The 54,146-nt window shown below is 33.1% G+C and overlaps 5 protein-coding genes across 10 annotated transcripts; 2 read left to right on the top strand and 3 right to left on the bottom strand.

The window, feature by feature from the left end:
* Window positions 1-11,369: 11,369 nt before the first annotated feature.
* Window positions 11,370-16,806, bottom strand: LOC102617598 (nuclear/nucleolar GTPase 2). Of its 2 annotated transcripts, none has more exons than XM_025098547.2 (11): window positions 16,393-16,806; window positions 15,988-16,146; window positions 15,549-15,678; window positions 15,170-15,330; window positions 14,401-14,502; window positions 14,206-14,310; window positions 13,719-13,847; window positions 13,108-13,248; window positions 12,595-12,695; window positions 12,289-12,346; window positions 11,370-12,019 (listed from the first exon to the last, which is right to left on the bottom strand). In XM_025098547.2, the coding sequence occupies exons 1-11, from the start codon at window positions 16,591-16,593 to the stop codon at window positions 11,612-11,614; spliced, it is 1,695 nt and encodes a 564-aa protein (XP_024954315.1). In that variant the 5' UTR covers window positions 16,594-16,806; the 3' UTR covers window positions 11,370-11,611. The 2 variants fall into 2 exon arrangements, with proteins under 2 accessions (XP_024954315.1, XP_006464728.1); XM_006464665.4 differs by having other exon boundaries at window positions 15,988-16,121; window positions 16,393-16,805.
* Window positions 16,807-18,187: 1,381 nt separating this feature from the next.
* Window positions 18,188-27,197, top strand: LOC102617311 (plant intracellular Ras-group-related LRR protein 6). Of its 2 annotated transcripts, XM_006464663.4 has the most exons (22): window positions 18,188-18,354; window positions 18,428-18,671; window positions 18,978-19,041; window positions 19,204-19,340; window positions 19,434-19,520; window positions 19,706-19,781; window positions 20,243-20,317; window positions 20,420-20,489; window positions 20,589-20,666; window positions 20,913-20,973; window positions 21,079-21,157; window positions 21,626-21,716; window positions 22,313-22,373; window positions 22,459-22,526; window positions 22,611-22,678; window positions 23,616-23,753; window positions 24,263-24,367; window positions 24,877-25,001; window positions 25,119-25,215; window positions 25,851-25,925; window positions 26,306-26,361; window positions 26,941-27,197. In XM_006464663.4, exons 2-22 carry the CDS (start codon window positions 18,607-18,609, stop codon window positions 27,014-27,016), a joined length of 1,752 nt encoding a protein of 583 aa, XP_006464726.1. In that variant the 5' UTR covers window positions 18,188-18,354; window positions 18,428-18,606; the 3' UTR covers window positions 27,017-27,197. The 2 variants fall into 2 exon arrangements, with proteins under 2 accessions (XP_006464726.1, XP_024954594.1); XM_025098826.2 differs by lacking the exons at window positions 18,188-18,354; window positions 18,428-18,671 and having other exon boundaries at window positions 18,982-19,124.
* A 1,899-nt stretch (window positions 27,198-29,096) lies between these two features.
* LOC102616613 (uncharacterized) lies at window positions 29,097-32,897 on the bottom strand. Of its 2 annotated transcripts, none has more exons than XM_025098817.2 (5): window positions 32,504-32,897; window positions 31,578-31,706; window positions 31,131-31,181; window positions 30,571-30,622; window positions 29,097-29,546 (listed from the first exon to the last, which is right to left on the bottom strand). In XM_025098817.2, the coding sequence occupies exons 2-5, from the start codon at window positions 31,701-31,703 to the stop codon at window positions 29,359-29,361; spliced, it is 417 nt and encodes a 138-aa protein (XP_024954585.1). In that variant the 5' UTR covers window positions 31,704-31,706; window positions 32,504-32,897; the 3' UTR covers window positions 29,097-29,358. The 2 variants fall into 2 exon arrangements, with proteins under 2 accessions (XP_024954585.1, XP_006464724.1); XM_006464661.4 differs by having other exon boundaries at window positions 29,097-29,549; window positions 32,504-32,896.
* A 1,685-nt stretch (window positions 32,898-34,582) lies between these two features.
* Window positions 34,583-42,059, top strand: LOC102616128 (PH, RCC1 and FYVE domains-containing protein 1). Of its 3 annotated transcripts, XM_025098806.2 has the most exons (8): window positions 34,583-34,749; window positions 34,826-35,598; window positions 36,089-36,301; window positions 36,566-36,676; window positions 37,369-37,737; window positions 37,848-37,955; window positions 41,065-41,440; window positions 41,748-42,059. In XM_025098806.2, the coding sequence occupies exons 2-7, from the start codon at window positions 35,260-35,262 to the stop codon at window positions 41,392-41,394; spliced, it is 1,470 nt and encodes a 489-aa protein (XP_024954574.1). In that variant the 5' UTR covers window positions 34,583-34,749; window positions 34,826-35,259; the 3' UTR covers window positions 41,395-41,440; window positions 41,748-42,059. The 3 variants fall into 3 exon arrangements, with proteins under 3 accessions (XP_024954574.1, XP_015383137.1, XP_006464722.1); XM_015527651.3 differs by lacking the exon at window positions 41,748-42,059 and having other exon boundaries at window positions 41,065-41,652; XM_006464659.4 differs by lacking the exon at window positions 41,748-42,059 and having other exon boundaries at window positions 36,092-36,301; window positions 41,065-41,652.
* A 2,422-nt stretch (window positions 42,060-44,481) lies between these two features.
* LOC102615833 (CBS domain-containing protein CBSX5) lies at window positions 44,482-46,397 on the bottom strand. The gene is made up of 2 exons (XM_006464657.4): window positions 45,919-46,397; window positions 44,482-45,629 (listed from the first exon to the last, which is right to left on the bottom strand). The coding sequence occupies exons 1-2, from the start codon at window positions 46,263-46,265 to the stop codon at window positions 44,783-44,785; spliced, it is 1,194 nt and encodes a 397-aa protein (XP_006464720.1). The 5' UTR covers window positions 46,266-46,397; the 3' UTR covers window positions 44,482-44,782.
* Window positions 46,398-54,146: the final 7,749 nt, after the last annotated feature.

The raw sequence follows: 54,146 nt of genomic DNA on the forward strand, positions 1-54,146 counted from the left end.
CGATGGGTTAGGTGGGTTCCCTACAGAGGCGTAAAGTAAAAAAAAAAAAACATAGTAAATATTATTAATTAAAATGATATATTACTTTGATTATTTATTTATCACAGAGAATAAATATAATAAGAAAACAATTAACGGGTTGTTGAACATTGAGAATTGATTTGACTTATATTCGTTAGACGTTTTAATAAGTATCACGAGTTGTGCAAATCATTACATGTGCTATGTGTTTTTTTTTTCTTTTTTTTTTTTGGTAATGAATTGTATTATGCAATTAAGATTTCACATGTATGTAGGTCACCACTCATCACTCACGAATTTAAACATTTGATGGTTTTAAGTATAGACCAATATTTTAAAAATATTTTTTTAATATTTTTTTAATAATACTTTAATTAATAAATTTTTTAAAGTTAAATATTGTAAGAAAATATGTTTTTAGACATTACAATCATTAATAATTATCTTATAATTAAATTTTATTTTTTACACAAATTGTATATTGATAACCTTAGTTTAAAGAGTTATAAATAATAATATTATTTGTTGACTAATTCATTCATTACTAATTTTTTTAAAGAAATAAATTGAATTATGTACACTTTCAATTTTCAAAAATAATTTTTTATTCAATGTTAGAATTTTTTTTTTACTTTTATTATTATTCTTTTTAATTTCTCTTAAAAAAAGCCTTATACTCTCATAAAATCAATGGACAAAATATAAACAATGATTAAAATAATATAGAGCATTGATATTCGAACACCATGAACGCTTTAAAAAAAAAAGTAAGATTACTGATCATGCTACAGTATCATCGTAGCACAAAAGACAACAGCATTATCATGCTATAATGATATCGTTTTTGTCCTGATGATTTCTTCTTGGCGTTCAAATATTATTTTTCAAAAATTTATTGCTCTCTTTTCTACAAAGAAAATTATTGCATTCAATTAAATCATTTTTTTAAAATTAAAAAAAAAAGTTTCTCAAAATACAAAGTACATAATCCCATTGCTGAATTCATCATCTTAATTTTTTCACTACTACCGTTTCTTCTTAATTATTTATTTTTATAATAATTATGTAGAAGTAAAAGATACATTCTTGACTCCTTATTTTTTAAATTTTTTAAAATTTTCTTAATTACTGTTGAAATTCAAGTTGTAATTAAAGTAAAATAAAATTTAAGTGTTGAAGCTGCTAATGTAAAGTGGCCGCAAGAAAAAAATTCTCTAAGATCTCAAATACTCTAAAGTGTTCCTGTCATTTATAGGGGAGTGAAGAATATTTTTTAAAAGTAAAATAAAGAGTGTAGATATTTTTTTTTTTTGTAAGTTTAGAACTATTAAGAGTATTTTGAAGGGGTACATCACAAACAAAACCTCTTATTCAACACAAAGACAAAAAACAATAACTCATTGGGGCTTAATTAACATTTTAATTAGGTTTCAAATAAAAGTTTACAGGAATTAAGAACAAATTCATTTCCAACAGCCGGCAATGTAGGTCATTACAGTACGTTCCACGGTTCCACCAGTTAGGCTTTTGAATTGACAAAATATCCTTTTGAATTGACAAAATAATAGAGAAAACGATGGCCGCTACCATATTATCCAAATCTTCTTTCTAATTCCTGTACATCTATCAAGGAGAGATTAGCGTTCTACGTACACGTCACTTTCAAAGCGCTCCAATCAAATAAAGGCAAAATTAAAGAAAGCACTTAAACACTACTTTTGATCAGAAAGCACTTAAACACTACTTTTGATCAGAAAGCACTTCAAAAGTACTACTGGGTTTCACACACATATGCTTATTAATTAATTGGGAGCCTCTAAGTTACAATAATTGTAACGTACATCATTCATGTGAACCACACAAATTGTGGGAATCTTCTTTCTAATTCCTGTACATCTATCAAGGAGAGATTAGCGTTCTACGTACACGTCACTTTCAAAGCGCTTCAATCAAATAAAGGCAAAATTAAAGAAAGCATTTAAACACTACTTTTGGTCAGAAAGCACTACTGGGTTTCACACGCATCTGCTTATTAATTAATTGGGAGCCTCTAAGTTACAATAATTGTAACATACATCCCTCATGTGAACCACACAAATTGTGGGAATCTTCTTTCTAATTCCTGTACATCTATTAAGGAGATATTAGCGTTCTACGTACACGTCACTTTCAAAGCGCTCCAATCAAATAAAGGCAAAATTAAAGAAAGCACTTAAACACTACTTTTGATCAGAAAGCACTACTGGGTTTCACACGCATCTGCTTATTAATTAATTGGAAGCCTCTAAGTTACAATAATTGTAACATACATCCCTCATGTGAACCACACAAATTGTGGGAATCTTCTTTCTAATTCCTGTACATCTATCAAGGAGATATTAGCGTTTTACGTACACGTCACTTTCAAAGCACTCCAATCAAATAAATGCAAAATTAAAGAAAGCACTTAAACAATATTTTATCATAAAGCACTACTGAGTTTTACATGCATCTGCTTATTAATTAATTGGGAGCCTCTAAGTTACAATTATTGTAACATACATCCCTCATGTAAACCACACAAATTGTGGGTCCCACAATTTGTGTGGTTCACATGAGAAATGCAATTCAGTTTCAATATTCATCACTATGGAATATTAATAGGATTAATATGAAACTGTTTTTTCCAAAGAGGGTTGTGATTAAGTTATATTATTTGTAGCTTATATTAATTTAAAATCATTTTTTTTAATTCTTGTTATGGGTCTGTTATTGCCTATCTCATGAAAAATTATTTTTGGGTGAAGGTGCAGAGCAGTTGTTGTTTATATTTTGATGATTTTTATTTGGTATTATTTGTTGATTGTGTTCGATTATGAAGAGCTGTTTGTTTGACGGTCATATAATTTCGAGAAGGGACACGAGTGGCCAAAATTAGACGACCAGCCATCGTTGTCTTAAGTTAATTTTGAATTGACAAAATTTCCTTTTGAATTGACAAAATAATAGAGAAAACGATGGCCGCTACCATATTATCCAAATCTTCTTTTTAATTCATGTACATTTATCAAGGAGAGATTAGCGTTCTACGTACACATCACTTTCAAAGCGCTCCAATCAAATAAAGGCAAAATTAATGAAAGCACTTAAACACTATTTTTGATCACAAAGCACTACTGGGTTTTACATGCATCTGCTTATTAATTAATTGGGAGCCTATAAGTTACAATAATTGTAACATACATCCCTCATGTGAACTAACTATGGCCGCACGGCACGGCCCACTAACTGTCGGCCCATAAGGGCTCGTGGGCCGGCACGGCACGACCCACCAAATTGGTAGGTCGTGCCGTGCCGTGCCTACCTTTTTTTCAGTTGAGCCCAGCACGGGCTCGTGCCGTGCTCGTGCCGTGCCGTGGGCCGTGCCCAAAAAAAGCCCACCAACTTTTTTTTTAACGTACTTAAAAACGTTTACGTGTCTGACGTGCTTTATTCAAGCCCACGTGTCTAACGTGCTTTATTCAAGTCCATGTGTCTAACGTGCTTTTTTGAGCCCACCAACATAATAATAATAATATTCATAATCATAATCATATTAATTTTTATTAAGAGAGCAATTAACATTTTATTATTAGTTTATCACAATTTCACAACTATATATTTTATTTCACAATAATCAATCATAATTCATAACATAACAATACATAAATTTAATTCCATAGATCATAATAATTAATTAAAATTAAAAATACAATCATCGAATAATCATTACAATAAGTCATAACTACGAAATATTAATATAACAAATCATAGGTCACAACTTACAAATTACAACTACGAAACGCGAACTACGACCAATTGACGAATAACAAGCACGAAAAAATTATAAACATAAATAAATAATTAAATAAATATCATAAATAAAATTAAATATCATAAATAACATTATTCATTTAATAAATATCATAAATAAAATTATGATATTTATAATTTTATTTATTAAAATCATGATATTTACTTATTCATTTAATAAATTATAAACATAAAAATTAGAATATTTATTTAAACTAAGATTTAATGATTTAAATTAATTTTTAAAAGTCTATGCTAAAAAATATATTAAAACATTTAATTTCAAGATATTTTACTTTAATTTCATAACATTTTATATTTACTTTTTGTTAAAAAAATTTACTTAGATATATTTTGGCCCACGTGCTATTGATGGCCCACGGGCCGCGTACTAGCCCACCAATGAACCGTGCTTATTACCTGCTTTTTCGCGGGCCGTGTTTTGGCCCATCTCTAATCGTGCCGTGCTTTAAGGCCCGCGTGCCTAAAATTCAAGGCCCGGCACGGCCCACGTGCGTGTCGTGCCATGCCTCGTGCCTCACCGAAACGTGCTCGTGCCGTGCCGTGCCGTGCTGTGCCACGTGCCGCCCGGCCCATTGGCCATCTTTAATGTGAACCACACAAATTGTGGGAATCTTCTTTCTAATTCATGTACATCTATCAAGGAGAGATTAGCGTTCTACGTACACGTAACTTTCAAAGCGCTCCAATCAAATAAAGGCAAAATTAAAGAAAGCACTTAAACACTACTTTTGATCAGAAAGCACTACTGGGTTTCACATGCATCTGCTTATTAATTAATTGAGAGCCTCTAAGTTACAACAATTGTAACATACATCCCTCATGTGAACTACACAAATTGTGGGAATCTTCTTTCTAATTCCTATACATCTATCAAGGAGAGATTAGCGTTCTACGTACACGTCACTTTTAAAGCGCTCCAATCAAATAAAGACAAAATTAAAGAAAGTACTTAAACACTACTTTTGATCAGAAAGTACTACTGGGTTTCACACGCATCTGCTTATTAATTAATTGAGAGCCTCTAAGTTACAATAATTGTAACATACATCCCTCATGTGAACTACACAAATTGTGGGAATCTTCTTTCTAATTCCTGTACATCTATCAAGGAGAGATTAGCGTTCTACGTACACGTCACTTTCAAAGCGCTCCAATCAAATAAAGGCAAAATTAAAGAAAGCATTTAAACACTACTTTTGATCAGAAAGCACTACTAGGTTTCACACGCATCTGCTTATTAATTAATTGAGAGCCTCTAAGTTACAATAATTGTAACATACATCCCCCATGTGAACCACATAAATTGTGGGAATCTTCTTTCTAATTCATGTACATCTATCAAGGAGAGATTAGCGTTCTACGTACACGTCACTTTCAAAGCGCTCCAATCAAATAAAGGCAAAATTAAAGAAAGCACTTAAACACTACTTTTGATCAGAAAGCACTACTGGGTTTCACATGCATCTGCTTATTAATTAATTGGGAGCTTCTAAGTTACAATAATTGTAACATACATCCCTCATGTGAACTACACAAATTGTAGGAATCTTCTTTCTAATTCATGTACATCTATCAAGGAGAGATTAGTGGTCTACGTACACGTCACTTTCAAAGCGCTCCAATCAAATAAAGGCAAAATTAAAGAAAGCACTTAAACACTACTTTTGATCAGAAAGCACTACTGGGTTTCACATGCATCTGCTTATTAATTAATTGAGAGCCTCTAAGTTACAATAATTGTAACATACATCCCTCATGTGAACTACACAAATTGTGGGAATCTTCTTTCTAATTCCTATACATCTATCAAGGAGAGATTAGCGTTCTACGTACACGTCACTTTCAAAGCGCTCCAATCAAATAAAGACAAAATTAAAGAAAGCACTTAAACACTACTTTTGATCAGAAAGTACTACTAGGTTTCACACGCATCTGCTTATTAATTAATTGAGAGCCTCTAAGTTACAATAATTGTAACATACATCCCTCATGTGAACCACACAAATTGTGGGAATCTTCTTTCTAATTCCTGTACATCTATTAAGGAGAGATTAGCGTTCTACGTACACGTCACTTTCAAAGCGCTCCAATCAAATAAAGGCAAAATTAAAGAAAGCACTTAAACACTACTTTTGATCAGAAAGCACTACTAGGTTTCACACGCATCTGCTTATTAATTAATTGAGAGCCTCTAAGTTACAATAATTGTAACATATATCTCTCATGTGAACCACACAAATTGTGAGAATCTTCTTTCTAATTCATGTACATCTATCAAGGAGAGATTAGCGTTCTACGTACACGTCACTTTCAAAGCGCTCCAATCAAATAAAGGCAAAATTAAAGAAAGCACTTAAACACTACTTTTGATCAGAAAGCACTACTGGGTTTCACATGCATCTGCTTATTAATTAATTGGGAGCCTCTAAGTTACAATAATTGTAACATACATCCCTCATGTGAACTACACAAATTGTAGGAATCTTCTTTCTAATTCATGTACATCTATCAATGAGAGATTAGTGGTCTACGTACACGTCACTTGCAAAGCGCTCCAATCAAATAAAGGCAAAATTAAAGAAAGCACTTAAACACTACTTTTGATCAGAAAGCACTACTGGGTTTCACATGCATCTGCTTATTAATTAATTGAGAGCCTCTAAGTTACAATAATTGTAACATACATCTCTCATGTGAACCACACAAATTGTGGGAATCTTCTTTCTAATTCTTGCACATCTATCAAGGAGAGATTAGCGCTCTACGTACAGGTCACTTTCAAAGCGCTTCAATCAAATAAAGGCAAAATTAAAGAAAGCACTTAAACACCACTTTTGATCAGAAAGCACTACTGAGTTTCACATGCATCTGCTTATTAATTAATTGAGAGCCTCTAAGTTACCACAATTTATTTGGTTTACATGAAGGATGTATGTTACAATTATTATAACTCAATATTTGTCTAATTAATTACTCGTAACCACCGCATACCATTCCCACAATTTGTGTGGTTCACATGAGGAATGTATGTTACAATTATTGTAACTTAACATTTGCCTAATTAATTACTCGTAACCACCGCATACCATTCCACATGCCATGCGACTTTAACTTAAGACAACGATGGCTGGTCGTCTAATCTTGGCCACTCGTGTCCCTTCTCGAAACTATATGACCGTCAAACAAACAGCTCTTCACAATTGAACGCAATCAACAAATAATACCAAATAAAAATCATCAAAATATAAACCACAGCTGCTCTGCACCTTCACCCAAAAATAATTTTTCATGAGATAGGCAATAACAGACCCATAACAAGAATTAAAAAAAAATGATTTTAAATTAACATAAGCTACAAATAATATAACTTAATCACAGCCCTCTTTGGAAAAAACAGTTTCATATTAATCCTATTAATATTCCATAGTGATGAAGATTGAAACCGAATTGCACGTAGCTTAAACAATGTGATCTACTAGGATGAGATTTAAGGAAATTGACTACATTGACGAACTTACAATTCAACTTGTTGAAAACCAAAAAATAAAACAATTGTCCAAAGTACAAAATTTTGATTTGCTTATTAATATAAAATAAAACAGCATGCAAAGCTGTTTTCTTTCTCCGAGTCACTTGCCGGGGGCTGATCTTCGTCAGATTCCGATTCTGAATCAGAGTCAGATGGCTGGTCAGATGCCTCCGACTCCGATGGCCGGTCAGATGCCTTGGCATCCATGTCTGGATGTTGATCTATTGTCCCATCCTTCAACTCATTCTCGCCGAAGAGATCACTTTGAACAGGGACATTTCTTTGCTGCTGGGACGACATAACGCTAGCAATTACTTTGAGGGCTGCGGATGCCTGATTGTTATCGCCAACTGCCTCCTCGTTTAACCCTAGCATTTCTTTGCTGCTGGGACGACATAACGCTAGCAATGATTTTTTTCCTTTTCTTTTTTTAATTATGAAACGGCGAAAAGAACGATGAGCCCTCACCAGAAACGACCTGGGGACTTTTAATTTTTCTTTTTCTTTTTAGAAATTTTTTTTTTATATAATTTTTTAATACTCCGTGTTTGGGTAATTTTTAAAAATCTCTCCTGACGTTTGGGCTTGTTGCAAGTAGATGGCGAGAATTGATTTATTTGTAAAAAACCCCCTACCGTCAGTTAAGTTTAACATTGACCGTTAATTGACCATGCAAAGACAATATTACCCTTAACAATAGTTTGTAAACGAAAATAACTAAAAAAAAACCAAAATTATTGGTGCAAAAAGCACAAATCTTATTTTTTGATAATTTTATCCTTGTCAATTCTAAAAATTTACAATATCATAGGTAAAGATTATGACTATTTCATTTTTAAATTTTTAATTTTATCTTTCTTGTAGGAATTTTAAGGAAATATCAATAATTTAAAGAGGATTTTTTAATTTTTTAATTTTTTAATTTTAACTTTTTTATAGGAACTTTAAGAAAATATCAATAATTTAAAAAGTGTAAAATAGCTAATAATTTTGATTTTTTTTTAGTTATTTTCGTTTATAAACTATTGTTAAGGGTAATATTATTTTTGTACGGTCAACTAACGGTTAATGTTAAACTTAACTGACGGTAGGGGATTGTTTACAAATAAATCAATTCTCACCATCTATTTGCAACAAGTCCAAATCTCAGGGGAGGTTTTTAAAAATTACCCCTCCGTGTTTGCAGTACTGTAGTTTGCAGAGAGATCTGTGCAGTGCAGTTTTTAAACCACGTTAATGGAAGTTCGTTTTAATTTGGCGGGATACGATGTCGTTTAGGGTGAATGGGTCTTTTTATATTATTTTATTTTTCATTTGGAAACTGATTTAAAAAAAAAAAAAAAATCACCGCTTTTCTTGGTTAGCTGGAACATGCTGCATGCAGCAGCACACTCACCAGAAGAAGAATCTCACTAGATACAAAGAACAGGTCCTTAATTAAAAAATAATAATAAATAATTCATTATTTTTTAAGAACATAAATTTCAATTCCTAATCTTCACCAATAACCATTTAGTTGAATTTTTTTGTAAACGTGACAGTTTATTTATTTGTTATTAATTTCAGACTTTAAGATTTATGAAATAGTATTTTAATTTTTATGCGTATTAGACTATTAGTCTCTATTTAATGTTATTAAAATAGGTTAGACATTATTGTTAGTATAGATTAGAATTAGCGATGGGTTAGGTGGGTTCTCTACAGAGGCGTAAAGTAAAAAAAAAAACATAGTAAATATTATTAACTAAAATGATATATTACTTTGATTATTTATTTTTATAATAAGAAAACAATTAACGGGTTGTTGCACATTGAGAATTGATTTGACTTATATTCGTTAGACTTAGTATCACAAGTTGTGCAAATCATTACATGTGCTATGTGTTTTTTTTTTCTTTTTTTGGTAATGAATTGTATTATGCAATTAAGATTTCACATGTATGTAGGTCACCACTCCACTCACGAATTTAAACATTTGATGGTTTTAAGTATAGACTAATATTTTTTTAATAATATTTTAATTAATGAATTTTTTTAAGTTAAATATTGTAAGAAAATATGTTTTTAAACATTACTATCATTACTAATTATCTTATAATTAAAATTTATTTTTTTAGTTTAAAGAGTTATAAATAATAATATTGTATGTCAACTAATTCATTCATTATTAGTTTTTCTAAGGAAATAAATTGAATTCTTTACACTTTCAATTTTCAAAAATAATTTTTTATTTAATGTTAGAAATTTTTTACTTTTATTATTATTCTTTTTAATTTCTCTTAAAAAAAGTCTTATACTCTCATAAATCAATACACAAAAAATAAACAATGACTAAAATAATATAGAGCATTGATATTCGAACACCATGAACACTTAAAAAAAATGTAAGATTACTGATCATGCTACAGTATCATCATAGCACAAAAGACAACAGCATTATCATGCTATAATGATATCGTTTTTGTCCTGATGATTTTTTCTTGGCGTTCAAATATCATTTTTCAAAAATTTATTGCTCTCTTTTCGACAAAAAAAATTATTGCATTCAATTAAATCATTTTTTAAATTAAAAAAAAGTTTCTTGAAATACAAAGTACATAGTCCCATTACTGAATTCGTCATCTCAATTTTCTTGTTACTACCATTTCTTCTTAATTATCTATTTTTATAATAATTATGTAGAAGTAAAAGATACATTCTTGACTCCTTATTTTTGAAATTTTTTAAAATTTTCTTAATTATTGTTGAAATTCAAGTTGTAATTAAAGTAAAATAAAATTTAAGTGTTGAAACTGCTGATGTAAAGCCGCGGCAAGAAAAAAATTCTCTAAGATCTCAAATACTCTAAAGTGTTCTTGTCATTTATAGGGGAGTAAAGAATATTTTTTAAAAGTAAAATAAAGAGTGTAGATTGTTTAGGGGAAACATGTGATGCAACTGTGGTACCATGCTACAGTTGCATCCAGCCGTTGGATGTTAGTGGACCCTATCAATCCAAGTGCATCTAACGGTTGGATGCAACTGTGGCACGGTACTACAGTTGCACCGTAGCCTGATCGATTGTTTATTTTTTATTTTTTTTGTAAGTTTAGAACTATTAAGGGTATTTTGAAGGAGTATATCACAGACAAAACCTCTTGTTCAACACAAAGACAAAAAACAATAAGTCCTTGGGGGTTAATTAACATTTTAATTTCCACGGTTCCACCAGTTAGGCTTTTGAATTGACAAAATATCCTTTTAAATTGACAAAATAATAGTGAAAACGATGGCCGCTACCATATTTCTAATTCTTGTATATCTATCAAGGAGAGATTAGCGTTCTACGTACACATCACTTTCAAAGCCCTTTAATCAAATAAAGGTAAAATTAAAGAATACACGTCACTTTCAAAGCGCTCCAATCAAATAAAGGCAAAATTAAATAAAACAATTCCTATATATCTATCAAGGAGAGATTAGTGTTCTACGTACACGTCACTTTCAAAGCGCTTCAATCAAATAAAGACAAAATTAAAGAGTACTTGTCACTTTCAAAGCGCTCCAATCAAATAAAAACAAAATTAAAGAAAACACTACTGAATTTCACAAAAACAAAATTAAAGAAAACACTACTGAATTTCACATGCATCTGCCTATTAATTAATTACTCGTAACCACCGCATACCATTCCACATGCCATGCGACTTTAACTTAAGACAACGATGGCTGGTCGTCTAATTTTGGCCACTCGTGTCCCTTCTCGAAATTTTATGACCGTCAAAGAAATAGCTCTTCACAATCGAACACAATCAACAAATAATACCAAATAAAAATCATCAAAATATAAACAACAGCTGCCCTGCACCTTCACCCAAAAATAATTTTTCATGAGATAGGCAATAACAGACCCATAACAAGAATTAAAAAAAAATAATTTTAAATTAATATAAGCTACAAATAATATAACTTAATCACAGCCCTCTTTGGAAAAACAGTTTCATATTAATCCTATTAATATTCCATAGTGATGAAGATTGAAACCGAATTGCACTTAAACAATGTGATCTACTAGGATGAGATTTAAGGAAATTGACTACATTGACGAACTTACAATTCAACTTGTTGAAAACCAAAAAATAAAACAATTACCCAAACTACAAAATTTTGATTTGCTTATTAATATAAAATAAAACAGCATGCAAAACTGTTTTCTTTCTCCTTTCATTATTTCTCTGAGTCACTTGCCGGGGGCTGATCTTCGTCAGATTCCGATTCTGAATCAGAGTCAGATGGCTGGTCAGATGCCTCCGATTCCGATGGCCGGTCAGATGCCTTGGCATCCGTGTCTGGATGTTGATCTATTGTCCCATCCTTCAACTCATTCTCGCCGAAGAGATCCCTTTGAACAGGGACATTTCTTTGCTGCTGGGACGACATAACGCTAGCAATTACTTTGAGGGCTGCGGATGCCTGATTGTTATCGCCAACTGCCTCCTCGTTTAACCCACATACATTGGGTTCCGCTGAAGAATCGTCTTCTTGATGAGGAGGAGGGACGAAGAAGGGAATCTTACCTCTCTGCCAGTCATGGAGGATCATCTTTGCCGCTGTCATGAAGTCAGGTTCGCCACCCTGGACACAATCCGTATAAAACATAAACTAAGAAACCGGTTCCTTATCCTTCAAAAAGTAAAGGAATGGAACTAAAATAGAATGACGTTGGTTTAATCCTAGTCCACTCACCACACTGAAACAGGTTTAATTCCTGCCCATCTTTAGTGTTCAAAATGAGTGCAAAGAATGAAAGTTTTCATATATCACAAATGTCCAACTGAAGCTAGATTTGTGATATGATCATAAAAAAATAAATACCAAGAAATGAAATGAAGAAACAAACACACCCTCAAAAGTTTGCCTGTTGATTTGCACAACTGAAGTAGAAAGTCATTTTCGTCAACCCTGCAACAGAAGCAAAAATAAAATTAGGTATAAATTTTAATTGCAAGATCCTAGCAGCGTAGCCAAATAACCAACCAAGGTTACCGGTTACACAGACCATCTGTTTCTATTGTAAAATTAGCCAAAAGTGCAAAATAAAATAAAGAATCATCATGGAATAGAAAAGGCAATCTTTGAAAGTACTCCTTCGTCTATCTTAAATCCCTAAGGACTAGTATATGCTCATCATAGATGGAAAAGTGGCTCACCAATCTTTTATCTTATATGCTCTTTTAAGGTGCTCCTTCTTGACACGTTTTAGTACTTCTCCTATGTGTTCAGCAGCATCCTCCAAGTTTGTGACACGAACCTTGGAAGGGACAAGCACTCAACACAATAAATTTTCGGATAATATATTACAGATGCCAGCAGATCAAATGTGATAAGGTCATCACACAGAAACACTGAAAACGAAACGAATAAGCAAACAAAGAATAATACACATCTACTTTGAATGATTCAAATGAGTTAAGAAGGAAACAATGGTAATAAAGAAAACTTGGAACTTAAATCTCCATCCGAGGGAAAAAGATTCCGGGTGCATGGATTAAATGAATTAAAAATAGAATGATGGAAATAAAGTATTAGAAGAGAGATTAAGGACCGAGGAATGGGAATTGACATCTGACAGCCATTAACTAGCATGCATGCAAAACTGTAATAAAATACGTAATATTGTGTATCCTGAACGGTCATACACGAGAAGACAGACAAAAACATACCACTCCCTTCAGTACGATATCCGTTTCAGAGTCCTTGTTCTGGTAAACAACTCCAGGACAGTCAATCAAGAAGATCCTTTTCGTGAGTGTTATATACTGCCACACCTTAGTCTCCCCTGGAATAGGAGCAACCTTGCAGACCTAAGCAAAATTTAAAATGAACAACTGTATCGATTAAATGGACCTACTCAACTTGTTACATGAAAAGAATGGTAAATACAAATGCCATCCAGAATCCCAGATAGCTCAACATCATTACTAAAATACATGACTTCTAGCAACGCATAACATGCAACAGAGCACTAAAACCTAACATCCACTTTTTATGACAATTGTGCCGAAATAACACCATCTAACATCCATGAGGACAGACTTGAAATTAGCCACAACACAACTTGAACTCGGAACTGTTTAAATTCAATAGCAATCTACTTAAATGTCGCTCTGAAAATTTGATGTTCAAGCTTTCAAAAGATTAAGCAATCAACCTAATTCGCTTCCTCCATATAACCAAATTGATATTTGGCATCAGATCACCATTCACCAAAATAGAAAAGCAGTTGACAATAGAACCAGTACCATACAACAGAAGCAGGAAAGAAGAGAATTACATTCTTTGTACGCAGAGTGTTGATAACTGACGATTTTCCAACGTTAGGATACCCAACAAAACCAACAGATATTGCTTGCTTGTCACTCTTCAAGCGAGCAAATTGTCTCAGCACAGATAAAAGAGAACCCTGTGCAGAACAAATGGATTGTAAAAATTCAAACAGCAACTTCAAGATCATCAAATAAATTCAGTGCAGCAACAACATATAAAAGTTGTAAACATTTGGCAATCAATATTTTTGCCTTTTCAAGATTGTTTCATTTATCCCAAACCAGGACACAAGGCTGGCAAAATAGACATGGTTTCTCTAACATACAGAGAATAACAGAGAGAAAAGACACAGTAAATATATCATTGCAATTCAGAACAGGCTTGTACAATGGGAATCATGGAATTCTGAGTGGTGGAAAAGCATCTCTATATTCCACAATTATTGTGGTGTGTGCTTCTTTGCAAGTAAATCAAGTTATAACATTCGAAATTACCTTGCCAAAAGATTTATTGATGCTAGCATGGAATGCTAAACTTGGATATTCCTTTGATAAAACTCTAAGCCATCCTTTTGTAGCCCAGGCGGGAACAAGATCGCACTGAGATGAGAGAACTTTTAAAGTCAAGTCAATTTATGGAAAAATGATTCATTGATGATATCTAAAATGTTTACGAGAATTGCAAATGACCTTGTTTAACAGAAGAATCATGTGCTTATGTTTGCAATGCTCTTTTAGATGCCTCTCAAGATGATGACATCTTGTGCCTTGAGGGTCTCTAGCATCCAAAACCTGCAGGAAAAAGTTAAACAAAAACAAAATAAAAATAAGTTTTAACAGTTTTTTTTTTTTTTGGTTTGGGGGCACAGGAGGATGTTTGTCTTAGAAATTACCAAAAAGGGAAGTGTATGATCAATCATGGCTAGCCAGGATATCGATAAAACATCTTGCAAACACGGTTACCTAAAACCAATGATCTTCCTCACCAGTGATCATCTTAAACATCACCTTGATAAATATCTCCTAGTTTCTTATATAAAACAATGAAAATTGTCCATGAGGATGAACATTATCACCTAATTGTAAGAAAAATCTTGAGCACACAATAAAAATTGCCTAAAAGGCAAGTGTATGATCTATCAAGGGTGGACAGAATATTGATAAAACTTATGGCGCATACAGACACCTACAACCAATCATCTTGCTCATCCAGTGATCACTTATACATCACATTAATAAATATCTTCTAGTTTCTCACATAAAACAATAAAAATTGTCTAACTGGAGGAACATCATCACCTAACTGTAGCCTGTATTTATTCTTAACCTCATAACAATTCATAGTAAAACCTATGACATGTTCATAGAGTAGTCAAAAGTACCACAAAAGGGTTCTTTTATTTTTTTTTCCACAAACTGTGAAAAAGAAGAAAAGCAGAGAAAAAGAAGAAAAGCAGACCTGGACAACAACATCCGACGAGTCTATTACTTTGTACAGTTCTCCCCATATACGTTTACTTTGACCCTTCTCAAACATTGTATGCCGAACAAGATCCCTAAATCCATCTCCCTCAACTCCTTCTGCTGATGTACTAGCATCATTCTTCTGCTCAAAGGCATCTAAGGAGTTAAAAGAACAAAAATTAATAATCATATACAATTCTAAAATCAAGAAAAAGAAAAGCAACAAAGGAAACCATATATTTTATCCCTTTAGTTTAGATTCACTCTATGTACAACAATTGACATGCAAGCCCTCAAACATGCAAAGACATACGAATAACAGGCAGATGTGTAATTCTATTGACCAACTAACAACAATAAGGATAATCATTTACCTTGAGAACCATCAGCTCTCTTAACTAAAGATTCGTAATCTGATGCCAATAGCTTTGGCCTCTTCCTCTTTCCCTTAGGTCCAAAGGCATCTTGAAAAGGCTCGGTATCAAGGAGGTGAACTCTAGCTTGCTGTACATACATTGAAAAGGAAGGAAAAGCATATAAAAAATGAAAATCAACTTGGTAAGAAACTTATTAGAACGGAATATAACTGGATATTGATACCGTTAACCATATTCAAAACTATTAGCATAAAGCATCTGCCTCCCATGTGTTTAGTAAGATTTCTAATGAAGAGTGACATTCAATGAAAAAGCACATAAAACCCATATTTTAGACTTAATTGACAATGCATATTCACCTGAAGCTAAGATCAAACATAGAAATAACTAGGCATTCGCACACACCTCAATAGATTTTGCAAATAGCAGTTCATACCTTCTGGTGATCATTTAGGAGAGAAAAGGGCAGTTTTTTCTCTCTCAAGATAACATTATAGCTACTAGACATATGGCTCTGTAGCTCTTCACGAAAGAATTCGAGCTGCTTCTGATTCACACAACGTGTGTTCCCTACACAGTTAAAAGAAGGGCAATTCTACAGAGCTTAAATCAGAATCGTTAATGCAACCTCAAAACAGAACTACTAGTGTGTTCGGGAATCTTTTTACAATGCTACCATACACTTTCAAGTAGCCAAACATCACAAAACAAATTAAATCAATGCTTCATTATGCTTCTTCAAAAGTGACTTTCTGAAAATTTCTTTTCATTTCATTTTTTTAACTCAAAAGTGGCATTTGCAGGAGTTGATTTAGCTCGAAAAATGCTTTCTACGACGTACCGAACCAGCGGCGGTCTGGCTGAATGCGAGTGTTGGGCAACTCCTTCGACTGAAACTCGTGCTGCAAAACTTTGCCCTTACGGTCGCGTTTCGGCCTCGTCTTGTACATATTGAGGCGGCGTACTGTCGACGCACTTCGGCTACCGCTTTTCCCGTCCGTACGATTCGCGTCCAGCGAGTGTTTCGGCTTGCCCGACACATTCACTTTCTTCTCTTTCGTCTTTGCCATTTTCGTTCACCGGTGAGTAAAGGCGACGAATTCCTGTAAGGAGGATGACGGAAGGCTGAGTAAATTGCGGCTTTCAGCTCTTGATGTAAGGGTGGCGCCAACTTGAGTTCTGAGTTTGCAGAAGTGGGCGGCTTGCTTTGCTAATTTGGGGCTAGGGTTTTTCCTTTTCTCATCCTTGACTTGATGATTTTTAAAAAAATAAAAATAAAAACCGCACGACATGACGGGTTCAGTTCCGGTTTGGATCAAGTTAAGCCCGGTTCGTTATTGTGAAATCGTAATAAACAAATAAGTTGGGGGGGCTGAAAAATCTGGTCGGAATTTCCATTTGTATTAATTATTGACTTTTTGACTTTCTTTCCAATAAAATTAAGCTCTGTTCATGTGTTTGTATTTTGGTATTTTAACTCAAATTTTTTATTTCAAGTTGTGACATACTAACTTTCATCAATTTAATGTAATTAAAATAATATATATTTAAAGTCAAAAGAAAATATTCTTATCTCAAAATAGAACTATATTTTATAGAAGGAGCTGCGGAGAGAAAATGCTTCTTTTTTAGGATTTTTTTTTTGAACAAATTTTATGGAGACAAGGTAAAACCTTTAACTTAGAGGATTAGAGTACGTGGTACAAACTATGGTTTCAATTTTCGAATCCCTCCTCGCCCACAATCCGTCCAAAAGGGAAAGCCCTTCTTTCTTGAGGTAGAAAAATCATGACTGAGATAGTGAACCAAAACTATGAAACTTTGGTGTACATTTTTTTTTTTTATCAAAATGGAGTAGCCTTACCTTTCTTTTTTTTTTTTTCCTTTTTTTTATCTACCATTGAGTTTATTTAAAAATTTTAAGTCGATGAACATAACATAATCTTACCAAAAGTTTTATAAGATTAATGAAATAGCTTATCGACTATCTTCCTCGTGATAGATACTTTTTTTTAAATATATAAAAAATATTTTCTAATAAAAAATTATTCAAATCCACTAAATTACATTATTTATTCCTATATAGTGATACTCAGTACAAAAATAATTTTTATATAGTTATAAAAAATTTTGATCTTAAATTTTATCAATTATAAATAAGAATAAACTATACATTATAATAAATATTTTAAATTTAGTTTTAAGTAACTTGTATCCACATAGTAATAATTATTTATATATTGTAAAAATATATATTACATTAAAGTTTTGACATGAAATAAAACATTTTCTTAAAGTTGTATGAGATAATATTTCTTTTTTAAAGTTGCTATCACATATTTGAATGCAAGAACATAATAACTTGTAATATGGACATTTTCTTATTGAGTCAAAATATTTTTAGTTTCTTAAGTATGTTTGCAACTTAATGAAATTTACATGCTCCATTAGTTAATTATTAATGAATTTACCTCTATATTGTTTACATTAAAGATAAATAAGTCAAAATAATACTTTTTTTAATTAACTTTTTTTTAAGTTATAACTTTTTATAATAATAAAATTAATTAGTCTTAAAAATATGATTATAGAGATATGTTATTGTATAGTTGATTGATCATGTGGTTTTAAGCGATAAAATCTCTTGAATAGGGAAAAAATTTCTTGAGATAAAATATTAGTCATCTGTTCAAATTTCGTTCTTAACGCGCAGAGCGAAAACAGCTTGTCTTCAAGGGAAAAAAAATACTAACTTTTGATTCCAACCTACAAACACAAATTAATGAATTTCTCTTCTAAATTAGTAAGTTCTGGTTTATTTTTCTATTTAAAAATATTGGCATAATATTTTCATATTATTTAACCACAATTTTCAGAGGAGAAAAATGGGTGACGCGACAGCGTAAGTGACGGGACAGCTCATCTCTTTCTCGGCTCCATTATCATTACAACAACAGCAACAACAAACTCACGTTCCCTGAAACTGGAAGCAAGCATAAGCGAAGAAAATACATGTCGTCCGAGATAAAAACGAACACAAACATAAACACAGAGCATGGATCGGATACTGAAAGCTGCAAGAACCTCCGGTTCTCTCAACCTATCAAATCGCTCTCTCAGGCGAGCCACCTTCCCTTTTTACACAAATGCCAATCTCATTCATTTATGATCATTATTATTTTTATAATTGCATGTAATTTTCATCAAAATTATACTTCTGTGAATTAGGAAACTGATACGCATTAAGAAACGTGTAATAACCGTCTGATTTTGTCCAATGATTGTTGATTGAGATGATCAGGTCCTTCTGATCAGATTTGTGTTACTTTTGCAAGCTGGATGCTTTTTTTTTTTTTGGAGACAAAAGCTTCATAAATTAATAAATTGTTCATACTTATGCAATAAATTTGAATTTCATTTTTCTAGGGATGTGCCCAATGAGGTATACAAAAATTTCGATGAGGCGGGAGAGGGCGACAAGTGGTGGGAGGTATTGTGTTTCAATAACATTATTCTTACAGAAATGGGAATCCATAGTTTGTTGACCTTCCGCATTAGTGGGATCCCAACTTTGTATGTTTTGCATTACCCATTTAATTTTTGTTTGAAATTTTCATTTTTTTCATTTTCTAATTTGGTTGGTTATTTGCAGGCTGTGGATTTACAAAAGCTAATTTTGGCTCATAATAATATTGAAAAGTTGAAAGAGGATTTGAGGAATTTGCCTTTACTGACAGTACTGAATGTTAGCCACAACAAACTTTCTGAACTTCCAGCTGCAATTGGAGAGTGAGTTGTTTGAAAATGCTGGGCTGAATTTTGTGGTCTGTGCATAATATGCGGAATGTTCATCGTTTGGTTTCTTCTCTATGTATTTGACAGGCTTCACATGCTGAAATCGTTAGATGTATCCTTTAATTCAATTATGAAAATACCAGACGAGATTGGATCAGCAACTGCCCTTGTCAAGTAATCGTTTTCTTTTCCTATAAATATACCATCTGTCGTCATTGTTGCCGTGTCATTATTATTGCTGTTAATCTGGTGATGTGAAATGAATTATATACATCTATCTGGTAGAAAGCTCCTGTTCATAAAAAGTTGAATTTCAAACCTTTAATGTTTGACTGATTTAGCTTTATGTGATCATCTAGGTTTGATTGTTCAAGTAATCAGCTTAAAGAACTCCCAAGCTCACTTGGAAGATGTTTAAATTTATCAGATTTCAAGGTAATGCTTTGCAATGGCCATTTACCCATAGGCTTTTTTAATGTACAACAGCATATTGGTGCTGTAATATAGTCCACAGCTATTCATTTTCAGGTGTACCATGCTTTCCCTTAGCTTGGTACAGTAAACATCTTCCAAGCTCACTTGGAAGATGTTTAAATTTATCAGATTTCAAGGTAATGCTTTGCAATGGCCATTTACCCAGAGGCTTTTTTAATGTACAACAGCATATTGGTGCTGTAATATAGGTAGTCCACAGCTATTCATTTTCAGGTGTACCATGCTTTCCCTTAGCTTGGTTGGTCATTAATTGTAGAGTTGCGATAGCCTGGATGGGATACATTGAATAGCTATCTTACTATTTCTGAAACATCGCATTTTCTTTTAGAAGATACTTTTTTATAAAATAAAATAAAATAAAATGGGTTCTCAGTGCTGATGCGTTATTAATTTTTCTCCAGGCATCAAACAATTGTATAACAAGCTTGCCAGAAGATCTTGCAGACTGTTCGAAAATGTCCAAACTGGATGTGGAGGTATTAATGAGAATTTCTGTGGACAATTTTTCAAACATACTTAATTTATTTCAAAGTACTTAATCATAGAAAAATAGTTTTAAAATGTTTTTCTCATGCCAGGGGAACAAGCTAACAGTTTTATCCAACAACTTGATAGCATCATGGACCATGCTTACAGAACTCATTGCATGTAATTATCTGTGGCACTGCTACTTTTTATATGACCCAACAATATTTAGTTTTAATTTTCATATCAGCATAAACAGAGAAATGCCTGTGATCTGCGCAGCAAAAAATTTGCTGAATGGCATGCCGGAGACCATTGGAAGTCTTTCACATCTCATTCGTCTTGACCTTCATCAGAACAGTGAGTAAACTCAGCAAGGAATTGTCTCCTTAAATTTTCATGTTTTGGGTCGCTTAGAGGTCAGCGTTGTTGGTTTCTTGCAATGACAATAAGAGGTCATGGGTTCGAACCCCCCTCAAACCAATCTTGGAGGGGGACTAGTTTAATGAGGATGGGGTGCACGCTAACTGAAAAAATATATTCATTTTTTATTATCAACATATTTTCTTGAATCTTCAGATATGTCTTCATGTATCACTTTTGCAGGAATTCTGTCAATCCCATCTTCAATATCGGGATGCTGTTCCCTTGCAGAATTCTATATGGGGTTATATTCTCAACCGTTACTATAAAAACATGTTTAGAATTTTAAGAGTAAATTTTTCAAATGTTTTTCCCTTTAACATTCATTTTAATTGTGAAAAAATTTTAGGAATAATGCACTGTCTGCTTTACCAGCAGAGCTAGGGAAACTTTCTAAATTAGGGACGTTAGATCTTCATTCAAACCAGGTAACTAGTTTATTTTACTCTTTTACTTTTATTTTACTTCTATATATAGATGCTACAACGTAAGAAACATCCTTTTGTATTTTTTTGTTGGTACAAATGGGTGAGACTACAAAGTTAATTGAAGAATGATGACTAATAGAATACAAAATTAAAGATTGAATAATAGGCAAAAGTCTATTTCAGAACTGGTTGCAAACTGGCCTGCTAAACCAGGTTGCATCGGGGTTAACTGGGTTGATGCGGTTGATTGAGCCAATAAAATAATGTCGTCTCATGCATTAATCAATTTAATATCATTAAAAAAACTTGCTCCCTTTTGTTAATAAAAAGATTCAGCGGGTGTAATAGAGTTGTTTATGAATTTGTCTCTCCTTATTTGTATCTTTGCGTGTTTTTCTTTTATTTTCTCATCTTAGAAAAATAATGTAAAGCTGTGACTCATTTGCTGATTACTTCACATCCATGCAGTTGAAGGAATACTGTGTGGAGGCATGCCAATTGCGTCTTTCAGTCTTGGATCTTTCTAATAATTCATTGTCTGGATTACCCCCTGAGATTGGTAAGGTTAGCATGCTATATGTTCGATTCCAACTTAGGATCCGGTGATTCTATACTTATATCAGAATGTGTAGTAAGGAACCTAAGTTCCTAACTTTTTATGCTTGTTGTAGTATGATGCAATTTGTGTATGTCACATCTTTATATTTGCATAATATTTTCATATAGCAAAATCCATCTTTTGTCTGAAGTAATTTGTAACTACTAAAGAATATGTTTTTTTAATGGCAATAGTGGTAATATAATGATATTGAACAAAGAATATCTCCTTATAGCCTTTCATTTAGCTGTTTTAAATTTTGCATTAGAGTCAAGCTTTCTATTAGACTCTCTTTTGTCCCATTTGAGTCTGTTTCCTTAATTCTTATGCTTTATTTGCCATTATGTGTTGAGGATGGACATTGTCCAATTGTTTAGATCTAATCTTCCTTAACAAACTAAACTAAGCCAAGAAATCCTTAATCACCTTCTCCTCTCTTATACTTTCATTTCACCTTCTTTTCCTTTATTTACGCATCCAAAAAGTATAATGATGATCCAGTATTTAGCATTATTGCATTAACATGTAATGGGTAATAATTTTTGTTTATTCTGTAGGCAAGATGACTACACTGAGAAAACTGTTACTTACTGGCAATCCTTTGCGAACTTTGCGAAGGTGTGAAATGTCATCTTTTTCCTTTTTGCATGTTCAATTCTTCTTTCAATTGCCTATTTAATCAATCAATGTATTTATCCCTCAGCTCATTGGTTAATGGGCCCACACCTGCTTTACTGAAGTATCTTCGGAGTCGACTTCCAGAAAATGAAGGTGTGTTGGCTTTTGTCAAATTTGTTTTGGTTTATTGTAATCAATTTACCTTGTTCAAATTATAAATCTCTAGCTTTCATTTAGATTCTGAAGCTAGTACTACAAAGGAGGATTTAATCACAATGGCAACTCGATTGTCCGTTACTTCAAAGGTATTACTTGAATTTTTTAAGTTAGCAAGATTTTTGTTCATTTTTTATTTTATAAATTCTTTTTTTTTTGGGAGGAAAATCATCTTGCCTGAGGTTAAATTGCATAAGGTTTTTATGAAATGAAGGTAGCCTTAGTTTATTTGTATGATAAAATAGAAGAGCATCCTAAATTTATACTTTGGACTTTTCCTCGGAAACTTTGCTCCATACTTTTCTTTTGGTAGACAAAGTTGTGTCACTGAATATGGGTTCCTGCAATAATAATAAGTACAATACAAGGCATGCTGTGGAACCTAATGGTGCTCCTACTAAGGCCATAAGTTTCAATGATTAGTTTGTAATTTTGACTAAATTGTTCAAAGAAAACTGTACTTAAGATTATCCCTGCTTTGCATGCTTATTTCAGGAGTTCAACTTGCTCTCAGCCAAGAGATGCATCTGTTAAACTAGGATGCACAGAGAATGAGCTTTGTCTCTCTAGCACTGAATTGGTGAATGTACCATATACTTAAAAATACACAGGCCTTGTTTTGATGACCATACTTTAAAATCTTGGTATTTTGTGTCATCTGTTATATGACTTGCCAGTCATACATTACAGTAGCCTTGGGCTTGGTTTTTAACTTTTTATGATTCTGGGGTTAAGTGGTCTTTGTTTTTCAATAGATCCTACATCTTACTTTTCATAAACAAAAAGAGAAAGGATATTTCAGTCAACATCTGAATTGGAATGAATGTGTTATATTTTTATGTGAGATATGCAAGTTGGAACTTCAGAAGTTTGTATTTAATCTGTATTTTACGGTTTTGTTGATATGCACATTTTCCCCTTCGCCTTTCTAATACGCTGCTACTTTGGCAGAAAGCTCAGACTTCATTTTAATTTATCTGTCATTAAACTGAATTTTTTAACACAAACTAGCATTTCTATTTTCAGGAACTTTCTTTGGAAGGAATGAATCTGAGTGCTATTCCTTCAGAAATATGGGAAGCAGGGGAAATTACTAAACTTGATCTTTCTAGGAATTCCATCCAAGAACTGCCTCCTGAACTTTCTTCATGTGCCTCCCTCCAAGTAAAGTTCTCAGATCTAGTTACTAATAAAGAGTCGTGTATTAGTGGTTGCTATCTGTACTGGAATCTTTAGCACAGTTACTAATAAGTTAACTCCTCATAGTCATGAAGACTGTATATCTCCTTTAAACTTCAGTTTCTTTCGGTCCAATAGATCTAGTTTCTGGAACAGGGCTGTGGCGGTTACAATACAAGGTAGAAGCCTTTCTGGTCTGATGTTTATGAAATCTGGAGGAATAGCTTCCGTGTTACACAGTTAATTAAAAGTTGATTGTATACGTTCTGTAATTAAATGTTGTCTCCAATGATTTATTATGTGTATAGCTAAATACTCTTTGCTAATCATATTTTACGGTTATAAATTTGTTACCTAAAGTAAAAACAAGAAGTGGCTAATTGGTGTTGGCCGAGTTCCAAATCTGGGGGATTGTATACTGTATGCAAGCTCGTTTTTTGATTTTAGATCTTATGGTTTTTTGTCAATTCATATTACTGTTCCTGCATATGCAGACTTTGATTTTATCTAGGAACAAGATTAAAGATTGGCCAGATGCAATTTTAACGTCACTCTCTAGCCTCTCTTGTTTGAAGCTGGACAATAACCCACTCAGACAGGTAAAGTAGATCTTGTAGAAATAATGTCAGGTGATGCAGTTGAACATGAAATTGACAGTTTGTTTTTGTTTGGTTTTCTCGTCTTCTACTTAATACTTGTTTGCAATGGTAACTCCCATTCACATGGACAGACACATGTACTCATTCACATTATCATAAATAGCTAATCTGATTCTAGTATCTGTAATTGATCTGTGGTCCTGATAAGAGAAATTTTCAGCCATCTAAATTGCGAAAAATTTATAGTACTTGTGATTTTTCAGTTCTCATTGGGTTGATCTTGAAATAAGAACATTAAACACCACTGCAGTCATTCCCTCATTGAGATTGTCTTTATTGAACTCATTTATTTCTCATAGGCAAGTTTTGCTTAGATGAGGTACCTTATTGTAAAAATGAGGATAAAACTCCCAGCTATGGCAAATACTTAAACGTATGCTTGTATTTTATTGTTTTTGTGTTTATTGATAATTGTGGGCTGACTACCCTCTCATCTATTTGATCTCTAGGTTCCATCAGATGGATTCAAAGATATTCCTATGCTCCAGATTTTGGATCTAAGTTATAACATTGCTTCATTACCTGAGAATCCACCGTTTTCCAGCTTACCTCATTTGCAGGAGCTTTACCTGAGGTCAGGATTATAGAATGCACACACTTTTGTATCATACACTTGTTCTTTGTATATAATTGTACAAATTGGGGTTTTCTTCAAATTTTGTGGTATTTATTTTCTTTATTGACTTTACAGAAGAATGCAGCTTCGCGAAGCACCTACAGATATATTGAGGTTGCAACAACTGCAGATCCTTGACTTGAGTCAAAACTCTCTTCAATCAATTCCTGAGGTAACATACATTTTTGTTATGTTACAGAAAAAATCTATTAATACAGAGCTTGTTGATAAAAATCAACAATTTATTCCTCAACTTAATTGATATAAGAGAGACGAGTAGAGGATTTATGTAATACATTCTGTTTCACCATTCTACTCTCCTTGATCTATGGGACTAGATTTCTGTTTTTGTTTCAGCCTAATTGAAAATTTAAATTCTATAAATTTTATTAAGGGCGGTAATTGTAGTGCTTGGTGGTTTACGTTTTGAACAGGTTAGTGAATATAAGTTCTCTTTGTCATTACTTAAATTCTATGCAATTGAAATGACAAACGTTTATTCTCATGTCTTGCCTTGAGTTGTTACTGAGAGAATATTATATTTGTCATATGGACTAGACATCCTGACAATTGAAATATAGATGGACCTGTCGATCAATATATCACTGGGACATTTACATTGTTACAGTTATGTATGCTCAGATACCCTAGACATTAAGGCTCTGTTTGACCTCTTTTGGACATTTACTTTCAAGTTTCAATTCATAAGATCCATCCCAGATGAAGTCTTTACTTTTACCTGCTCTTTTTTGGTGCACTAATTGGCACTGAATCCTTGACTTTTTTTCTGTTAATTTTTGTTTGCAGGGGTTCAAAAACCTTACTTCTCTCACTGAGCTTGATCTGTCAGACAATAACATTTCTGCACTACCCCCAGAGCTGGTCAGTGTTTGATAACTTGCACACAGTTACACAGCACACAAAAGAGCAAAACAAAGTAAAATTAATTTTTTTCTTTAAAGAAAAACAAAAAATGAACCAAATGAAAAAGAAGGAATGCTGTAATGATATTAGGCGTGGGAGAACCACTATTAGAAGGGGAACAATCTTATCTCTAATAATTCCATGTGATGATTCTCATAACCTTAATGAATAATGTGCAGGATTTGTTTATTATCAAGTTGCAACTTCTGCATTATATTATTGAGCATATGTTGCAATGGATTATCTACTGATATGCGTGAATCGCGATATGTTCTTCCGAATTGATTCTTCCGAATTGATCACTAGTTATTCTAAGTAAAAAAATTTCATTTCTTCAGGGTTTGCTTGAACCCAGTCTACAGGCTTTAAGACTAGATGGAAATCCATTGAGAAGGTATGGTGCTTTGTAATTTTTCTCCCCTTCTCTTCAGATATTTATTTTTTGTCTTGGGCTTGAAAGCATTTATTTGATATTTGCTGACGGGGAAATTTCAGTGGGCATAACATTGTGCAAACTCTGAAGCATTGAATAACTAATTTCCTAGTACAAATTGGAAGATTATGAGGTAGCAAAACCAAAATTTATCCGTTGAGAGAAGAAAGAAGCAAAATAAAATAAATTACCCAAATGATAGAAGTTTTATTTGGTTATTTAGTGAAAAAAGGTTATCTGTTATCATATTTTAAAAGAAAGTAAATAGATATCCGTTTGTAGTGCACCCATTTGTACTAAATTTACATAGATGTCCCCGAACATTCAGAGAGGCAGGTGGTACAACACCTGATAGAATTTCCAGTTCAGAATAATTGTGAGCCAGGGAGAGTGAAATCAAAACGCGTCGCCTGATAAAATGATATTAAAACTAGTAAACTATGTTTTCAAATACTATAATCTTCTGAAGTTGGAAACATTAAACTTGGTTTTGTCATAGTTTGTCATTTTATTTATGTCGTAAAATGTTTCATTTTGCAGCATCCGGAGGACAATTTTAGATAGAGGTACGAAAGCAGTTCTGAAATATTTGAAGGATAAAATTCCTGAGAACTAGTTTGCTGCCGTTTTCTCTTTCAAGATTGGTTGAGTCAACGTACGTCACTACTTTGTTCTTATATTTTTCATTCGAAAGATTGATTTGAAGCACCTCATGCTTTGCCTATACTTTAGTGTAAAAGTTTGTAACATGTATACTCATGAGAAAATGAAGTTAGTGATTTGTTCTGCTTTCTGTTCGTCATATGTTTTATTTATTTATTAATGCCTTATTTTTTATGGTGTTTTTGTCACTGGCGCCTCTTTAAAGCATCTGAAATACTTGAGACATTTTGAGAATTATTGTTTATATGGATAAATATGGCATGAGAAAGAAAATGATAATGCTTTTTTTTTTTTTTTTCTCTGTGCTCCATAAAACATGCATCTTAGTTTGCATTTTTTTGTTCCCCTCATAGAATGTCATTTTCTTAACAACTATTATTTTTATTATTTTAAAAGGTTGATATTATGAATTTTTTTTTTGGGGGAAAAATTAATATTTTATTTATTCATTCCACATCAATTTACTAAGTTCGTTTAGTTGTAAAAATAATAAAAACTGGTTACATGTGCACTGGTCGAGAAATTTCATAGACAATGTTGTGCTTCAAATTTTGTATTTTTGCTAACAAGATCATTCGATCTTTTTTTTTATTTTTTTTTTATAAGAACTTATGAGTTTTTACATAATTACATTAGCCATCAGTAATGTCATCTCTTGAATCTTTAAAGATTCCACCGTATCTCCTCTTTGCAAATTCCAAATTTCCATCTCACAAAAACAAGTAACGATACACATATATGTGGATATTTTCTTGTGCGTGTGTTAGCCCAACGAAAGGATTCTAATTATAATAATATTATCTTTCAATCAAGAAACAACAAAGAATGGTAAATCAACATAAAGATTTACAAATATAGATGGGTTTTAAATTTTTCAAATAAAGATTCAATTAACATTCAGTTATAAATTTTTAATGAGTTTAATTTAAGATAATATAAAAAAGGAGGAGATATACAAATTACAAAATTTACAGTACAAGAAAATTAGCAGATAATACAACCAAACAAACCATATACAAATTACAAAACAATTTGACTACTTTGAAAACACAGCTGAGAATACAACTAAACAAACCATATGCAACCACATACAATTTGACTACTTCCAATATGAAATACAATCTTGGAAACAGAGTCTTTTAACTACCCAAGGTTTTGATAAATTTTGTAACTGTGAAATTTCTTAAACTTTCATATTTGGATATGGGAGGAGAAGATGTGATTAACTACTTAGAAAATTCACGAATATAATATGTTTAAAAGTAGGTGGCAATTGGCAACAGCTATTCAATTGTTTCCATATATACACACACGCGAAGGGGTGGGGTACATTGCTTATTTATTGTCTTCATAAATTAAAAAAAAAATTCACGTTGTTCTCTATGTAAGTCATTAAAATGAATAATAATCTAATATCTAAAAGAATTGTATATAAAATAACTATAAACTTGTGTTTAAAATTTTGTCCTTTCAACGACTTGCCCTTGTATATATGCATTCTGTAAATCTACGATTCTATACCTTCCAGTTTCCAGAGCCATATACTCATTATTTTCACTGAATCTCTTATCTCTTGGGTTCTCTTTCTCAACGTCCAATATTTTATTTTTTATTCGTTTTTTTTTTTGTAAAAGTGTTTCCTAATCTAAGATGAAACAAACAATGAAATAACAATTATCAATTATTAAAAAAAAAAAAAAAAAAACTCAATGCTTTGTCTTTGAGATGAATATACGAGCTCAAGGCTTAAGAAATTAAAGGAGAGAATTAGGTAAAGTATAGATTAGTCATTTAGCGTTAACAGCACTTGAATGTTGTATATTAATTACTAGAGATATAATGTTGTGCGCATATCATTAGATACAATAGAAATCTGTCGAAGCTTTTGATTCCTTCCAGTTTCCAGTAGCCATGCACTTAATGTTACTGAATTAAATTGTATCTTATTCCAGGCAAAACAAGAAGTGAAGTAAAAAATATCAAATTTTGAAAATTTGAAGGTCTTTGTGATTGTGATGTATTTGCCACCAGACTATAGAAATTTGAACTAGAGAATTTAAATATATGAATCTTCTTTTCAACTGTAAGCATTCGGATCAAGAACTGACTGAGAATTATCCACATTGTCAATCACCGATCTCTCATGATTTCTCTAAACATCATACACAAAAACCAACAGGGCAGTGCAGATCACATCGTATCAAATTACTCGGGCATAATTATGCTTGATTATGGCCAACCAGTTTCTCTTCAATATACAAAGGTTCAGATTCCCGTGTCGAATTCCTGTAGATTTCAAACACTCGGTCCTGTTGTTCTGTTTTGAACATCACCGTCTAATAAAATCCTGAACTTTAGAATCTTATGAAGGCGGGCAACTGGTTTCACTTGCTTTCTTGGAGCTTGATTTGAATCTATTATGCATTTGCCTGAGAAAAGGTTCAGTTCAGATGATCCTGCCTCTTCATGAACCATAGGAGCAGCTTCTGCAAAGAAAATCTCCCATTAGCACAACTAAAGTAAGAGTAATGATATAACCACAAACTCTTGTACAAACTTATCTTGTACAAATTGATGTGACATGATAAAATTAGTTAAATTAAATATTTCTTGGCCCATATGATTTATTTATATTATTTTATATTTTCATTCAACCAATAAATTAATGTCACATCAGTTTGTACAAGATAAGTTTATACAAGCGTTTGTGGCTGTATCATCACTCCTAAAGTAAAACTTCATTTTGCATTTGGAATGTACAATAAATTTGAACATAATATAATAGTCCAAGTAGTAATAGGAGTTTTAGGAACCCTCTGCTTCATGAGAAAAAGTAATAAAGGATATAGTTGATGAACTTATTCGTTCATGGACTAGTACTCTGGTTTATCAACTGACAAGACATGCTTGATTCATGGTACCAACTATGCAATTCTAATTGGAGCAGGTACAAAAAGTGGCAAAATATTTTTACTATAAAAAAATAATAACATTGACTCAATACCTACAATTCACATTTGGTTCCCCTTTGCAGTCTATCAGGTTCCCGATCATTGAATGCATCAAAGGAATATCAACCAAAAAAGAAGACTGGAATGACTCCAAGACAGAATGATAAAAAGAAAACTGCAAATGGGAATGGTTGTTGGACTCATATGGATCTGGCCCCTTGTTTCGGAATCCTAAGGTTTTATGTCAGAACTTTCAACCAAAATTTGACAAGGGGAAATAACTGCAATGAACATCTAATGCAAATATAACAAGTTTGGTGGTAGGTGAATACAGAGACCAGGTAATCAAAAAACCAACTTGGTGCACATTTCGTGCTTATGTAATAGTGCTCTATGCACTTATTGTGCTAAACCAAAAATGCCTCCACAGACTTGGCAGTTCAACCAAGAACTTCAAAGAAGCTATATCAGGTTGTGGGAAATAGTATAAACATCTCTTCAAATTAGATTGTTGATTAGCCCATGTGAAGAAGAAAGCTAGAGTAATGTGTCTCACCATCTTCAGCAAAAGCAAAGCATGTTCCAATTGTTTCTTCATATTCGCCAATCTGAAAAGAGTGTGAATCAGACAAACTTAATTTCATTAAAAAAAAAAAATTTAAACAATCCCCAATGCTTGGTGCGGTCATCCAATAGCAAAAGCAGAACAAACTGACTCTAATTAAAATCAAAACGTTCAACTTCACTCATTCTTATCAAGTTCTCTGGTCCTAATTCAAAATACAAGAAGACATATGTTCAATAGGTAGTGGTAGAGTTTAAACAACAACGAATTTAAGGAGAGAAAGAAGGAAAATGGAGCCAGAAAATCCCTTAGCCACCAGGAACAACTCTGTAGACCAAACAGTCATCCCGAGAAAATTGACTCTATTGCATGGATAAACTAGTATCACCATACTTAAATAAAGAGTTCTCTCATTTTCCATAATTATATAAAATATTGTACATAATATTTAAAATTTTCACTGATACATGTTTTGTGACCTCATATTTGGTTTAAGCATAGATGTAGTCAATAACAGGTAAAATACAGGACTTTACAAACATTCAACTCACCAGCTTTATTTTGTTGTCGATAACCAATACGGGATTCAAAGTGTCTAGACCCTGCAATGCAGGAGAAAAATTAATATATGACAGGCAGCAGAATAATCATAGGAAAAGTATATAAAGCATACAGAATATTGCACCCATAGAAGAATTAAGAAGCCGTTATCATCTACATTAAAGTAAACAGTGCAAATGTGTAGGAAAGCATACATGTAGCAAAAATACTAAAAGCTAGTAATTGAATAGGATCATCACCAAAATAACACCTCAAGCAATGAAACTACAAGTCAAATGCATGCATGCAAACTGTTTCAATCTGTTTAGCATAATACCTAATTTCAAAAGATAAACCCTTTATAGGCCAAACGTAATGTAACAAACTCAAAGAAAGAGCAAAAATTATTAATCTATGAGCGCACAATAAGTGTTTGAAAAAAAAAAATTACCACATACAGAAAGAACATAAGGCGCATTTGGTGGGATATCAAAATTTCCAGATAAAACATCAAGATCAAGCAAAGCAAATTCTTCTTCATCATCCTCCTCATGACCCTGCTGCTGCATTGCATTTGCATCCATCGCCTACACACAGGAACAAACAAGTACTTTTCAAGACTTTTTAAGAATTAAAAAAAAGAACAAAAATCAACACCCAAATAGTAAGCTACCCATTAAAGAAAAGTTAAAAAAACTTATACAAGAACGAGGAGTCAAATAGGGTGGGCAATTTGCGGGCTTGGGCCCGGCTTTTACAGGCCCAGCCCCAAGCCCATGTATGCAGAAACAAGCCCAATCCCTCTGAAAGCCCGTAATCTTGAGAGGGCCTGGGCTTTTATTATATTTTATTATAAATTTTTAATAAAGCTATAAACATTAAAAAAAAAAGACTTAACTTATAGATGGTTATCCATCGCACAAAACACTAGCAACACAACATAATAAACTATAAATACTAATACAAAAAACAAACTAACCCAATATACCAGCAAAGTTTCTTTATTCTGTTAAATTATAAATATTACAATTTCAAATTTGTTGAAAATCTAAATGCATAAACATGTAATGCAATTTAAAAATCGACATTGATGCTTCCTAATCAAATAGTAACTTTATTGTGAAGATTGATTATTGAAAAATTAATACAGAAATTAATATTTATATAATCAAATTAACCAAACTGCAACTTTATAAACTATAATCACATTAATATTTATTGCAAAATTAATACAGAAATTAATAGGTATACAATCAAATTAACCAATATTGTAACTTTATAATCACATATTCACATTAATATGTATGTATATATAGATTCAAATTTAATACAATTTTTTTTTTCTACAAGAAATGAAAAAATCGAAAATGGGGATGATTTCTACCTCAAAGATCGCGTGGGTATGTTGTGTTCAAGCCAGAGTGGGTTCGCTGCTGTTGGCGTCCGTGCGTCGCGCTGCAGTCGCTGCTGGTGCCAGGTTCAACGCGTATTGGTGCTCGCGACTCGCGTGACTAGCTGGCTGCCTGCTGGGTGCTGGGCTCGAGGCTCGTGGTGCAGCGTGCTGGGCTTGCGAAGATCGGCAGTGATGGCTGCGAGTGAGGGAGTGAGGACTGAGGGTGTGGTTGTTGGCTGTGGATGCACGGTCGGCGGCTGGTGTGTGGTTGTTTTATTTAACCTTAGGCTACTGCTTACCAAGTTAGGGAGAATAGGCTACTGGGGTTTTCACTTTTGAATTTTTTTTTTTTTTTGGGTTTTCGTTTCCTTTTCTTTAATTTGATTTTTTTTTAAAAATTTATATATAATAAAGCCCGGGCTTTTTACATCAGGCCCACTATGTGCGGACCTTAAATTTTTGAGTCCATATCCTCAAATTTAACTATTTAAGCCACGGGCCGATCCGGACTTTTTTAACAAGCCTAGAGTCAACCAATACAAAACGAATAGTGCAACTGCAGCACACAAAGTTAATTTTGAAGTATGAACACTAAAACAAGAGTATAAAAGAGGGAAGGAGCAGAGAATTTCCACAGGCTGCTATTCCTGAGTTAGGGGGTTCTGCGATAATTTACGTGTATGGGGGAAAATTTCAAGTTTGCTGTAACGATTTTAAGCAAATAAGAACAATTGGAAAATACTCTGGGGAGAAGAAGCCTATAAATAACACAAAGCAAAAGGGGCTGGAATAAAAGGCCCAAATGTAGCCCAATGACAGGCCCATACTATTGAGGATCGATGTCCCAATCTAAAAGCCCAACATTGACTAAGGCTAACGTGGTCTCTTACGCTCTTCTTTTTATAAGTTTCAAAAAGTAAATTTTCATTAATTTCATTAAACCTAATTTTCGCTTCTTTTATCACTGGTACAATTTAATTCTTTGTTATTAATTAATAACTACGTTAGTTTCAATGTAAAGAACGTCCTTCCAAAGACTCAACTACATTATTTGAAAATTTTAACATTATTTTTAAAATAGTTTTATCTTGAGAATAAGTGTGATTGTAACAATAGGACAATATATCTTCAAAAATAAAGGTCAATTGGGGCTAGCTACCTCACAACATTTATTTGACTTAATTACTAAAACTTAAAAAAGAAATACAATAAAGGGTTATTTCCACCTAACCCCCAAATCTTTCAACATTTTCCATCTTGCACCCAAGCTTTTCAACATTTTTCATTGGGCACCCAATTCCGTTAATTTAACCGTTATTTTTAACGGAGTTATTTGAAAGTTAATGAAATGTCTGAAATACCCCTTATCTTGAATTAGAAAAGAATTAAATGAGATAAAATATTAATCTAATAATTAATATTTACATTAAAAATTCTTAATCAAAAGTAATTAATAATAATCCCATCAATTAATTTATCAAATAAATTTAATTTATCATTATTAAATAATATTTAGGGTATAAACTTCCAAATTTACCCTTTGACCGTTAGAATAAATAGTCAAATTAACGAATTTAGCTGTGGATTGAATATTGTTGAAACATTTAGGTGTGCGGAGAAATATGTTGAAACATTTGGGGACACGACCGAATTAACCCTACAATAAATAAAGAAATAAAAGTACTTAAATTAGCCACTAAGGAAATGACTTGTCAGTAGACCGTCACTGCACGACTAGGTCTATGCTTTTTTCGCGCGCCACCGGCCCTTGATGCGCGCCAAAACTTCAACCGTTCCGTTAACTCTGACACGTGTCAAATTTTTATCGCGTTTACACGAATTCCTCTACTCGCACATTAACTACTTCTTTCCTGAGGCGTTGATCAAGTAACACATGACGTAACTCTCGTCACTCTCCTACTGTTTCATCCACGTGGAGAAATGACAACCCACCACGTGTCACACTAATACTGACAGAACCAGTTAAGAAACCAATAAACGACGAGCCGAATCAACTTATGACGGCTACAGTGAACTTTTTCTCTGTCCACGTAGATTCCTTCTTCGGTGCTCAACCAAACGACAACGACGTATTGTCGTATAAAAGGACTCCAAAAACCCTAACTTTTCCAAAATCAATTCGCAATTTTTAATCCTCATTTCGCCATTTTTCGGTTAATGCAACAAGTAAAAGTAGAGTTCAGCACCGAAAAGCAACCAATTATTGCTTTTTATCGGTAAAGCTTCAAACTTGTATTATAATTACTCTAATTTCGCTGCCATTTGTCTGATTCATCTGTGCTTAATTTGCAGGTGAAGGGGTCTGAATTTTTCTCGTATTTACTATAATTTCATCTCAGGACGTGGTTTGGGAAACTGTGATTGGTTTGGTCTCTTCTGATGTTTTGTTATTTCCGATCAGTGTATCAGTCATTTGTAAAGTTGGCATCTAGGCCCCCATTATTGAGCTCAATTTCATATGCTTTTCTTCTCTTTGATGTTTTCTTTATTTGTTGTATCAATTGCCTTAGATTTCGTCTAAAAATTTGATCTTTGACTTATTATTGTAATCCATAATTTTCCCTCAGTGGCTTTGAATTTGTTTACTTCCAGTCTTATTGGTTTTACTAGAGTTTTTTGAGGAGCATAATTATCTGGTGAGTTGAAGGTGGGCAATTTTGAGCTCCATTTGTCGATTAATTGTTGAGGTGTCTTTTTGGAGTTGGAATAGTGAAAATTGTTGGGAAATGGCTGATAGATATAGGTTGTTTTCGATCGAGGAATTGCCTTCTCATTTGATTTTTGAGATTTTGACCTCGGGCCGGCTTTCTGCTGTTGACCTTGCACATTTAGAGTTGACTTCTAAGACATTTGGAGGAAGTCATGGGTTGTACCCCCAAAAATTTCGGTCGTTGGTGGATTTAGCAGCATCTCAGCTTTGTGCATTGCACAGCATATATGCAGGGATGAGTAGGAATGTACAAATAGAGCTCTTGAATCGGTGTAATGGGAATTGGAAGCGGGTTTTGAGGTTCTTGCAGTCCGTGGAGCATTCATCTGACATTGTCGAAACCTCTGCAGGCAATGTACTATTTCTTTGATATATTTTCTTTTGATTTTGATTTTGATTTTTGAATGAATGATTATAAGCTCATTTGCAACGTAGGTTTTAAAAGAACAAAGTAGCAGTTTCATTTTTGAACATATCGCGCATCTATGCTGATAAGTTTTGTGATTGGAATCCCAGTTAATTATGATATTCTACTTATTTCTTTGTCCAATTTTATTGGATGATGGTCGCATCAAAGAATTAGGAAAAATGAAATTTCATTAGTAAAAGACTTAAAATAACTTGGATGATAACTTGTTTTATTGCATTCCCTGAGAATGTTATGAAGTGAAAACTCAACAGAATTTGCAGAGATAATGCTAGTTCAACAGAATAGCATGTCATTCGAATGTTTCATTTTCTTATGCTATTCTTTCCTGCTTGTTATTTATCCCTACCCTTCTTTCTTGTTCGATATACACTTGCAGAAGAGTTATGTTTTTATTAATTGTTATGTTTTTCCTCAGCAGATGCAGATTACAACTGGAAGATATCACACATTGCTTATCAGTAATTCATCGGTTTTCTCTTGTGGTTCTAGTCTCTGTGGTGTTCTTGGTCATGGTCCTGAAACAACACAATGTGTTTCATTTACCCGTATTAATTTTCCATCTGCTGCACATGTGGTCCAAGTCTCAGCCTCCGAGAATCATGCTGCTTTTGTTTTGCAGTCTGGACAGGTTTGTAATTTTTTCTTCAGCTGGTGTTGCTTTTGATTGTTGAATGTATGCTATATAACATGCTCTGGAAATTTTATTTTTACATAGTCACATGCCATAATTATACAGGAATTTTCGAATTCATTCTTTCTTGCAATTCTAATAAAGCTGAGTTCTGTTTCTCATATTGTTTAAACTTCTTTGTACACCATTGCCTATGGGTTACAGATTTCAAGCTGATCCATACCTTACTCTATTGGTTCTGATTTCCTGTTATAAATGTAGGTTTTCACATGCGGAGATAATTCATCATTTTGCTGTGGTCATAGAGATACAAACCGCCCCATATTTAGGCCTAGGCTTGTAGAAGCACTGAAGGGAGTTCCTTGCAAGCAGGTAGAGTTCACATCACTACTGTTATATTGTGAATTAAATGTTTGTTAAGATGGATGGAGTTTCATTATGATACGAAAAGCAAGAATCATATGAGAGTTGACTTTAGGTCAAGGCTTGTGTCTACATGTATAATTGCTTCTTTGTCCTTTGATATCAATAAGGATGGCATTGGGAATTATTGATACTGCTCTAGTATTCTGTGTTTGTAATGATCCTCCGATAGGTAATGGCCATGGTTTTTACAAATTCTATCTTAGCTCTGTGTTTGTAATGATCTCTCTGCTGTATTTGACATATACGACACAATACAGGAAAGTAGTTGTTGATATGTTTTAACTTCCCATAGGATTTCTGCTACTAAGCAGTTCAAGACTTCAGAAGCCAAGTTTTGCAGTGATACAAATGGACCTTATTGAAGGTCTCAAAGCCTGAGTGATTGTTTATATACTGCTGCATCATTTTATTTACATATTGAAGACATGTTTAGAAGTGGAGACGAAAAATCAATGATGACCTTAGAGTGGGTTTTAGGCCTTCCTTTCATACTAGATCAGTAACCTCATCTCTATCTTATGTGATTATGGTTGTTTATTAGTGATTTTCAACGAATTCTTCTTTTCCACTTTGCAATTGTAATATCATTATTCTACCATGTTTTGCGTCAAAATTAAAAGGATAAATGTATATTTCAGGTCACTGCAGGGCTTAATTTCACTGGTTTTCTCACAATACGAGGTCATGTCCACACATGTGGGAGCAACACCCATGGGCAGCTTGGTCATGGTGACACTCTAGATAGGCCAACACCAAAAAGCATTGCACCGCTTGAGGAAGTTGGCTCTGTTGTTCAGATTGCAGCTGGTCCAAGTTATATGTTGGCTGTAACTGGAAATGGGGTAGTTTACTCCTTTGGTTCTGGTTCTAATTTCTGTCTTGGACATGGAGAGCAGCATGATGAGCTCCAGCCACGTGCAATACAGACATTTAGGAGAAAGGGCATTCATGTTGTTCGTGTCTCTGCTGGTGATGAACATGTAGTGGCTCTTGATTCAAGTGGATATGTTAGTCTCTGCTCCTAGACGATTTATCTTTTGTATTTTTTGTTTGCTTATCTCTTTTGAGTGCTTGCTTTTGGCAATCCTTTTGTAACTTTCTTCTCCGCTGGCTGTAGGTATATACTTGGGGCAAAGGCTACTGTGGTGCATTAGGCCATGGTGACGAGATCGATAAGACTCTTCCAGAACCCTTGAGCAGCCTCAAGAGCCACCTTGCTGTGCAGGTTAAGTTCATTCGTAACTTTTATTATTCTTGATTGAGTATAATGAATGAATTTATTGTTTCTCATTTATTAAGAACATTGCATGTCCTAGTTGTTATAACAAGGCAGATGTAACTTGTAAGAATTGCTTGAATCAGAATAATCATTTGATTCCTTCCAATTTCGATCTCTTGAACATATCTAGATGGATCTTTTCCTCCCAGCATAAGATCCTAGAAAATGTAGATACTATAGTTCCAAATAGTGGGTTTGGTATTTTACTTTTGCTTGCTCATCTAGTCAACCTAAGGTGCTTCCATTATCTTGGTGAATAGAGCTATCATTACTCCATTAATCAGACTCTAGTTGGAAATTCCTGATTATCTATTTTGTGGGTTATAGCTTCATACTTGAGTTTACCTTCCTTCTTCTCTATTAGGATTTTAAAAAGAATAATTTGGACCAATTGATAACTAAAGCACTACAATAAAACCTATACAACCCATTCGATTCTTGACTATGAGAAACCACTAGAGAACTTTTGGCACATTGCTGCTGCTTTTAAGCATGGCCAGAGAACTGCCCCATTCAAAAAGTCTAAGATTACTCGTGATAATCTACAAACCTTTTAGTCCAAGTTTTCTCAATATCAATGTCTCATTTATAGGTAATTGGCTTTCATTTCATTTTGCCTGGTGAAGTATAATTTTACTTTTCAATTTTTTGGCACGGGCTAGACCTGGTAAGATATTATCCGCTTTGGGCCTTAATAAGGCCTGCATGGTTTTGTTTCAAGGGCGCCCATGCACCCCGAAACGCGTCTTGCCAATTAAAGTGTGAATTACCCCTTATAAATCAAGCATCTCTTCCGTACTTTGTCAATGTGGGATTTTCCTAAGATGTTACATACAACCTCCTTAGGGACTCAGCGTCCTCGCTGAAGTTTGCCCCACCATCGTTCAAGAGGACACGCGGAGCTGCTCTGATATCATATGTCATGACTCAACTCAGGCCTGATAAGATATTGTCCGCTTTGGGCCCTAACAAGGCCCGTATAAGTTTTGTTTTTGGGCACCCATGCACCCCAAAACGAATCTTGCCAATGGAGGTATGGATCATCTCTTCTAAACCGAGCATTTCTCCCGTGTTTCGACGATGTGGGATTTGCTTAGGTTGTTACATATACCCTTTTTTAGGAACTCACCGTTCTCGTTGAGATTTTTCTCACCATCGTTAAGAGGACACGCGGCGCCACTTTGATATCATTTGTCATGATCCAACCTAAACCTGGCAAGATATTGTTCACTTTGGGCCTTAACAAGACCTGCGCAGTTTTGTTTCTAGGGCGTCCATTTACCCCACCACTTTCTCCAATTTAACCGAACTTTAATCATTCAACATATTTACTAACATAAAATAATGTATTGTATAAAATACATATAAAAAAAATAATCAAAATGAAACTTTAATCATTCATTTACATAAGTAAAAAATATTTTATTTATAAAATACATGTATAAAAGAAATGGAAAAAAAGAAGAGTATTGACAAGTTTTGGAAGCTAGGGCAACTTTATATAGATGAGATAGTGAGATTACACAGAGTGCCAGTGACCACTATTTCAAATAGAGATCCACGATTCACCTCTAGTTTTTGGAGTGGTTTGCAGAAGGAATCTGGGATGGAGTTAAGGTTCAACACTGTCTTTCATCCTCAAACCGATGGACAGTTAAGAAAGACTATCCAAACTCTTGAGAACATGCTACGAGCTTGTGTGTTGGACTTAGGACGTAATTAGGAAGAATATTTGCCTTTAGTGGAGTTTGCTTACAATAACACCTTTTACTCTAGCATAGGCATGGCGCCTTTTGAATCTTTATACGGACGGAAGTGTAGGTCACCTATTTGATGGGACCAAGTTCGTGAAACAAAAACTATTGGGACCAGAATTAATTCAGATTACTGCTTAAAAAATTAAGTTGATACAAGAGCGTCTCTATAGCTCAAAGTAAGTAGAAGACTTATGCTGATCGACGTGATATGGAGTTCCAAGTTAGGGATTATGTTTTCTGAAAAGTCTTACCTTTGAAAGGAGTTTTATGTTTTGGGAAAAAAAGTAAACTTAGCCTTAGGTTTATTGGGCCTTTTGAGATTCTGGAGAAAATTGGCACAATGGCTTTGCCACCGAGCCTTTCAAGGCTTGACGATGTGTTTCATGTGTCGGTGTTGAGGAAGTACATTGCTGATCCTTCTCATATCTTGGATTACCAACCTATTCGGATCTCGAAAGATATGTCATACAAGGAGCAATCGATGTAGATTTTGGACAAGAAGGAACAAGCTTTAAGAAAAAGAGTTATACCTTTAGCAAAAGTTTATTGGGCAAATCATTCTGTGGAAGAAGCTACTTGGGAACCAAGCAGAGATTAAAGAGAAGTACCCTCAGCTTTTTCAAGAATAAGATAAGGTTTTAAATCTCGAGTACGAAATTTCTCTTAAGGAGGGGAGAAGTTGTAAAACCTAAAATTTGTTTCATTTTTTTTTATATATACATATTTTATAGAATAGAGTATTTTATACTTATAATATGTAAGTGAATGATTAAAGTTTCATTTCGATTATTTTTCTTTTATATGTATTTTATAGAATATATTATTTTATATTAGTAAATATGTTGAATGATTAAAGTTTGGTTAATTGGTGGAAGTGGTGGGGTGTGTGAGCTCCATAAACAAAACAGTGCGGGCCTTGTTAAGGCCTAAAGCGAATAATATCTTGTCAGGTTTGTGTTGGGTCATGACAGTATTTTTTTAACCTGCATATGGTTGATGTCTTGTAAACTCGAGCAAGTCAAAATTGGCATGCAAATGTTGTTAATGAGCCTCAAGGCAATGCGGTTGCATGAAACCCAAGTTTGCTTTGTCGAGTTTCCTAGGTTTCCTTCCGCTATATAAAAATATAGCCAGCTAATTAAAAATAAAGTTAATATTATTAGCTGGGAACACAAACTGTCATGCAATGCATTGGCAGGCTCAATGCTCTTACTGACTGAGGGCAGGCTTTAGATATTTCTCTCAATGCTCAATGTTGAGACTGCTTATCACTGACTTTTCTCCTTCACATCTTGTAGGTCTGTGCAAGAAAGAGAAAAACATTTGTCCTGGTTGATACTGGTTCTGTGTATGGCTTCGGATGGATGGGCTTTGGAAGCCTTGGGTTTCCAGACAGGGGAGTGTCAGATAAAGTGCTGAGGCCCAGAATCCTTGATAGCTTAAGAGCTCATCATGTTTCTCAAATCAGCACAGGTCTCTACCACACTGTTGTAGTCACTGACCGGGGACGACTATTTGGGTTTGGAGACAATGAGCGAGCACAACTTGGGCATGACACTTTGAGAGGATGTCTTGAGCCAACTGAAATTTTTATTCAAGAAATGGAAGAAGACACAGGTCTTGCTTGACAAATTGGGTAATCTGCTACAAGTTGCTATGATCTGCTTTGCGGAGGTTAGTTTGTGGTATTGTTATGTTGATGAATGATAAGATTATTTCCCATCAGCTTTCTTGTAAAATTTCATTAACTTGTAACCTGAGTGCAGTGTAAGTCACTGTTGTATTAAGGAAAAAAATGTTGCACGCGATAGTTTCTTTTGTTCTTTACCTTTGTTGTGAACTATGATTTTTAGTCGTCAAAGTGCAAAGAATTTCCATTGACTTTATATTTCTTTCTCCTGCTTTTCGTCTATCAACTGATGTCTTCTCCAATTTTTTGTTGTTTCTATTCTGCTAACTAGCTTTTAAGTGGTCCTTGTAGCCTGAAAGAGAAGGAGAAAAAGGAAAATGATCTATGGTTGGAATCTCGCCAAGAATGCATGAATAATTATTGTTGGCTCTTTTTTTTTAATTTATTTTTGCTTTCTGGAAATACTGCAAACAAATGTACTACAGTTATAAGGTTTTCCCTTCTCAAATAAGCTTGATATTATTTTATACTATCAAAAATCAATGTGAAATATATCATAACTAAGAAAGTTGTGCTTTTGCATGATTCCAGAACATTGGAGCTTGTAATTTTTTTTTTTTTTGGGTTTTCTGAATTGAGAAGCACTTTTTGTTATGCTTTTAACTGAACATCTCTATCATGTATTGATGTAGTGATTCTGCCTGGCCAATTAGTTGCTTCTTTGTAGATTCTTTAGCCCTATAACCTTGAGATTTGTCATAAATGATTTGGTCTTTGAATCTGAGTAACTGACAAACCCTTTGCATCACTGGGGATCATACGTGCATGGATGCAATTCATTCATATTCTGTATTTACTTTAAATGATCCTGTCATGTGAATTGTGATCCCACCCACCTTCACAATTTTATGTGAACTTAATGCCAAAAGTAACGGCCATCAGCTCAGAGAACCTGCTGATTATTTGAACTCAGACCTATAACAGATTAGTGCACTTATGACTTAACTGGGTAGATTAGGTAGATTGGTGGAGCATTCAAGTATTTTCTGGTTGAGAGCTGGTTATGGTATCCTACTTTCTAGAGATATGACGATTTGTTTCTTGTTCGATTACATTTTCTGCAAAAATGCTTTCATATATATATATATATATAGCTGTCAAGAGTGCCAGGTGCTTTTTGTAAAAGCATTCCAAGTATTTCTCAAACTACAAAAATAGGAAAAATATTTGGTTAACTGAAAATACTGTTGTAAGTTTGTTATTACACTATTGGATCTTGCTTTCTTCTCTGTCGGCAACATAGATTATTGAGCGAGCCACCTTGATGTTTTGTTTGTTAAGAAAAACAAAAAACCCAAGTAGGCATTTCAGTTACATATCTTTTTCATAACTTGCATCTTCTCAGAAAATATCCACCGCCACCAATCAGTTTGATAACAACCCAATTCTAGAAAGAAATTTTTTATTATCATTTTCTCTCCTGTATTCATGATTGTTTCTTTCCTGATACTTGCATCTTATGATCCTGTTTTGATTTGATCAGCATCAGATAATGACCCTTGAGATGTTATATATAATATGTCAAAAATAACTTGCGTGTGCTTTGAGAATTGCTGACGGTGAAAAACATTTATGCTTATGCCATTCAAGCATTTTCCACAACTCAGCATGTGGGACAAGTGGCTTTGGTATCTGTATCCGGACTTGCAAAAATTGACTGTCTGGACATTTCTCAATCTCTCTCATAGCTTTCATGTAGCTGGAATGAGGACTTTATTTTGTTCTTCACAGCTGTAGGGAGATCCCCTAGTCTTGGAAAACTTGGAATTCAGTTCACATTTAGATTTCCTTTTGGCTTTTTTGTAACTATAATGTATATTAATATTATTATAATTGCCTTTGAAGATTGTGTGGATATTGACCGTCTGTAACAATGAAGGCTTGAAAGTTGAAATGGTGCTGAATTTTCTCAAAATTTTATAAGTAAACATCTGGCAAGTTGACTGGATTATACAGCATGAGTAAAATGAAGGTTCAGGCCATTGCAGTCCGCTCTGCAGAAAGATTCTGCAACAAGCACAGAGAGATCCTCAATCTGGAAGTACACATATATCTTCATGGACAAAAGTAGAACAGAATCAGCTTCAAGCTCCTTAGTCCTTATCTAACACAGACTAATTAAAAATTCAAATTGATGGAACCCTGGGTACCTTCTACTGTCTGTAGGACAACACAACCACCTTGTTGATTATCATCAAGTTCACAATCTACCCTCGTATTTAAACTTCCAGGCTTGAAAGCGGATGAGGAGTTCTCACTCGTAAAACAAAAAGTCTATTTATGTTTAAAAAGTGGGACACGGCTAAGTTGCAGAAGCTGCAACAAACAGCCTTGGCATTTTGACCTTGCATCAACAGCTCCCTTGCCTAGGCTGCAGCAGCACCAACACCCGTGGAAGATTCCCATTGGCTATGTTACTTGCAGAAGCTGTAACATAGCAACCTCCTATAAAGTGCTTTTAATGCTATTTGAAAAAGTTCATCTTTTAATGTTGGGCAAATGTTGGTTATTTGTAGCGCTTCTTGACAAGAAACATTATTAATTTCTTTTTCCAGAAAGCCATAAAGCATCTGCACAAACACATCCTAATAACAACGTGATGATAATCAATAAAAGTGTGGCCAAACAATTCAGTTTTGGGGAAATCCCATGCCCCATTATCCAGTGTCGCAGCCCATAAAAGGAAGATAAAAGCTGAAAGCTGTTTGTAATTTGAGTGTTGTCATTGTCAGCGCAGAAGCTGTTGGCTAAAATAATACATACACAAACAGACACATGCTGTAAAAGACTTTATTTACAACAGTTTAATCCAACAACCATCAGGAAATCCCTTATTAAAGATTTAACTGAGCGCACATGTGGTGGTGATTCACCCCATGCTTCTATCTCCTTTTTTGTTTTTGTTACTTGATTCTTATCCTTCTTTAATTGATTTCACCAACTACCAAGCACATGCTAAAATCCGCAAACGTGAACATTTTTTGAACCATGAGCCAATACTGAACATTTATCTTTCTTTTTAAAATAAGCAGAAGCAGCAATCAACATTAGAATCTCCTTTTGCCTGCTTTACTACAACTCAGCTTACAGGATCAGCAACACAAATTAATACCAGAAAATTACAAATGCGGAACAACAGAATCATACAGACGACAACAGACTCTTAAACTCGGAACCCAAATGATTAAAAACAAAAAGGAGTCCCATATTCACACAACATTCCTAACAATTTATTTTCCACTCTGTCATCTTCATCACAAGCCCTGTCAGCATCCCGGACCCATCAGATGATAGGCTAAAACTTTGCTAAAAAGCTCATCATCTTTTCAGGCCATAGTCTCTAAATGTTTCCTGAAAACTTTTAACAGGTCAGAAAATGTAACAATCCCAGTTAAGGTACAATCATCTTCTATAACCCAAACATAAGTCACTCTATGAGCAATTGCCTGAATCATAACTGCCATAAGTGAACTCGTCGGGTGACACACTATTGCTTCAGCCCTTCTCACCATTCTCGCAGAATAGCTCATTGATCTGCTATGTTTCCCTGATCTTGTCAGCTTAGAAGTCGCCGTTGATTCCTCATCCGAAGATGAGGATGTCGACAAGTATGGCATCAAGCTTGATGACATATCAAAATGTTCAAGCATTCCTTCTAGGCCTTTATCCTTGAGCCTTTCTTTAACAACCCTTACAAGGTCTTCTGGGGGACCTCCACAGTCAATGTAAGCCATGAGGTCTCCGGCTGACAGGGTGGTGATGGCTGCGGCGACTGTCTCATCACAGCATCCGAGCGTAGAGGGCGAGATCTCACCAATCAGAAAACCATCACTATCAACAACGGCAACAGAAGTTTGATCAAAGAGTGACCGAGAAATCGCTTCAAGGGCCAATGAGGCAGGGGAGTGATAGTCCACAGCAACAACATCAGTACTAATAATGCCTAAACTGTCAATGGAGAGTGCAGGGATCGGAGAGAATAGGCTAATTGAGCTGAGAATGAACCGAATTATGTCTTCTTGAGTCAGCCAGCAGAATTCTCGGCCATTGTGATTAGTGAGGCTGCTTGATGACAGCTTCTGCTGCTGTTTTCTTTTGATACTAAGCCTATTCTTGATTGGTACTACCAAGTTCTGAGCACCTCCAAGCATCAGATCCATGGCTTCCAGTAAGCTGCCGAATCAGAAACAGAAACAAATATCAACATTAATTGAGCTGCAATAAACATTAAAATTGAAACCTTCAGTTCCAAACTTCAATTGCATTGAATTCCTTCTAAATTGAATGAGCTAAAAAGAAAACATCCAATTCTAAAATCTAGCATTTGTCAAATGATGCAATGAGATTCAAATTAGGACATGTTTGGACAATTAATCAAAAAAATGAAATTTATGGAAAACAGGAACAACAATAAAACTCTCAAAATTAAACAGAAAATCATCCCAGAAAAAGAGTCAGTTACCTGCAAGATGGTTCCACATGCATAACCAGAGGAGGAAGCAGCTGAGGCAAGAGAACAGAGACAGGTTGCTTCAAGGCAAGAGAAGGGGACAAGGAGTTGCTATCTTTACAAAGATAACAAATCACATCAACCATACAAACTTTGCCAACGCACTGGCACTCACACGCATCACCCGGCTTGCGATGATTGCTACAACAATTGCAATCCCACACGCTTATGAAGCTCTCGTCGGAGTTTTTCAACGCGGAAAGAGCGTCGGCAATGGCGGCGGATATCGACAGAGCTCTCAGAGCCGGCTTGCCAAGACAGAGGTCAGATACCTCATCCGCCAGTAAGCTCACTGCCATGCAAAGACTGATTTCAAGTTGAGGAAGGGTTAAAAGGGTTGTTGGCTTTCGGGGGGCTGGTGAAGTTTCCGGAGGGGAAGGTGGCGGCTGTCGGCGGCGTCGGCGGAGAACGAAGAGGAATTGGTAAAATTCTTAGGGGGTGGGATGTCGTATTTATAATGGAAGAGAGTCGGTTCGTATGTGGTGGGTACTTACGCGTACTAAAACTAACGTGGGGTCCATTTGTTTTTCTTTTGTTTTTATATGGTATTAAAGAAGATTTATATGTCAATTATTTTTATGTCAATTTGTTAAGCTGTTTTCGACAAGTGTGATTATTTTTCTTTTTTTAAAAAAAAGTTAAAAGTGCTTTTAAATTGTAAAAAGTACTTACTTTTTTTATATACATTAACATTTTCAAATTAGGTTAACAATGGATCTTTTGATGATAATTTTTCATTCACTCATTGTCATTGTCATGTATATTTCGTGAATAAAAAATGCCTAAATTTTAAAGAGTATTTAAATAAAAAAAAACGAAGGGCAAAAGATTCTTTATTGTAAAATTGAAATTAACAGGATGCACTACTGTCTCACAATTATCTATTGTTGTTTTTTTTAGTTTTAATCTAAATTTTAAAATATGTCTGTGTCTGTAATGAAAACTATTTCTTATAATTAAGTGCATAAGGTAATAAGGTACTCCACCACTTATGTCTCAAACATCAGTACTCCAATGACATCACATTAGGATTTTAGAAAATAGCTTATTATTATTTTTTTTAAATAAACTCTTTTATAGAAAAATGTTCTAAAGAAGAAACTATAACTTACTTATTAAAATTTTGATTTTTTTTTAAATTATAGTATCGACGTTGCAAAAGAATTGTACAATATTTAAGATAATTTTTTATTTATTTGAGATTGCTTTTAATAAAAAGAAAGTTTTTTGAAACATGAAAATGCATCATAAAACACTTCCTAAGAAATCCCACGCCGCCGCGCGCATTGGATTGTAGCATTTATGTATGTGCTTCAAATGTTCAATGTTTTTCTATGTATAAATATTCAAGAAGAAGCCAGTGGCTGTATAATTGTTCATATAAATGAGTTCTGATTATTTAAAAGAGCTTGATTTAGTACGCGCTATCGCATATATTATGACATACAATAATATGAATAATAAGTTTTTATTTGAAGAACTTTACCGTGAGATATACCATTCTCAATGAATACTCATCATATGCATTGTCATGCACCATAATGTGCGTAATGGCACGTATCAGATCTCATCCCGTAATTTAAATTTATTTATTTAATAAATTATGATCATCGAAACTTTTTTTTTTTTTTTGAGAAGGATCATCGAAACATTACCTATAGATTATATAGACTATTATATTATTTTATTGTCGCATAAGATTCATATGGATTTTATATAATTGGTGAAACAAGATTATAACTTTTTGAACTATCTGTGAATGAGTTTACAAACCTTGGTTAGTTGTGTGTGAAAAATCTAGAAATTGTTTACGTAAGACTAAGTTGGCGCTTACTAGATTAATCAATTTAATTATTGGGCAGTTGCGATGAAAAGATAAACAATTTAATTAAGTTCGTTGTTGTTGCATTTTTTGATCCCTCTATTTTTGTATATTTTGTGCAGTCTTGGTAGCTTAGTGGATTCCTTAGATGGTCAGAATGTAATTAGGTAGTGTTTACTTGTTGGAGTGGGAGTGTGGAGTGTGGATTCCTCCCACTCCAGTGTTTACTTACCTTAAAAAAAGGGGGAGCGTGAGTGAAAATCCGTGGGTCCCACTCAATTTTGGAGTGGGGAATGGGATTCCCACTAGGGATGGCAAAAATCCCCACGGGAACGGGTACCCTCGGGAATTTTCCCCATTCGGGGAGGGTATGGGGATAATTTCATACCCAATTTCTTATTCGGGGAGGGGACGGGGATGAGGTAGAATCCACATCCCCTACCCATTTCCCCATTTTAATTTTTAATTTTATTTTAATTTTTTAAAATTACTAGTAAATAAATAATAAAATTTAAATTATAAAATTATAAATATTGGTAAAAATAAAAAATATCGAAATATTTATACTATTAAACTTTTAGGCCTAATTAACTAATTAAAGTCCTAAATTTTTATTTAGGACATTAAAAAGATCGAGTAGATTCTATTAGCCAAACATTTTTTTTAATTTTAATATTCTTTAAATATTTTAAACTTAAATCTATTTTTTATTTATTTTTAGATGTTATAATTGCCCAAAGCGAATTACAATTTTAATATCTAATCTAATCTAATATTTACTTTTGATTTGCTCCGATTTAACTATTGTGTTGTAAAAAGAATAGTCCACATTTATAAAGTGTCCACGCCACCATTGAAAAAATTAATTTTGAATCTAAATTCGATTTTATTTGTAATAATTCTGTATGAAACTATTAATTTGTTTATGATAGTTTGTAAAAGAAGTTTGTATTCCTTGCATGTTGCGTTACTTACTAATTTAATGTATGTGACTTTTGCAATAGATATTAATGTAAGATATATTTCGAACTTTACTTTTATTTGAATTTTTTATTTTAATATGATTAACTCAAAATTGAAAAAAAATGTATTAGTTATTCGGGGATCGGGGACCCTCGGGGATCCCCTGTTATTATTCGAGGAGGGGATGGGGATTCTCTCAAGTAATTCTGACGGGGACGGAGAGGGGACGGGGACATACGCAAAATATCGGGGATGGGTACGGGGAGATCGGTCCCCTCCCCTCCCCTCCCCATTGCCATCCCTAATTCCCACTCCCATGGGAGGAGGTGGGAGTGGGAATCCACTCCCACCTCTTCCCATTTTATCCTTATAATTAAAATTAAAATAAATAAATAATATCATATTTATTAAAAATAATAATTATATCATATTTATTTTATTAAATTTAATAAAATAAAAATAAATAAATATTATATTTAAATTAATAATATTAAACATTAATTTTAATAAATATTAATTATTTATTTAATTAATAATAATAAATATTTTATTCTAAAAAAATATTAATTTTGTACTATATTATCAATAATAATATTTCACTTGTGTTGCTATTATTAATAATTTTTATTCACATAATTTAAATTAAAATTAATAAAAAATTATGATTTACATAATTAAGAATATTAGTAATTATTATTAATTTATAAATATAATAAAATATTTATTTTATTTTCCAAATATATTTTTTATTAATTTTTTAATTACAAATTATAATTCTGTACATAAGGATAAAATTGTAATTTAAAACAATTTACTCTCAATCCAAGACAAAGTAAACAAATAATTGGGATTCTGATTGACAATCAATACTTTCATTTAGTCTAAGTAAACATCCTACTCCCACTCCCACTCCACACTCCTAATTCAAGGATTCCCACTCTTCAAAATTCCCACTACAATCTAAAAAGTAAACGCATCATTAATGTTCCTACATGAATTCAGTTAGTTTACCGTTTGACACTTCTTTTATCTTACTTTTCCGTAGTTTTTGAATTTCTCCTGATTTATGAGCTAATATCTCCATAACTATTTAAAGTAAGATAGATTTCAAATAATTTAAAGTATCTCCATAACTATTTAAAGTAAGATAGATTTTAAATAATTTAAAGTATTTAAAGTATCTCCATAACTATTTAAAGTAAGATAGATTTCAAATAATTTTATATGTTAGAACTAGAGCTGGTAAAATTTTGCATGACCCGATTATCCGACACGAACACGACACGAATAAATAGGCATAGATTGTTAAATTTGACACAATTATTAAATGTACTAGGTGCATGTCGACACGATTTTTTTCTGTACCTGGTTAGGATTAAAGTTTTTTACCTATTTACCTTATTAATAACACGATTATATTTTTTATTCTAAATTAATTTATAGGTTCTTATAATCAAAACTCAAATATTGAATATAATTCTCCTTTTTTTTAAGGATGTGCATGTAGACTATGTTTCATTTATAAAATTTTATATAAATTTAGAATTTCGATATATGTAAAATATTGGTAGACATGTATATTTTATAATATTAATATATAATATTATTCACATATATACAATTAAAACTTCAATGTGTAATAGTTTGGTAGATATGTATATTCAACAGTTTTTAATATTTCTGTCTACCTTGACTTTGATTATTGAAAACAATTGGAATAGGTTTGATGAACTAAATTGATCAATTTTAACAAATAAAATTGAATTTAATTAAAAATCCTATTAATTGGTTTACTAGCTAATATAGAGTAGGTTGCCACAAAAACAAGTTACTCTATATTTTACACCTCGAATTAAAATCTAGAATATTTTCTAATTATTTTTTATAATGTTTTATTAATATTACATTACAAGTCTACTAATAATAGAATACAAAAACTTGTGTGGATGTATGTATGTAGGCCATCGCGAGTTTAAGGGAAGAAATTTGCTCCTAGGAAAGTGGGGCACATACTCTCGGAGAGCTATAAATTAGAGAAATTAATGATAAAAGGGACACCACGACAGCAGAAACAGAATATTTGGATGTGGTTTTATTATCAATAATATTATGTTTATTTAGTTGGATACTTAATTTGTATTTTAATTTAGGATAATTTTTAAAAACCTCCCCTGAGGTTTGGGCTTGTTGCAAGTAGATGGTGAGAATTTGTTTATTTGTAAAAAACCCCCTACCATCAGTTAACTTTAACATTGACCGTTAGTTGACTGTGCAAAGACAATATTACCCTTAACAACAATTTGTAGACGGAAATAACTAAAAAAAATTAAAATTGTTGGCGCGAAAAGCACAAACCCTATTTTTTGACAATTTTATCCTTGTCAATTCTAAAGATTTACAATATCATAGGTAAAGATTATAACTATTTCATTTTCAAATTTTTAATTTTATCTTTTTTGTAGAAACTTTAAGAAAATATCAATAATTTAAAGATGATTTTTAAAATTTTTAATTTTATCTTTCTTGTAGGAACTTTAAGAAAATATCAATAATTTAAAGAGGGTAAAATAGCCAATAATTTTAATTTTCTTTTAGCTATTTCCGTCTACAAATTATTGTTAAGGGTAATATTGTCTTTGCATAGTCAACTAACGGTCAATGTTAAAGTTAACTGACGGCAGGGGATTTTTTACAAATAAATAAATTCTCGCTATCTACTTGCAATAAACCCAAACCTCAGGGGAGGTTTTTAAAAATTACCCTTTTAATTTATGTGGTAAATGACATGTCATTATTTAATCGATTTAAGTGATTAATAATTATTAAAAGGTATATAATGAATTTTTATTGATGACACTGTTAATTAAGACATGAACTAAATAAGTATAACATCACTCTTTTAATATTCATTTAATATGATGAAAATAATAAAGAAGAAGAAAAAACACGTATAAGCGATGTCGTTCCTGTCGCCACGATATTCCTTTATCATTTCTCGAGAAATTATACTACAGCACACAAAATTCTGTCGAGATGACTACCACCAAGCCAAATAATTTGTAACAATTTCAACCCCTTTAAAGAAATAATGCATTAATTTGATATGCAACAATGTAAACCATAAAACACACCACCACTAGTGTCAGATTTACATTTCTTAAAAACATTTTGGCAGCCTATTTTTTAAAATACTGCAGAAAACGAAACCACTACACAAAAACACCTTAACGAAAAATCTCCAATTCCGTCCATCGAATGGGTTACAAAAAGATATAGAAGTTTAAAGGATATTTTGATAAGTCTCCCTTTTCCCACAAAAATATGAACAAAAAGTTTATATGGATATGGGGGACCATTAATTATCTTGAAAGAAAAGTTGTAATTATATATCACTAATAAAATTAATTTGATTGAAATGTCAACTACTTGATTCCAATCACTCATGATATATGATCTAGAAATAACCGCACCATGTTTTTCAAAGTACTTCTTTTATCTTATAAAGATAACGATAAGGTTCGGCCGCCACTAATCTAGTTGAGTTACTAAAATCTTGTGAGTTGAAATAAAAGATTTTGAAGGTTGAGTCCTATTTTTTTAAAAAAAATTAATGGGAGCTGTAAAAAGAGTTAAAGAACAACAAAACGGGAGTGGACGGGAGTGGGCAACCTCGTAAGAGTCATAAAACAAAAAGGATTTAAAACCCAACAAATTGGTAGGGTACACAATAAGATCAAAAAGAATAAAAAAAATGAGGTTTGGCATATAATTTACAGCGAAGTTTGCTTCTCTGTAGATATGAGAGATAGAAACATGTCAATCCAATGAGCACTATTTTAATGAGTGGTAGACAAATTTAATCAATAGATAAAAAGATAATTTAAGAAAATAAGGCAGGTAAATTTGAGATAACCACTCTCCAAATCAAAGACTGATAATTTGAATAATACAATAAGATTAACGTCACCACTTCTTTAACCAACTTAATTCACGTCAATTAACTGAAGCTATATATGTTCTTTTGAATGCATCAAAATGGCTGTCAAACATGAAGGTGAAGCTGTCAAACATGAAGGTAAAGAAGAACATTAGGAATTATTGATGATTGTTCAATTCTCTCTTTTCCTGTTCAACTTAACCTAATTCACCCAATTTGAAGGTTCTTTTATACTCATTATGGTTCATATATTAATTTCCACACACACTTATTTATTTAAAATTCTAAACACTGAATTTAAATCGAAGTCAAAATTCAGAAGCAAATGACGACATATGCAAAACACCCTACGATTTTCTCTATTAATTTTTTTTATAGTAACTTTTAGTAATATGAATATGTCTATTGAGTCAGTGGCGGATCTAGAAAAATAATTTACTGGGGGCTAAATTAAGTAAAAACAAAATATAAAAACTGAAACTTAAATATATAAATTTTTTGATAACACATTTATAATTGTTCTCTACACGATTTCATATTCTGACTCATTATCAACACTATTAAATATATTTTTTTTTCTACATAAACGATCAAATTATCATTCATCCATTCATCTACTATCTTATTTCGAAGTTCATTTTTCACAAATTTCATTACTGAAAATGTTCTTTCTACTGTGACTGTAAAAACTGAAAAAATATAACTATTTGATAATTTAACAGAGATTATTTAAAAATTTATTAATTTTTCTTTTAGATAAAAAGGGGTTTTTTTTCAGTTACATTGCATCCGCCTCTGCATTGAGTGATAGTGTAAACTTTGTAAAAATATAATTTGTAATTTTATTTTAAATTTAATTTCTCAATTTCAGTTCCAGCTTATTCCCATCATCATTAATTCAATTCAAAATCCTTAATTTTTTTTTTCATTTTTGAAACTTCTTTTATTTTCTTTTTTATGAAAATTAAAAAGCATTGTAAAAAAATATATGTAAAAATAAACTGAAAGAACTAGTTTGGGGTCCACCACGTGGCGGTTGGTAAGTCATATTAAGTCCTTGTCCGGTTGTCCCACCTTTGTGTGGGGCCGAGATCGTAAACAACCGTACGGTGGGAAAGATCTGGAATTAGGTTTGAATTTTGTATGCGTATGTCCCTTGTTTTTATTTGCCTCGTATCTAATAATATTATATTATTTATAAGTGTTTTTATGAAAATAACATAAAGCCAGCCACCTTTTTTATGTTATTACAAAATGTCAAGGTTTTAATTTTAAAATTATTTTGGAATATACACACACACACACACACGATATTTTCTGTTACATTACAAAGTGCCCCACTTATTTTGTCTTAATTCACTCTACTTATCACAAAAATCAGATCAGCACTTAACCCTTTGTCATATTTCTTCTTTCCTTTTGTAATTGTAGACTCCGTCCTTACGTGTACGTAACTAA

This window comes from Citrus sinensis, chromosome 9 (assembly GCF_022201045.2).
Source record: "Citrus sinensis cultivar Valencia sweet orange chromosome 9, DVS_A1.0, whole genome shotgun sequence".
Taxonomy (NCBI): domain Eukaryota; kingdom Viridiplantae; phylum Streptophyta; class Magnoliopsida; order Sapindales; family Rutaceae; genus Citrus; species Citrus sinensis.

Coding starts and splice junctions, on each gene's coding strand:
- LOC102617598 (XM_006464665.4), bottom strand. CDS start 16,621: ATGGCAAAGACGAAAGAGAAGAAAGTGAATGTGTCGGGCAAGCCGAAA. Junction 14,503..15,169: donor CGTCGGATGTTGTTGTCCAG/GTCTGCTTTTCT, acceptor TTTTTCCTGCAG/GTTTTGGATGCTAGAGACCC. Junction 12,020..12,288: donor CAACAGGCAAACTTTTGAGG/GTGTGTTTGTTT, acceptor GATTGTGTCCAG/GGTGGCGAACCTGACTTCAT.
- LOC102617311 (XM_006464663.4), top strand. CDS start 18,607: ATGGATCGGATACTGAAAGCTGCAAGAACCTCCGGTTCTCTCAACCTA. Junction 19,042..19,203: donor AGGGCGACAAGTGGTGGGAG/GTATTGTGTTTC, acceptor GGTTATTTGCAG/GCTGTGGATTTACAAAAGCT. Junction 24,368..24,876: donor ACAATAACCCACTCAGACAG/GTAAAGTAGATC, acceptor TTTGATCTCTAG/GTTCCATCAGATGGATTCAA.
- LOC102616613 (XM_006464661.4), bottom strand. CDS start 31,703: ATGGATGCAAATGCAATGCAGCAGCAGGGTCATGAGGAGGATGATGAA. Junction 31,182..31,577: donor ATGCGCCTTATGTTCTTTCT/GTATGTGGTAAT, acceptor CCTGCATTGCAG/GGTCTAGACACTTTGAATCC. Junction 30,623..31,130: donor TCGACAACAAAATAAAGCTG/GTGAGTTGAATG, acceptor CACTCTTTTCAG/ATTGGCGAATATGAAGAAAC.
- LOC102616128 (XM_025098806.2), top strand. CDS start 35,260: ATGGCTGATAGATATAGGTTGTTTTCGATCGAGGAATTGCCTTCTCAT. Junction 36,677..37,368: donor AGGGAGTTCCTTGCAAGCAG/GTAGAGTTCACA, acceptor TGTATATTTCAG/GTCACTGCAGGGCTTAATTT. Junction 37,956..41,064: donor AGAGCCACCTTGCTGTGCAG/GTTAAGTTCATT, acceptor CACATCTTGTAG/GTCTGTGCAAGAAAGAGAAA.
- LOC102615833 (XM_006464657.4), bottom strand. CDS start 46,265: ATGGCAGTGAGCTTACTGGCGGATGAGGTATCTGACCTCTGTCTTGGC. Junction 45,630..45,918: donor CATGTGGAACCATCTTGCAG/GTAACTGACTCT, acceptor CTGATTCGGCAG/CTTACTGGAAGCCATGGATC.